Source organism: Bufo gargarizans, chromosome 6, assembly GCF_014858855.1.
Source record: "Bufo gargarizans isolate SCDJY-AF-19 chromosome 6, ASM1485885v1, whole genome shotgun sequence".
Taxonomy (NCBI): Eukaryota; Metazoa; Chordata; class Amphibia; order Anura; family Bufonidae; genus Bufo; species Bufo gargarizans.
The window spans coordinates 4,496,351-4,568,439 of NC_058085.1; the positions used below are offsets into that span (position 1 = coordinate 4,496,351).

The window sequence follows — 72,089 nt, forward strand, 5'->3', positions numbered from 1 at the left end:
AAGGAGTATTTTATACTGGCACAAATTATAAGGTCACTATGGGCACCTAAGCTCAACTGGTGGCACTAAGTGTTTTTTGTAGTGACACACAGTACGGGTCATTGGAACACATGAGGGCACTCTGGGGACATTGGCTCTACTGGGGGCACTAAGAGGAGGTATTTCTTTTATTACTGCCACACAACGGGGCATTTTTTGTGCTGGTGCACATTATAGGGGGGGGGGGGGTTCTACTGTCACACATTATAAAGAGAATTATTACTATCGGGGCATTATGGTGGGCTTTAGTACAACTGGGGGACTATGGGAGCATTATTACTTGTGGGACACAATTACTGTTGGGGGAATTGTAGGAGCACTATTACTACTAAATGCACTCTGGCAAAGAAATAATTACTATTGTTGGGACTTTGGGAGCACCATTACTTTGGGGGCACCCTGGCACAGCATCAGCTTAGCACAGTTCTTTTTGCAGTATAGTTTTGGGGAGCACAGCTTTGGGGGTGCAAGATGGGATGTTAATTGGAGGATGATGGAAAAGTAGGAAACTACGATGTCTGTCAAACTCTACAGAGACGTTAGATGGCTGAAAGAAATGATCATGGCGGTCTGGTCTGAAAGGAGAAGATGAAGAAAGAGAACATCTACATCAGAGGAGACGTCACTGGATATAAGAGGTATGTGGGGCTGTATTAGGCTACTGTCACATCTGCGTTAGTGATCCTGGCGGCTGTTCCAGCTGAGAATTCACTGGATCCGGCACTGCAGACAGAATGCCCGCCAGCCCCCTTAACTATAATGGGGTACGGCAGAGATCCGGCAACAATCTGGGAACAATGCAGAGGATCAGCGGGACATAAACCGCTGCATACTGTGCTTTGTGTCCAGTCGATTCCTTGCATTTTCTGCCGGATTAGGTGGCCGGATCGTACTAAGACCCCTAATGTCACCTGGGGACCCTCAAAGAAGCTTGTGTGTTGGCTGAAGCCTTCCTATCTTACTGGTGGCTGGCCCTGCCTCTCAATTGTGCTTCCGGTTTTGGCTCCGCCCCTAGACTGCAAGGGGGTGGGGCCTGTTGGGGGTCATGTGATTGGGCTGCTCAGTGAAAAATGCCCAGGCCTATTTTTTGTCCCAGTCTGGCCCTGGGTATACCCTAATTCCTGGGTGTACCCAAATTCCTGGGTGTACCCTAATTCCTGGGTGTACCCAAATTTAACAAAAAATAAATAAATAAATAAAACCAAAAAGCAGTGTAGGCTACCTCCTCATCCTCCACTGCCGCTTCCACCTACACCGCCACATCCACTGCCTCCTCAACCTCCATATGGACCTCATCCACCAAAATCAATATTTTTTTTATTTTTAAGTATTTTATGTTATTTAAATTTCCCTATCCACATTTGTTTGCAGAGCACTTCCCATGCTCTTAGCCACATTTTGCTGCCATTTGCAGCCCTCTAGCCTTTTCCATGACTTTTTTACGGCCATTTTAGTGCTCAAAAGTTCGGGTCCCATTGACTTGGCCGAACCCGAACATCCAGGTGTCCGCTCAACTCTAGTCTTGATCTCGCTCAAACTACCTCCGATAATATGGAGGAGGCTCCTTCTCTCTCAGACTATCTCCGATAACATGGAGGAGGCTCCTTCTCTCTCAGACTACCTCCGATAACATGGAGGAGGCTCCTTCTCTCTCAGACTACCTCCGATAACATGGAGGAGGCTCCTTCTCTCTCAGACTACCTCCGATAACATGGAGGAGGCTCCTTCTCTCTCAGACTACATCATATAACATGGAGGATGTTCAGTCACGCTACGTTGAAGAATATGGAGGACTCCATCTCTAGCTGCTTGTAATAACATGGAGGCTGTTCTACGTGTCAGGTTTACCTCAGGTAAGTTGAAGGCCGCTTTTTCACACTACTATAGGGGATATGAATGGAGGAGTCTCTGTGAGGCTGCCAGGCAGGAGGGATCTTCCTCAGGTCCTGGTGTTACTGACAGGAAGTCCCCCAGGTACAGGAGCTTCAGTCCCTCTTGTTCCGGCAGCATAGCAGCTGATCCCTGTCAGACTGGGTTCACACTGGCAGATTTCAGTGCAGTTTCTCATTCGGAGCAGATGCTCAGCAAGGAGATGATGTCCTTCATTACTTTTTATCCACTCAATAACTGCCTGTGTGACTCCAGTGAAGGATTACCCTTCTGTGGTCATAAAGGGGTTAAGCGGATGCCATGGATTTACATACACGGTATCCTAAGTATAGTGAGAGTTATGTATTCCCAATATAATACTAATGAATCCAGGGTTAAAACACCTCTGCTTGCTGTCATTGAATTGTTACCTTCATTGCAAATGGTCATAGAATCATGGTGAGGGGAGTCGAACACTGTGCTTCTGTCACCACGACACCCTTACCCACAGCTATCTGCCAATCAGCTGTTTGAGAAGACACCGGCGCTCGCAGTAGCGTTACGGCTTTCTCTCAGCTTTTCCTAGTCCATGTGACGTCGCGTTCATCGGTCACGCCGCCGAGGGGCAGCTCAGCCCCATAAAAGTGAATGGATACCAAGTACCGCCAGTATACAATGTACGGCGCTAAGTGCCAGTGCCTTCTCAAACAGCTGATCAAAAGGGGCCCCGGATGTTGGACCCTCACCGATTCTGAGTAGTTAAAAACTCTCAGAAAATCCCTTTAATGCAGGTATTTCGGGGGGGGCACTCCTGTTCATTTTGGGGTGTTCCTGAGGATAGCTCATAAGTCTTGGAAATCGTTTTTAACCCTTTTTTGGTCCGGTTGCAGGATCGCCCATTTTGAACCCTCTCTTCTATTACCACACGCTGCTTTAATCATGATGGACATGCGATCATAACACGGCTACCATGAGGGCCTGTTCACACTGCTCATTGACTATAATGGGAATCAGCGCTGGAGAATGGTGTGCGGAAAACCTACAGTAGTGGATGAGACGCAAACAGACGTATCTGCAGCCGAGACCGACCTCCGGAGCGGATTTATATTCTGGGTCTCCTCACCGTAGTGTGAAACCCACCGCGGAAATCCGACCCCGCATGGCCTCAGCATGTCAGGGGTACAGGACGTCAGGAGGAGTTCCTGATCCACTGCAAGCAGAGATCTTGAAAACCAGGAGGAAATGATCGCCATAAAAATAAACAGTCAGAAGACGCTTTACAAGGCACAAAACTATTTATTATCTACATCACAAAGCGATATGAGGTGGGACACAATCCCCAGGTGCAGCCGACCGATGACCTTCATTCAGACGTCTCCGTCCTTCACCTGCAGGACACGAGAAAACTGTTACCTCCCGAGAAAAACCAACTGAAAAGGAGTGCATCAAGAGTAGAACTACAGTACAGTAACTACTGACACAGAGATACTAACTGGCCCCAAAACATAGATAAACAGAAGTACTAATCAATCAGAATTTAAAGGGATACCCAGTGATTAGCAGTGGTACGTGGTCATGGTGGTCCTCCCCACCAATCATGCTTGTCTCTTCCAGCAGTTCCATAATGTGGGGCGGAGGCGTGGCCTCCTGTGCAGGGGACCAGTGGGGCGTGCCAGTGGATGGACCACTGCCGATCTTACATTTATCATCTATCCGCTGAACACCTGATAAATGTTTTTGGAATAGCACGTTAAAGGGGTTTTCCCATGAAAAAAATGTCTGATCAGTGGGGGTCCAACTACTGTCATGCCCCCCCCAATCATGAGAAGAGGGGCCCATTACCCTCATCTGAATGGAGTGGTGATCAAGCATGTGTGTCCACTGCTCCACTCAGCTTTATGGGGCTGTAAGAGATATATCCAGCAACCCAGCAACAGGGGCGGAGCTGGGCTGTTAGAGGTGAGGGGCGGAGATTGGCTTTTAGAGGTGAAGGGTGGAGCTGTGCTGTTAGAGGTGAGGGGCGGAGCTGGGCTGTTAGAGGTGAGGGGTGGAGCTGTGCTGTTAGAGGTGAGGGGTGGAGCTGTGCTGTTAGAGGTGAGGGGTGGAGCTGGGCTGTTAGAGGTGAAGGGTGGAGCTGGGCTGTTAGAGGTGAGGGGTGGAGCTGGGCTGTTAGAGGTGAAGGGCGGAGATGGGCTGTTAGAGGTGAAGTGCGGAGATGGGCTGTTAGAGGTGAGGGGCGGAGATGGGCTGTTAGAGGTGAGGGGCGGAGATGGGCTGTTAGAGGTGAGGGGCGGAGATGGGCTGTTAGAGGTGAGGGGCGGAGATGGGCTGTTAGAGGTGAGGGGTGGAGCTGGGCTGTTAGAGGTGAGGGGCGGAGCTGGGCTGTTAGAGGTGAGGGGCGGAGCTGGGCTGTTAGAGGTGAGGGGTGGAGCTGGGCTGTTAGAGTTGAAGGGCGGAGATGGGCTGTTAGAGGTGAGGGGCGGAGATGGGCTGTTAGAGGTGAGGGGCGGAGATGGGCTGTTAGAGGTGAGGGGCGGAGATGGGCTGTTAGAGGTGAGGGGCAGAGATGGGCTGTTAGAGGTGAGGGGCGGAGATGGGCTGTTAGAGGTGAGGGGCGGAGATGGGCTGTTAGAGGTGAAGGGTGGAGCTGGGCTGTTAGAGGTGAGGGGCGGAGCTGGGCTGTTAGAGGTGAGGGGCGGAGCTGGGCTGTTAGAGGTGAGGGGTGGAGCTGGGCTGTTAGAGGTGAGGGGCGGAGCTGGGCTGTTAGAGGTGAAGGGTGGAGCTGGGCTGTTAGAGGTGAGGGGTGGAGCTGGGCTGTTAGAGGTGAGGGGTGGAGCTGGCCTATTAGAGGTGAGGGGTGGAGCTGGCCTGTTAGAGGTGAGGGGCGGAGCTGGGCTGTTAGAGGTGAGGGGCGGAGCTGGGCTGTTAGAGGTGAGGGGTGGAGCTAGGTTGTTAGAGGTGAGGGGTGGAGCTGGGCTGTTAGAGGTGAGGGGTGGAGCTGGGCTGTTAGAGGTGAGGGGTGGAGCTAGAATGTTGTGTGTGAGCTGGGGGTAGAGTTATACTGTTGTCTGTGAGGTGGGGGTGGAGCTAGGCTGTTAGCTGTAAGGTGGAGGTGGAGCTAGACTGTGAGGTGGGGGTGGAGGTAGACTGTCTGTGAAATGGGGTGGAGTTAGACTGTCAGTAAGTGGAGGTGGAGTTAGACTGTAAGCTGCGAGGTGCGGGAGGAGTTAGACTGTTGTCTGTGAGGTGGGGGTGGAGTTAGGCGGTCTGAGAGGTGGGGGTGAAGCTAGGCTGTTAGCTGTGAGGTGGAGCTAGACTGTTGTCTGTGAGGTGGGGGTGGAGCTAGGCTGTTAGCTGTGAGGTAGGGGTGGAGCTAGACTGTTGTCTGTGAGGTGGGGGTGGAGCTAGACTGTTGTCTGTGAGGTGGGGGTGGAGCTAGGCTTTTAGCTGTGGGGTGGAGCTAGACTGTTGTCTGTGAGGTAGGGGTGGAGCTAGACTGTTGTCTGTGAGGTGGGGGTGGAGCTAGACTGTTGTCTGTGAGGTGGGGGTGAAGCTAGACTGTTGTCTGTGAGGTGGGGGTGAAGCTAGACTGTTGTCTGTGAGGTGGGGGTGAAGCTAGACTGTTGTCTGTGAGGTGGGGGTGGAGCTAGGCTGTTAGCTGTGAGGTGGGGGTGGAGCTAGACTGTTGTCTGTGAGGTGGGGGTGGAGCTAGACTGTTGTCTGTGAGGTGGGGGTGGAGCTAGGCTTTTAGCTGTGAGGTGGAGCTAGACTGTTGTCTGTGAGGTGGGGGTGAAGCTAGACTGTTGTCTGTGAGGTGGGGGTGAAGCTAGACTGTTGTCTGTGAGGTGGGGGTGAAGATAGACTGTTGTCTGTGAGGTGGGGGTGAAGATAGACTGTTGTCTGTGAGGTGGGGGTGAAGCTAGACTGTTGTCTGTGAGGTGGGGGTGGAGCTAGACTGTTGTCTGTGAGGTGGGGGTGAAGCTAGACTGTTGTCTGTGAGGTGGGGGTGAAGCTAGACTGTTGTCTGTGAGATGGGGGTGGAGCTAGACTGTTGTCTGTGAGGTGGGGGTGAAGCTAGGCTTTTAGCTGTGAGGTGGAGGTGAAGCTAGACTGTTGTCTGTGAGGTGGGGGTGAAGCTAGACTGTTGTCTGTGAGGTGGGGGTGAAGCTAGACTGGAAAGCGCCTGACTGTATAGGGAGGGTGCTTAGGGACTGATGGTCCCCCCCCCCCTTTTCCCCTTAGGGGCATTCAGGAATCTGGCCCCGTCTCAGTAATGGTTAAGTAGGTTGCAGATTAGGGCCATTGAGGGTTAATCCCTGGGGATCCTCCTTAGACAGGATGGGGGCGGTGCAGGAAATCCTGAAGGTCACATATACCTCCTCTCTGTCCTGGTCACTTCCTCTTGCAAGTGGAAGCAGATTGGCCCTCCCTCCCTCCCTCCCTTTGCGGTTGTTGTTGGGAGGCGGGTTGAAGTGCACGGTTCTGGTCAGTTATGGATACTTGGTTATTCTGTTTTGTTTTTTCTATTCTTAAGAGACCCTGTTGGGAGTCCAGCAGTTTTGGATATTGCTCCGATGATTACGGCTTTGGAGAGCTGCGAATTTTGGTCGAGTTTATGAAGTCACAGCTGGCGGCATTTGAGTACAGCGGAGATATGGTGGTAGCAGATGGAGTAACTGCCCGCTGGGAGTCCAGCGGTTGGCAGACAGCTCTGATGATTACGGTTTAACTTGCCCGCTGGGAGTCCAGCCTTTGGCATACCGTTCCGATATTATGGTTTATTAAAATTTGCCGCTTTAATAAAGAAGCTGTGGCCGATCACCATCCAGCAATAAAGTGATACAGTTGTCGGTGTCTTTTGTTATGGGTCAAGGGGGTATAGGGGCCAAGGGTGAGTTAAAGGTGGTATCCCCTCCCCCTGTTTCCCTGGATACCAGCAGTCTGTTGTCTGTGAGGTGGGGGTGAAGCTAGACTGTTGTCTGTGAGGTGGGGGTGGAGCTAGACTGTTGTCTGTGAGGTGGGGGTGGAGCTAGACTGTTGTCTGTGAGGTGGGGGTGGAGCTAGACTGTTGTCTGTGAGGTGGGGGTGGAGCTAGACTGTTGTCTGTGAGGTGGGGGTGAAGCTAGACTGTTGTCTGTGAGGTGGGGGTGAAGCTAGACTGTTGTCTGTGAGGTGGGGGTGAAGCTAGACTGTTGTCTGTGAGGTGGGGGTGAAGCTAGACTGTTGTCTGTGAGGTGGGGGTGAAGCTAGACTGTTGTCTGTGAGGTGGGGGTGAAGCTAGACTGTTGTCTGTGAGGTGGGGGTGAAGCTAGACTGTTGTCTGTGAGGTGGGGGTGAAGCTAGACTGTTGTCTGTGAGGTGGGGGTGAAGCTAGACTGTTGTCTGTGAGGTGGGGGTGAAGCTAGACTGTTGTCTGTGAGGTGGGGGTGAAGCTAGACTGTTGTCTGTGAGGTGGGGGTGAAGCTAGACTGTTGTCTGTGAGGTGGGGGTGGAGCTAGGCTGTTAGCTGTGAGATGGAGCTACACTGTTGTCTGTGAGGTGGGGGTGGAGCTAGGCTGTTGTCTGTGAGGTGGGGGTGGAGCTAGGCTGTTAGCTGTGAGGTGGGGGTGGAGCTAGGCTGTTAGCTGTGAGATGGAGCTACACTGTTGTCTGTGAGGTGGGGGTGGAGCTAGGCTGTTAGCTGTGAGGTGGGGGTGGAGCTAGACCGTTGTCTGTGAGGTGGGGGTGGAGCTAGGCTGTTAGCTGTGAGGTGGGGGTGGAGCTAGACCGTTGTCTGTGAGGTGGGGGTGACTTCAATGGGTGCACGAGCCGCATTTTACGGACAAGTATAGGACATGTTCTATCTCTTTGCAGAATGGACATAAGGATGCGGAAAGCACACGGATCATCTGCTATATGTGCTTCCGTGTGTCCGCTTCACAAAAGAATAGAATAGATACGCAAAATGCGGACCCTGGACCCATTGTTAGGTCCGCAAATAAAATGCGGCACACAGACTGCAAAAAGGACATGGTCGTGTGCATGAAGCCTTATCGGGGAGAACGGTCTTCAGGACAGATCCTCCAGGTAACCTGACGACAAGTCGTGATCAATACCTTGGTAGAAAAGTCACGGCTCTTTGCTCGGAGCTTGTTGAGCTGGGATTCAGCAATGTCTGCTCGCTCCTCGGCCTCGTCCAGCTCGTGCTGAAGGGTCCTCAGTTTTGCCAGATAAACATTGGTTTGTTCCTCCTATAAAATGGCACATAAGAGATGGACACTGTGTGAGCACATAGAACGTTCCTGGAGGGGGACCCATCACCAGAAATGGGGCATCACCTGTAGATAAATTATTACCCCACCCAGAGGCGCCCCATGACATAAATGTCCATCCCTGGAGCACAGCTATTGCATGGTGTGGAGTCAGGGGCTGTGTCCACTTTACACACGGCAGGAGCCAGCTGACTTGTGGCTACACGGTGGGAAAGGATCCCTCTGTCACCGTTCAGGCCTGTACAATGCAATGGTGGGGCCCCAAGTGGTTGTCGTGTCATCAGGGTGTCAAAGGATAACCGCAAACAGCACAATACACTGTAATACAGAAGCATTACAGTGTATTACACCAGTGATTAAAGGGCATCTGTCAGCAGTTTTGTACCTATGACACTGGCTGACCTGTTACATGTGCATTTGGCAGCTGAAGGCATCTCTGTTGGTCCCATCTTCATATGTGTCCACATTGCTGAGAAAAATTATGTTTTAATATATGCAAATGAGCCTATTGGAGCAACGGGGCGTTGTCATTACACCTAGAGGCTCTGCTCTCTCTGCAACTGCCGCCCCTCTGCACTTTGATAGATGGGACAGGCAGTATAAAAGTCATCACGCCTGCCTGGTCCTGCTTATCAAAGAACAGGGGGTGCAGCAGTTGCAGAGAAAGTTGAGCCTCTAGGTGTAATGACAACGCCCTCATTGCTCCTGGAGGCTCATTTGCATATATTAAAACATCATTTTTGTCAGCAATGTGGACACATATGAACATGGGACCAACAGAGATGCCTTCAGCTGCCAAGCGCACATGTAAGGCCCCCTGCACACGATCAGGATTGCGTGCGGATTTTGCGTGCGGATTTGCGTGCGGAAAATCCGCACCGTAGGTCATGTACATTGTATTCTATGAGAATTTGAAATTCTCAATGCACACGATGCGGATTTTTTCCGCGCGGATTTTGACCTGCGGTGCGGATTTTAAAATCCGCGACATGTCAATTAATTATTTTTTTCCTGACCGGATTTTCTTCATTCACTTAGTGAAATCCGCATGCGGAAAATCCGCACCGAATCCGCACCAAATCCGCACGCAAATCCGCATGCAAATCCGCACCAATTAATGCGGATTGACCGCACGGATTTGCCTGTGAACACCTGCGGATTTCAGTGCGGATTCTCCGCACATGAATCCTGAACGTGTGCATGTAGCCTAACAGGTCAGCCAGTGTCATAGGTACAAAACTGCTGACAGATGCTCTTTAAGGGTTGCAGGTTAAGATCCCTAGTGAGGCTAAGAAAGGTTAATTAACATTTTAAAAAATATAAAAAACCCACAAATATTAAAAAAATATATAAACAGTAACAAATCTATACATAATTGGTATCACCGTCTTGTTTGAAATAAAGCAATGTTTATCATTTATCCTGCACAAAAAAAAATATATAAAAAAACCTGCTATGTAAACGACCCGACTCTCCGCACGAGGAGTTAGGTCTGGTTAGAGGATCCCAGCATCCTCCCACAATCAGCCACAGCAGCATACAGTCTTAGACTGTGTAACCGGTTATCGTACGATCTGGCGGCTCGGACTACGTGAGCGCGGTGCGCTGCCAGAGCTCATGATAACCGTCGAGGTCCTGAAGGAGTACACACCTGTTCCTCCATCTGCCTCTTGTACGACTTGACTTTAGCCTGTAGCTTATCGACCAGGTCTTGAAGTCTCAGGACATTCTTCTTGTCTTCTTCTGACTAAGGGAAATAAAGATTTATGTTCATTATCTAGTCACAATTCTGCACCCTCAGAGCTGAAATCTCCCAGCATTCTCTCCTTGTTAAGCTTCTGCGCAGGTATTACTCTGGTGATTTGCATTCTTTACACCAGACCCCGGCACAAAAAAAAAAAATCAACTGCCACAGCATTATAGAAACTCCACTAAGCTGTTAGGGGGTGTCCACCCACAAGCTTGCTGACTGTTTCCAGTAACAACCACCAAAACTGCCAGTCTATAATAAATCATCCAGTATGCACATGTCTGGAAGGAAGATAACGTCTGACGCACGCCTCATTTCCTCACCTGATAGGCCACTTCTTTAAGTTTCCGTTCCACTTTCCTGTAAGTTTTCGTGTTCTCTGCACTTTGCTTCTGCTCGGCGTCCAACTCATTTTCCAGTTCCCGGACCTGGACCAATTATAAATTATTCTAATTTTAGAGACTCTAGTTTTTATGCGGTATGCACTCATTCCTTGCAGCAAAAGTCAATTTTTCTGATGCCATAGACATACTGTACGTACATAAAAAAAATCTTTACTGCCTTCAGCTGCCACTAGGGGGAGCTCTCTGCATACATATTTATTATTGAGTTAATTGGACATGCAGTATGCAGTGTGCTCCCTCTAGTGGTCGCTGCAGGCAGCAAAGATTTTTTTTTTCATGTAACATGTCTATGTAGGGGTTTTGGTAGTTTGTATCAGAAAGACATGAAGCCCTGACCTCTCTAAAGATGTATTATAATATAAATCAGTTTGGTATTTCTGACTTCTACAGTTCTTGATGGGTGGACAAGTTTCTGCAGCTTCCAACCAATTTTGATAGCCCTGAATATTGTATTGGTAGATTGCATCCCTGTTTACATATATATTGGGAGGAGGGCTGCCTGCATCTCTGATTGGCTGGTGTAAACCAAGCATAAAGGGGAAGCTGATGGCAGCTCTGTGTGAGGCTGTGGGTGCCTCATAGCACAGTGCCAGTATATATCTGCAGCTGGCCAATGATCAGTGACTGGACTTAGCCTGCAGCTGGGTGGAGCTGCAGCATGAGGCTGTGGAGGATGTCGAGGTACAGGAGTACTACTAGCAGGAGGAACATCCCAGAACGCTCTTCTGTGTGGAGGTTGAGGTGTGAGAACCTTTAGGCCCCTTTCACACCGGCGAGTTTTCTGCGTGGGTGCAATGCGTGAGTTGAACGCATTGCACCCACACTGAATCCTGACCCATTCATTTCTATGGGGCTGTGCACATGAGCGGTGATTTTCACGCATCACTTGTGCGTTGCGTGAAAATCGCAGCATGCTCTATGTTGTGCGCTTTTCACGCAACAGAGGCCCCATAGAAGTGAATGGGGCTGCGTGAAAATCGCAAGCATCCGCAAGCAAGTGCGGATGCGGTGCGATTTTCTCGCATGGTTGCTAGGAGACGATCGGGATAGAGACCCAATCTTTATTATTTTCCCTTATAACATTGTTATAAAGGAAAATAATAGCATTCTTAATACAGGGATGGAGGGGTTAAAATTTTTTAAAAAATTATTAAATTCACCTCATCCACTTGTTTGCGCTGCCCGGCTCGTCTTCTGTCTTCTTCTTTAAAGACCTGGGAGGAAAAGGACCTTTGGTGACGTCACTGCGCTTATCACATGGTCCATCACATGACCCATCACCATGGTGATGGATCATGTGATGAGCGCAGTGACGTCACCAAAGGTTCTTTTCCTCCCAGGTCATCAAAGAAGAAGAAACAAGAGAAGCCGGGCTGCGCGAACAAGTGAATGAGGGGAGTGTACATTTATTAATTAATTTTTTTACCCCTCCATCTCTAATTTACTTAGCATTATGTATTAAGAATGCTATTATTTTCCCTTTCTAACCATGTTAGAAGGTAAAATAATAAAATTTACACTACACCGATCCCAAACCCGAACTTCTGTGAAGAAGTCCGGGTTTGGGTCTGGGTATCAAACATGCAGATTCTTCTCAAGCGCGTGCAAAACGCATTAAAACGCTTTGCACTCGCGCAGAAAAATCGCACTTTTGCCCACGACGCACACGACAACGAAATTTGGTTCAATCCAAATTTATTTGTGGTGGTTAAAAAACTGCTATTTCCTGGCTGCAGAGAGCCTTTATAGCGGTGTAGAACACTGTGCCTGTATAGCGGTGTAGAACACTGTGCCTGTATAGCAGGGTAGAACACTGTGCCTGTATAGTGGTGTAGAACACTGTGCCTGTATAGCGGTGTAGAACACTGTGCCTGTATAGTGGTGTAGAACACTGTGCCTGTATAGCGGTGTAGAACACTGTGCCTGTATAGCGGTGTAGAACACTGTGCCCGTATAGTGGTGTAGAACACTGTGCCTGTATAGTGGTGTAGAACACTGTGCCTGTATAGCGGTGTAGAACACTGTGCCTGTATAGTGGTGTAGAACACTGTGCCTGTATAGCGGTGTAGAACACTGTGCCTGTATAGTGGTGTAGAACACTGTGCCTGTATAGTGGTGTAGAACACTGTGCCTGTATAGCGGGGTAGAACACTGTGCCTGTATAGCGGTGTAGAACACTGTGCCTGTATAGCGGTGTAGAACACTGTGCCTGTATAGTGATGTAGAAAGCTGTGCCTGTATAGCGGTGTAGAACACTGTGCCTGTATAGCGGTGTAGAACACTGTGCCTGTATAGCGGTGTAGAACACTGTGCCTGTATAGCGGTGTAGAACACTGTGCCTGTATAGCGGTGTAGAACACTGTGCCTGTATAGCGGTGTAGAACACTGTGCCTGTATAGCGGTGTAGAACACTGTGCCTGTATAGCGGTGTAGAACACTGTGCCTGTATAGCGGTGTAGAACACTGTGCCTGTATAGCGGTGTAGAACACTGTGCCTGTATAGTGATGTAGAACGCTGTGCCTGTATAGCGGTGTAGAACACTGTGCCTGTATAGCGGTGTAGAACACTGTGCCTGTATAGCGGTGTAGAACACTGTGCCTGTATAGCGGTGTAGAACACTGTGCCTGTATAGCGGTGTAGAACACTGTGCCTGTATAGCGGGGTAGGACACTGTGCCTGTATAGCGGTGTAGAACACTGTGCCTGTATAGCGGTGTAGAACACTGTGCCTGTATAGCGGTGTAGAACACTGTCAAAGAAGCCATTATGTTTGCAGCAAGGAAAGCTAGCACTCTACCTTCACCTTTTCAGTCAGTGAAAATGTTCATTGACCTATCGGCATCTACCTTAAGACAGAGGAGATCACTCCTGCCCATAACATTAACTCCAACATAGCGTACCATTGGGGTTTTCACTTGAAGCAACTAATATCCAAAGATGGGAACTTTCACGCCGTTCGCACCATTGAAGAGGGCAAAAAGCTGCTCCAAGAGTGGAGAATCCCACCTTCATACCCAGAAAAAGGGAACCCTACGCATCTCCCTTCAATCCCACAGGAGTGGAAACAAGTGTCCTACAGAAGAACCCGCAAAACCTGAGGCACTGTGCAAAGCCTTATTGATAACTCCCCTGTTGAACCTGTTCATTATGTCTAACCTTTTATTACAGGTTCAAAGCTCCCGTACTCCCCCCTAGGGAGCGTGACAACTATTGGGTCACACAACTTGCATTTATGGAGGTTCTTCTCTCTTTAATATGTTCTTTTCATAGGTGGGGTCCTCTCAACCTCCTGCACCACCGGTCAGCCTTTACACTCTCAACTTCATTGAAAGGACTTTCCGCCCTTTCTACCTACAAACGGGTAACACCGTACTGGTTAATATGTTTGTATTCCAACTATTTTTGTTTGCTTACGCTAATTGCGTTTATTCACTCAAGTATTCACCAGACCATCTCTCTTAAGCAATATTTTACTCCCAGCATAAATCTTATTATGTACCATGGAGGTTAAAATAATGTCATTGAATGTGAAGGGTTTAAACTGTCCTCAAAAGAGAAATTTTCTGTGGAAGGAGGCAGTGATGCAAGGGGCAGACATCCAGAAGGCCCACCTCCTAAAGAGTGATGCTAGCAGAGTAAGACATCGCCTATTCCCTATAATAACTCACGCACACCACTCTAAAAAGGCACGTTTTTTTGTATAGCTATCAGAAACTCAGTCTCTTTTACTCCCATTTCTCAAAAGGTTGACCAAGGAGGGTGATACGTTATTTTGGTTTGTTCTATCAATAACATTGTGAACACATTGGTCAACATTTATGCCCCCAACGAACGCCAAATGTTGATTCTTCATAAATTAAATAGACAGATACAAAAAATCTAAAAGTGTAAACTAATTCTATGTGGTGACTAAGTCCATCATAGATCCCTCTTTAGATTCCACTAATCCCTCCAGGCACTCCACAAGCAGCTTGGCTTCCTTCGTCCCCTCTGAGGGTCTAATTGAAGTTTGGCATGTTCAACACAGTCAAGAGAGAGATTACTCCTTTTTCTCTCCCTTTCATGTTTCATACTCCCGCATAGATTTATTTTTAGTGGATCACACCACTCTGTTCCACACCAAGAAGTCTGAAATTGGACTAATTAGTGGGTCAGACCATGCCCCCATTACAATTACCTTAAAGGAGTAATACTAAAATCAGACTGCACCGGTATGGAGAAATAAAACATCACTATACCACTTCCCAAATTATCAGGCAGAAATTTATCAGTCACTGCGAGAATTCTTTCTCTTCAACGAAGGGTCAGTAGCAGACCCTTTTATTATATAGAAACCTAGAATGTGTCGGCAGATAAGAACCACTTGGCCCATCTAGTCTGCCCACTATACTAAATACTATGGATAGCCCCTGGCCCTATCTTATATGAAGGATGGCCTTATGCCTATCCCATGCATGCTTAAACTCCTCCACTGTATTTGCAGCTACCACTTCTGCAGGAAGGCTATTCCATGCATCCACTACTCTCTCAGTAAAGTAATACTTCCTGATATTACTTTTAAACCTTTGCCCCTCTAATTTAAAACTATGTCCTCTTGTAGCAGTTTTTCTTCTTTTAAATATTCTCTCCTCTTTTACCTTGTTGATTCCCTTTATGTATTTAGCAGTTTCTATCATATCCCCTCTGTCTCGTCTTTCTTCCAAGCTATACATGTTAAGGTCCTTTAATCTTTCCTGGTAAGTTTTATCCTGCAATCCATGTACCAGTTTAGTAGCTCTTCTCTGAACTCTCTCCAAAGTATCAGTATCCTTCTGGAGATATGGTCTCCAGTACTGAGCACAATACTCCAAATGAGGTCTCACTAGTGCTCTGTAGAGCGGCATGAGCACCTCCCTCTGTCTACTGGTAATGCCTCTCCCTATACACCCAAGCATTCTGCTAGCATTTCCTGCTGCTCTATGACATTGTCTGCCTACCTTTAAGTCTTCTGAAATAATGATCCCTAAATCCCTTTCCTCAGATACTGAGGTTAGGACTGTATCACTGATTGTATATTCTGCTCTTGGGTTTTTACGCCCCAGGTGCATTATCTTGCACTTATCAACATTACATTTTAGTTGCCAGATTTTTGACCATTCCTCTAGTTTTCCTAAATCCTTTTCCATTTGGTGTATCCCTCCAGGAACATCAACCCTGTTACAAATCTTTGTGTCATCAGCAAAAAGACACACCTTACCATCGAGGCCTTCTGCAATTTCGCTGATAAAGATATTAAACAATATGGGTCCCAGAACAGATCCCTGAGGTACCCCACTGGTAACAAGACCATTGTCTGAATATACTCCATTGACTACAACCCTCTGTTGTCTGTCCCTCAGCCACTGCCTAATCCATTCAACAATATGGGAGTCCAAGCCCAAAGACTGCAATTTATTGATAAGCCTTCTATGTGGGACAGTATCAAAAGCCTTACTAAAGTCCAGATAAGCGATGTCTACTGCACCTCCGTCATCTATTATTTTAGTCACCCAATCAAAAAAATCAATAAGATTAGTTTGACATGATCTCCCTGAAGTAAACCCATGCTGTTTTTCATCTTTCAATCCATGGGATTTTAGATGTTCCACAATCCTCTCCTTAAGTATGGTTGCCATTAATTTCCCCACTATTGATGTCAGGCTTACTGGCCTATTGTTGCCCGATTCCTCCCTACTACCTTTCTTGTAAATGGGCACAACATTTGCCAATTTCCAATCTTCTTGAACGACTCCTGTTACCAGTGATTGGTTAAATAAATCTGTTAATGGTTTTGCTAGTTCGCCGCTGAGCTCTTTTAATAGCTTTGGGTGTATCCCATCAGGCCCCTGTGACTTATTTGTATTAATTTTAGACAGCTGACTTAGAACCTCTTACTCTGTAAAGACACATGCATCAAAAGATTCATTAGTCTTCTTTCCTAACTGAGGTCCTTTTCCTTCATTTTCCTTTGTAAAAACTGAACAGAAGTATTCATTGAGGCAGTCAGCTAGTTCTTTATCTTCTTCCATATACCTTCCTTCTTTTGTTTTTAATTTGGTAATTCCTTGTTTTAGTTTCCCTTTTTCATTTATGTATCTGAAGAATGTCTTATCGTCTTTTTTCCCTGACTGAGCTAATTTCTCTTCTGCCTGTGCTTTAGAAGCTCTTATAACTTGTTTGGCCTCTCTCTGCCTAATCTTATAAATTTCCCTGTCATCCTGTTTTTTTTTATTTTTTATAATTCCTAAATGCTATCTTTTTGTTTTTAATGATTTTGGCCACTTCTGCTGAGTACCACAGTGGGCTCTTCCTTTTTTTTGCTTTTACTGGAAAGCCTAATGCAATTTTCTGTTGCCTTTCATAGTGCCACTTTTAAGTAGTCCCATTTCTCCTGGACTCCATTAAAACTGTTCCAATCTGATAGGGACTCGTATACCACTAATCTAATTTTAGAAAAGTCCGTTTTTCTAAAATCTAAAACTTTTGTTTTTTTTGTGGTGTGACTTATAGTAAACCACACTGACTGTTGATCACTAGATCCCAAGCTTTCCCCTACAGTAATATCAGATACCAAATTCCCATTTGTGAATACTAAATATAAAATGTCCTCCTTCCGTGTTGGCTCCTCAACTACTTGCTGTAGAGATAATCCCAGTAGGGAATTTAGAATATCTGTACTCCTGGCAGAACTAGCTATTTTGGTTTTCCAGTTTACATCAGGAAGATTGAAGTCTTTCATAATGATAACTTCCCTCTTCAATGTCATTTTAGCTATTTCCTCAACTAGTAGATCATCTAATTCTTTGACTTGGCTAGGTGGTCTATATATCACACCTACACGAGTTACCTGATGATTTTTAAGCTGCAGTGTAACCCAAACTGACTCTAAATTGGTCTTGCTAACTTGTATCAAATTAGATTTTATGCTATCTTTCACATACAGGGCCACCCCTCCCCCTTCTTGCCTTCTCTGTCTTTCCTGTATAGAGAGAACCCTGGTATTGTTATATCCCAGTCATTACTCCCATTGAACCACATCTCAGTAACAGCCACTAAGTCTATATTCTCAGATGCCATTATAGCCTCAAGTTCATTGATCTTATTCCCTAAACTGCGAGCATTTGTAGACAAGACTCTGAGCTTGTCATTTCTTAACCTTTGTGCTACTAGCATCTTCTGGCATTGTTCCGGGGGGCAGTCGGACTGCTGGATTATCACTCTTTTGCCCCCCTTCCCTAGTTTAAATGCTCCTTAGCAAATACTTGGAACTGTTCACTGAGGACATTCGTTCCCTTGAGAGAAAGATGCAAACCATCTTTCTTGTACAGTTCTTTTCCATTCCAACGAGAGCTAACATGAGACACAAAGCCAAACCCTTGGTTCAGACACCATTCACCAAGCCATACATTGAATTCCTTAATGCGCATCTTCCTGTCATGCTGAAGGTTATGCACAGGCAAAACTGCAGAGAATGAAACAGTTGATGCAACCTCCCGTATATTATTTCCAAGTGTGTGAAAAGCTTCCTTCACCTTTGAAACCTCATTGCAAACCAGATCAATTGTCCCAAGATAGACAATAACATCCACCTCCCTTTCCTGCTTTGCTTGCCTAACAAAATTAAGGATATGTCATCTATCCCTGCTAGCGGTAGCACCAGGGAGACATCTCACAACACCATTTTCCTCAAACTTCACACCTCTTATGATGGAATCGCCCACCAATAGCTGCTTACTATCAGTCCTTACCTTCTCCTTTTTGTCTTTGGCTGCAGTCTTGCATACCTTAGGCATGAGAGATGATTGTTTCTTACCCACTGTGCTTGAGCCACCCTACATGTTGCGCTTGCACTCTTAAAGTGCTGCAAATGAATTATGGAGAGCCACAGACTGTGGGACATGTCTTCTATCAACAACTCACAGTCTACCAGAACCTACAGTAACCCATCTTCCATTTCTAGGGGGCCTCTGTGGCAGTGGCAAGCCCACAAAGCCTTTATCTGTGGCTTACTTATTAAGATAAACCACATAGAGAAGAAAAGAAGAGAACTAATAGTTAAGACACAAATTGAAAAAAATCACTAAACTGCTGTCGCCCCACTAACAGAAGAATTGAAACTAGAGAGGGATAAACTGAGAACGCGGCTGCTACGTGAGTATGAGAAGGGGTTGCTTAGATTGAGAGCTAAATACTATGCGCAAGGTAACAAGGCAGGACGTTTATTAGCCAGACAACTCAAATCCCCAAAAAGCAAATCCAAGATCCCACATATTACTCAAACCTCTCACCAAAGCAAAACTGATAGATCCGAGAGATATTGCCGAACAATTTAGACTCTTCTACGTGAACTTGTACAATCTCAGGGACACAATCACTCTGCCAGAGAATTATGGTGAACTAGTTTCAGACTTTCTAGCAAAAGCCTCCCTACCCTCCCTCTCACCAACCCAACAAGAAGATTTAAACGCCCCTCTAACTGACCTGGAGATTAAAAAATTTATATCGTCCCTTCCTCAAGGTAAATCCCCTGGACCTGACTGTCTCTCAAATGAATATTATAAACAATTCCACTAATTGCTTTACACCCAATTAACAGCTATCTTCAAAAAATGTCCGTCGGGTTCACCCTTCCCTACAGAAATGCTACAAGCCCTGATCATAACACTTCCCAAACAGGGCAAATCCACTGACACCTCACAAAATTTCAGACCTATCTCCCTATTGAATTCTGACATTAAACTATTTGCTAAACTTATTGCTTCTAGATTAGCCCCCATTCTCCCCCTACTAATCAAATCTGACCAAAGAGGTTTCGTTAAGGGCAGGTTAGCCTCCAATAATATATTTAATTATGCAGAAATCCACAAATCCCCCCTCCTAGCGGTGACCCTGGATGCTGTGAAAGCATTCGACCGCCTTCACTGGCCTTTTGCCTTCTCGTTCCTAGGTATGAAGGGTTTTCAAGGCCCCATATTGAATGTTATCTAATAGTTTCACAATCACCAACAGATTTCGTCAGGGATGTCCCTTTCGCCCCTACTTTTCAATTTAGCCTTGGAGCCCCTAGCCTAACATATTCGCAACACAGATGCGAATGTATGAAGATGACATTACTCTCACTCTATCAAATCCGTCTAAGGCTGGGTTCACACTGGCGTGTCCGGATTAGGTCCGGATGCGTCCCGGTGTTTTGACTGCGATTGCGTTTCCGATGTTCAGCAATGTGTTTTGCACTCGCATGATAAAAAACCGACTGTGGTACCCAGAACCGAACTTCTTCACAGAAGTTCAGGTTTGGGTTAGTTGTAGTGTAGATTGTATTATTTTCCCTTATAACATGGTTACAATGGAAAATAATAGCATTCTGAATACAGAATGCTTAGTAGGTGATCAATTGAGGGTTAAAAAAATATAAAAAAATTAACTCACCTTCTCCTCTTGATCGCGTAGTTCCCGGTCTTATCTTCTTCTGAACTTGCAAACGTCAGAATTAACTTATCTGGGCATCAAACTTACCACCCTTTGTTCCCTCCTGTATAAGCAAAATCATGAATCTCTTTTGAATACCCTTGAGCTTGACCTCAACAGCCTTGCTATGAAACAAATATCCTGGGTGGGAGGAATAGCTGTGTTCCAAATGATGACCTTACCCAAACATATATACGTTCAGAGCACTTCCTATCTCTATCCCAGAAACCTTCTTTAAGAAAGCGCAAACAATCCTGAATAACTACGTATGGAAATCGGGTAAACCCTGAATAGCTCACAATTTGATGACTAGAAGGCGAAATGTTGGGGGTCTGGGTCTTCCTAGCATAAAGGATTACCACTGTGCAATTGGTCTGTTGTTTCTGAGGGAATGGTGGAATGATACCACCAGCAAACACTGGATTCAAATTGAGTCAGCTTCTACAGATCCTGACTCGCTGAAAAACTACCTTGTGCAGCTTTTATGCTGTCACGCGCCTGCCAAACCCACTCTCCTAACTATAGCATATGCTGGGACACTATGGCAATGCTCCCACCGCTCCGATGGAGATCTGTACGCTTTCCCATATAACTCAATTCCTCTTCAAATTCTAGAAAACAATATTGAGAACATTAACCTCTCAAAGTGGCATAAGGCAGGTGTTGAAACCCTAGATCAGATTGTTCAGGGCAATATGCTACTCCCTTTTGAGACAATCCAAATCTCTCTTCCCCTGTCACACAAGGAGGTATTCAACTATTTGAGAGATTACCATGATTCTCACTTAAACCCCCCCGAAGGTTAACTCAGATATTCTGAGACTTTTTCAAAACCAAACACTTCACAAAACACATTCTACAAGGTACATTTACGACCTGATTAACGATAAGGCGACCTTTGTTAAGACTAGGCCCATCTTAATGTGCGAATTAGACCTGATAAAGACATACTCTGGGGAAGAGTCAGGGCCGGACTGGCCTACCGGGATACCAGGAAAAGTCCCGTTAGGCCGGTAGCCCTGACTGATGCACGGCCGGCCGCAGGCGACAGCAACAAGCCCACTGACCACAATTTCAATTACATCAAGTGGCGTGCCGCGGGGGAGCGGGCCGTACGCCCCAGGTGTCGGCCTGTCAGCTACAGGGGGGGTGCTGCAATGCTGCCTGTGTGCCGTGAAGGTATTCTGACAGAACACCGGCACTCCAGAGCGAACTGTGATGGAGTGAGAGCTGTGGGAGAAAGGACCTTACATGACATCATCACCATGTGACCAGTAACATAGCTATTTTACTGGTCACATGGCTATGAGGTAATCAAAGGTCCTTTCTTTCTTCCAGGACTCAGTGTTGCTGCAGCCTGCAGGAGAAGGGTAGGTCACGTGGGTCGGCAGCGTTCTGCTATCACAGGCCGACTGTCTGCAGAGTAGGAAGATCAGGGATGGCAGCTCAGCAGCTTTTGTAGAGGGGAGAGAGTGTCAGCACTGGAGAGGTGGATGTGACTACTGGGGAGGGTCTGAGTATTGTATGCTGAGGGAGGCTGTTTGGGATTATATACTGGGGGGACTGCTTCTGTATGAGATTATATACTGGGGCCGGGGGGCTGCTGTATGGGATTATATACTCGGGGGGCTGCTGTGTGGGATTATATACTGGCGGGGGGCTGCTGTATGAGATTATATACTGGGGGGCTGCTGTATGATATTATATTATATACTGGGGGGCTGCTGTATGAGATTATATACTGGGGGCTGCTGTATGAGATTATATACTGGGGGATTCTGTATGAGATTATATACTGGAGGGGCTGCTGTATGAGATTATATACTGGGGGGCTGCTGTATGAGATTATATACTGGGGGGCTGCTGTATGAGATTATATACCTGGGGCTGCTATATGAGATTATATACTGAGGGTGCTGTATACTGTGGGGGGCTGTATACTGTGTGGTGCTATACTGCTCTACCGTACACTGTGGGGTGCTGTATACTGGGTGCTATACTGCTCTACTGTATACTGTGGGGTGCTGTATATTGTGGAGTGCTGTATACTGTGGGGTGCTATACTGCTCTACTGTATATTGTGGAGTGCTATACTGCTCTACTGTATACTGTGGGGTGCTGTATATTGTGGAGTGCTATACTGCTCTACTGTATACTGTGGGTTGCTATTCTGTATGCTGTAGGATGCTATACTGCATACTGTTGGGTGTTATACTATGTATTGCATACTGTGGGGTGCTGTATACTATAGGGTGCTATACTGCATACTGTGGGGTGCTATATACTATAGGGTGCGATACTGCATACTGTGGGGTGCTGGTATGCACTGTAACGCTAGGGTGAGCCGAGCCCCGGTCTTCTTCGTGAACTGCAGAGTGGTGCCCACTGCCCAGAGCACTGATCCTGATCCTGCTTGAGTCTTCAGAACTGTAAGTATTTACAGTCATTCACTGTAAGCTATATTATATGTGGTGGTGGAGGGCGTGATTGCCTGCTAGGGTGTGGGAAGGCAGGATCCAGGAGGACCAAGTAAATTCTCGCCCAGGGTCCAAACAATATTAAAGACGACCCTGCCCAAGCCGACCCACTACAAGCGCGCCGTAAGTCCGCCCGCACCCCTTCCCCTCCATCCCGCCAGCGGCAGAGCAATTTATTCACCAATACAATTTATTCACCAGTCCGCCGGCTCACCAGTGCAGGGTCAGGGTTACCTTTGCATACTGGGGGTTGTAGTGCTTTGTCTCTTTGCATATTAGAGTCTGTAGAGTCTTGTAATGACATCACTCATTTTACCATAATTTGTTTCCCCTCTTAATTTTTTTTTGCACTATTTATCAACTCCTGGTTTTGTGTGTGTTGAGTAACTAATATAAAGTAAGAGTTTGAAACTGTCTCTTACATTCTTTAAAGTAAAGTTCTTTGATTCTTCTTAGTTCTGACCCAATTGGATGGGATAATGGTCTACTGTAGTGTTTCCGTACCAGAATGCCTCCAGCTGTTACAAAACTACATCTCCCAGCATGCCCTGACAGCCAAACGCTGTCTGGGCATGCTGAGAGTTGTAGTTTTGCAACAGCTGGAGGCATCCTGGTTGGGAAAAACTGGTCTACTGTGATAATATGAACAATGGGGGTTCTACAAAAGGGCAAAGTTCATATTCGTGTTTACAAACGTGTTTTAAAATGAACGCTTTCCCCTGGGGCTGGTATGCAACTTTTTCCAGGGCTGGTTTTTATCCCCAGTCCGGCCCTGGGAAGAGTGGTCTCAAGCCATAAGTTTCCTCATTTCAAACTTCAAATGTGTTACTCACTATAAAGCAGGAATAAAAATGCTTATAGTAAAATGATTGAGTAAAATGTACCCAGGAGCGTCAGCTTCTTATTGGAGGGACTCTACACCATATATTGTGGGAGTGCCCTAAATTAACTGCCTATTGGCAACAAGTATTCAATTTGATCTCCCAAATCACTTCATTCACAATTTTGCCCTCATCCGCACTAGCTCCCCAGTTTTGGGGAATTCATCAATTCCATAGTTCTTATGCAAATCTGATAGGCCACATATTATTGAGTGCCAAACTGGTCATTACCCGTCACTGGTAGTCGGCATCCCCTCCAACCATGCAAGGGTAGCTCTCACGATCAATGCAACTTGCCGATACGAAAGACACCTTCCGCCATCCATTCTTGACCCCAATAAAATAATTAAAACCTGGGCCCCTTGGCTCACTCACCCACTATATACCCCGTAATCTCTGATACTATCCACTTTGAATGTCTAATACACTATTGTATGGCTTGAGTGACATGTTCATACTTATGTTTAATATACTGTTTAGTTCTTTGATTTACATACACAAAGGTATTATCTGTACATCCATCTTCCTCTGTAACTTTACATCACTTGCAACCTTAACTGTTATGATGGATTATTCCTACCTGTGCACTGTTTTTAAAGTGTGTACCATCTGTAAAACTCAATAAGCCCCTTTTCCCACTAATTCAAGCCCAAAAATGCTTTAGAACATATAACTGCACCGCACAGGGGTAAATAAGATGTAGAAATATTTCCTTGTAATAACCCCTGGTAATGGCGGTATCACACAGCACTTACATCCCCAATAACAGGAACGGTTTGCTGGAATTACAGAGCTGTATAATGGTAATTTGGATCCGCAGTCAGTGCAGCAAGGTGTAATAGGATTGTTCCTATCAGCCAGTCTGTAACCTCCCCTACTGAACCCTGTTCTACATAAATGCTGTGGATGATTCCTCCCTATCCTTTCCCTACACCTTGAATAATCTTACCCTGCACTTGTAAATCGCTTTTTTAGCACAATAAGGTTTTTCCTAGCACTGTCTCTAGCACCTGCTGACGTCTCTCTCTGCACTAAGTACACTGAAAAATGGCAGAATCCAAGATGGATGAAACTATTTCTAGGGCTGTGTTAGAAGGTATAAGGAATCATCGTGGATGATAGGTACGTGTCACCGAGGTTCCTGGCCTTGGTGGAGTAAGAGCTGTTTTTATGTGGCAGCAGCACCTTGATACTTAGTATGGCTGGAATAGCTGATCCGGGACAGCTCTTACTGGGAGTAGTCAAAGTGCTGGGTGGGTGACTACTCCCCATATTCCAGGCCGGGTTTTGCCAGGCATAAAAACCAGCCAGCACTGCCAGGTGAGGAGGATTACCTCCGTCTGACAGTGGAGCTCAGGAGGTCTGTGTGCTGTGATCTGAGGGCTGTGTTGGGATCCGCGGCTTGAGCCGGGCTGGAGGGCTCAGACCCCTGCCTGTGGACTTGACAAGGCAGAACTTCCAACAGGGTGTTAAGATATTACCAAGGAGAAAAGGTGACTGTTTTATATATGAACTTTTCATGTGTGTGAACGATCACCAAGCAACTTGCGTTTTTGTTTTTTGCTTTCATGTGTGAATAAACACTGATGTTTTGAACCAAGAACTTGTACTTTGCCTCTGTGCTGCCCCCGCTAATCCTAACTACAGAGCGAATCCCCATAGTCTGTGACATCACAGGGCTGGCTGGCTGCTGATTGGCTGCATGCATGGCATTATGGGTGATCCCGTGTTCCCAGAGTTCCCTGCTTCATGTCCTTACACGTGCAGCAGCCATTTTTGGGAAAAAATGCGATTCGTTACCACGAAGGGTGAGGAAATTCAAATTCGGTGCAAATCGAATTTTTCCTGAAATTCGGAACGAATTCGACTTAGTCAACTTCGATTCGCTCATCTAGATTTCGCTCTGGGTCTACAATCAAGATGGCAAAGGATGGCTCTTTGCAATCAAATGGATGAGGGCAAGTATGATTTTAATAATTTTTTTTGTATTTTACACTGTATTATTGATGTCAGATGCCACGATCTTACAAAGAAATGCGCTTCGTGACAAAGTAATTCATCATGAAATGAACTTTTTTGCAATCTCTGGTTGGGGCCTCAGAATCTGATCTTTGGTAAACTGGGGCAATTTTTACATATGAATGTAGACAATGTAGAAGATTATATATAAAAGGAACCTAAGGCTGCTAAGTTCATTACTTTAACTTCTAGATACTTGTATTAAAGCTATACGCCAAAAGTGATGGTTCAAAGAAAATTTGAAACGCACGTCCTTTTTACCATTATGCCATGAACACACAGAAGTTGGCTTCTTTCTACAATCTAATATAAAAACCAATCCTGGTAGTACCCACCCTGGCCTCCAGTTTCTGAAGTTGTTTCTTTCCACCCTTCAAAGCCAGCTGCTCGGCTTCATCAAGACGATTTTGAAGGTCCTTCACCGACTGCTCCATGTTCTTTTTCATCCTCTCCAAGTGGGCACTGGTGTCCTGCTCTTTTTTTAGTTCTTCGGCCATCATGGCGGCCTTGGTAAGATACAATGCAGGGGGTTATTCTTTTGCTTTACATGGGAATATCAGGTATTTGTTCACACAGAATTCATTAGTGACCACCATGTTTCTGAAGCAGAGGGCACCAATCAGTGTCCTTTTTGGAGACCATTTTGGTTAATTGTAGCACTTCAAGAAAATTATGAAAATGCCTTCTATGATGGCTTGAAAACATCATCTCAGTAAATGGCTCCTGTCATGGTGGGAAAGTTTCAGATCTACTACAACACATGAGTGATGCAGACTGCTCAGATGACAACCACTTGGTACGTGCAGCATACAGTAACATAGGTCTGTATTTGACCAATCTGCAAAAAGTAGTAGCAGGCAAACAATTACCAAATATGTCCCCAATATTATGGAACTCAGGGAGTCATACATAGATTATGGTGATTCAGGAGGGTGAAGTAAATAATAAAAGAAAATCTTACATCTGTGATTGCCTTCTTAGCTTTTTCTTCTGCATTCCGCAATGCTTGGACAGCATCTTCAACTTCAGACTGGAGCTGCGCTGCATCACTTTCCAGCTTCTTCTTGGCATTGAGTAGACCAGTGTTCTAAATATTTTAAATTTGGAAGTGATTGTGAAGAAATATCAAAAGCTACAATAATTAGGCATTGATGCTTTGTCATATTGACCCTTTACTGCTGTAAAAGCTAGAGGACATTAGACGTTTTCTATAACATGCACTGCATGAGCATACAGAGTCATGTTCTCACCATCACATCACACTTGCTCACCTCCTTCTATGTCATATTTTTGTGGAGATAAGAGCCCATGTGGTTCCATATTACCCATTAGTTGGAAAGCTAACCTAATATTGAGACCAGCAGTTTACATGAACAGTCTGAAGATATTATAAGGCATTACCTGACTGTGTAGAAGCTGGACTCTCTCAGTAACATCCAGAAGTTCTTGTTCAGCCAATTTTCGAACTTTCTCAGTCTGCTCTAGGGTTGTCTGTAGCTCTACAATTTCTGTCTGCTGCAAGAGATTCCTTCGCTCCATCACACTGAAGTGCTCTTTTAGATCATCATTGGCATGGGCCAACTCATCAAGTTGTATTTGGGCTCCCTGTATGAAAACAGCAAAGTCTTTGGTTTTTCTATTCAAGACAAGACAAAGTAGTGGAGCAACCGATATTTAAGACGAAAATAATATTAAAGGTTGTTTTAAACCTAAATATATATGATTAATAGATTGAATTGCAGTTTTTGGTGATAGGAACAGACCTTGATCTCTGTCTGTAGGTTCTTCAGCTGTTTCTGGCTCTCAGCCACCACCTGGTTGGCGTGACTAAGCTGCATCTCCATCTCATTCAAGTCTCCTTCCATTTTCTTCTTAGCCCTCATAGCATCATTCCTGCTCCTTACTTCAGACTCAAGAGTTGCATTCAAGGCATCTATTGTCCTCTGACTGCTGTGTTTCAGCTGGTCAATCTCCTCCTCCTTCTCAGCTAATTTCCTGTCCACGTCTGACCTCACCTGGTTCAGCTCCAGTTGGATACGAAGAATTTTTGCTCCTTCATGCTCCAGACTTCCCTAGAGAAAGAAACTCTTTTGGGTTAATGCTAAGTAGTGAATTAAACCGTGAGGTTGGGATAGATGACCCTATCTCCATATCATTGCTTGGGTTGTTTCAGAAATTAAGCTATTAGTCTTTACTGATGGTATGACCTACATGGAGCTGAAGGTTTTGCCATGATGATCATGTCTTTTGGTTGGCAAATTTACTACAAACCAAAACTATAGATTCTATTGCATTGTTCTAGATTAGTCACATTATATATTTTCTTCTTGTCTACATGTTAATATTTTCTGATTGTAGACAGTTTGATTCTGTTTTGTGTACATGATTATAGTGGCGGCCATCTTGCCTGAACTGCTTTAACAGCATTTATAGAGATGTTTTGCAGCAACCACGTGCACCATAAGTAAATGTAGATTGGAGATGGCAGAGTATTTTGGGTGTGCTCTGTGACTTGTGCAGGGAAAGGATGGAGGTGAACTGTGACTATCACCTATTGTGGGTGTTAGCCTATTATGAGGCTTAGGTTCAGAGTAAAAACTTCAAAAGTTCAGGATTTTTTTAAATACATAGATACAGTACTGTGCAAACATTTTATACAGGTATGGGAAAAATGCTGCAAAGTAATGCTAATTGCTTTCATGAAAATAAAAAAATCATCAAAAGTTGAAGTGTTAAGAGTTTATTTTTATCAATTAACAAAATGCAAAGTGAAAGAAGAAACAAGAAATCTAGATCCAATCAGTATCTGGCATGACCAGCCATTGCCTTCAGCATCAATTCTTCTAGGTACACACAGGTACACAAGGAAATCGTCAGGGAGGTTGTTCCAAACGTCTTGGAGAACTAAGCACATCTTTTGTGGATGTAGGCTTCCTCAGAACCTTCTGTCTCTCCATGTAATCCCAGACAGACTGGATGATGTTGTGAACAGAGCTCTGTGGGGGCCAAATCATCTTGTCCAGGACTCCATGTGCTGAAGATAGTTCTTCATGACGTTGGCTATATGCTTGGGGTTGTGGTCTTGTTTCCACATCAAAGGTATAGCTTTTTGGCCATAATTCTTCCATGAAGACCACTTCTGTCCATACTTCCAGCTCTTAACTGATGGCACTGCTGGACATCTTCCATTTTCGAAAGGAGGTAAGCATGATGTGTCTTGCAAGTTTGAGGCGGCATTTCAACAAATGCTAATGGGAATTTGGTCAGGATTAATGTTGTCCTCAATTCATACAACACCATCAGGAAGGCGTCTGATTGGCTCCAAATTTAATCTGCAGCAGGACAATGACCTCAAACATACAGTCAATGTCATTAAGAACTATCTTCAGTGTAAAGAAAAACAAGGAATCCTGGAAGTGATGATTTGGCCCCACTGAGCCCTGAACTCAACATCATCCAGTATGTTTGGGATTACATGAAGAGACAGAAGGATCTGAGCAAGCATACATACACAGAAGATCTGCGCTTAGTTCTCCGAGATGTTTGGAACAATCTCCTTGCCAAACTCCTTCAAATACTATGTGCAATAGAAGAAGCCAAGGGGTGGTCACACCAAATATTCATTGGATTTAGACTTTTCATGCCTTTCTTCACTTTCCATTTTGTTAATTGATAAAAATAAACTATTGACACTTCTATTTTTTAAAAGCATTCTTTGCAGCATTTTCCACAACTGGCTAAAACTATTGCACAGTACTGTACACGGTCCATGGAAAATGTAAAAAATAAAATAAAATTCTTCAAAGTAAAAACTTAAACAACAGTTTATTTTCTGATGACATTTTGTTTTTAAAGGACATACCTCGGTCTCCTCTAAAGTAGAGAGCAAGTCGGCTTTCTCCTGCTCCACCTGCTTTCTGGCTTTTTCCAGCTCGCTAACACTCTTCGTAGTCTCACTAATTTGATCGGTCAGGTCTGACATCTCCTCTATATGAAAAGACAAAAGCGTTCAGTTACAGAAAGTACTTTTCCACATGATCTGCCCATATAAAACTTATCATTCTTCTAGAGCAAAGCAGCAACCTACGCTGGAGAATTTTGTTCTCGCGTTTAATTGTCTCAAGTTGATCCAAGGTGACTTCATATGTGTTCCTCATCTTAAAGAGTTCTGTGCTCATAGTCCTTGATTCTTTTTGGGAGATCTCCAGGTCAGTCTGGTACTCTTCACACTTCTGTTTCCATTCCCCTATAACCTGCAAGAACAAGATCCATGAAGAGAATATCCATACCACAACCACAGTGAGACTTATTGACTTATTAGGTAAGCAGACGTACTTACCTTGTCAAAGCTCCTTTGTTTCTTATCCAGAGCAGCAGCCGCTGTGTTTGACCTCTCTACGTCCATCATTAAGTCGTCTACTTCCATCTGTAGTCTCTGCTTAGTTTTCTCCAGAGAAGAACACTTGGAGTTCATGGCTTCGACGTGCTCCTCAGCTTCCTGAAGACGTTGAGCTAGTTTCTTCCTATCACATAGCACAACTTATTAGCGACAAAACAAAATAGCAAAATACCATGTACATATCATAGATACTGTATAACCCGATTTTATATGGTCATCATTATTATACAACTGCCATTGACTTAAAGAGATTGTTCTGCTTTATTTAAAGAGAGCTTGTGTTTTGTATAATTAAAAGTTTTTCAAAATCTCTATCAGGAAATGGCTAGAGACCTGCACAGGCTTACAACTGAAGGTTTGTTCCAGTGTATCTAAACAACCTGGTTTTCGGGCTGATACATTTTGCCTGCCCTGAACATTGTAGCAGACTATCAGGAGATAGTTTTGTACTGGTTATGTTGTAAGCAATCCCTCAGCTGTGAGAAGTAATAGGTCAAGAAATGTTTTTAGCCTCGGAATCTAAAAATAATGTTTTCATTTACCGACAGCAAGAAGACCTCTCAAAACAAGGTGTATTAGAAAGCTGTACAACTTTAGAACATCAAAACTTCGAGCCATTTAGGTTGGAGATACCGTAGATGGGTAATGTCATAACTCACTTGGCTTCTTCAAGTTCCTCAGTCCGTTGAATGGCGTCTGTCTCATACTTAGTCCTCCAGGTTGCAGTTTCATTGTTGGCTTTGGACAACATGTGTTGAAGCTCGGCTTTAGCTTCTTGTTCCTCATCAAACTGTTCACGTAGAAGATCACAGTCGTGGCGAGCAGACTGAAGAGCATGGGCAAGGGCGTTTTTAGCCTGAAAGAAGTGATACAATTATAGCCACACATTTTAACATGTTGATCATTTTTGGACTGAGGGGAGCCATTTTACCTTGGTTTCTTCTTCAAGGACTCTTCTGAAGTCTTCGACCTGTTGCGTAAAGGCCGTTTTGGCTCTGCTTAGTTGAGAAATAAAAGCTTCTTTTTCTTCCACTAAATGAGATAATTCCCCTAAGATGAGAGTGTTAACATTAGAAGCCAATATTTCCAAGGTTTTAGAATTAATTTGGCTGAGTTATAGCTTTTGTAAAGACACTAATCTTCCAGAGATATTTCTGGATACTTTCCTCAACCATGAAACAACTGAACTCTACAAACCATGTTCATTCTGTAGGCGAGTCTTTTGAGTGGTGAGGTCATTGATAAGACGGACGTTGTCGTCATGTTGAGTCTTCATTTCAGAAAGTTGGTCCTCTAACAGCCGGCACATCTTTTCTAAATTAGCCTAGAATATAATTGCATTATTTTGGGGGTTCTGTGCCTTTTTAAGAATTAGAAAATACAACCCTGGAAGCATGAAACATGTTTGAGTAATAAAGTGATTATTGGTATGTCCATGAGATAACACATTTATTTCAGTTTTCTGGTGTAAAATAAAGTCGTAAATTTGGCACATACCATTTGTGCTGTCAAATTTGTGACTTTTTTAGATTATCTGCTGCTCACACCAATTTTAAAAACTGGATGTGGCTTAGAGGAATGAGCTGGGCCTCCTCTCCTAACAAATTTATCATAATTTACACCAGAAGTATATATCTGAAATACTGGCAAACGAACAAGCAGCAGATGCACAAAATTTGACATGCGCCTCTCAAAAACACCAGTATAAGTAATTTTTCCTGTACAGTAATTGGTAAAGTTGGAACTCTATGGGGGGAATTTGTCAATGTGCACTAGTTTTCTGCCATAAAAAAAATTTGCACATTTTTGTGAAAGCCATATCTGGGCAACAATTGTTGACATTTTGCAATTTTTCACCTCTCACACTAAGTTTTGAAAATTTGAAGTTTTGAAAATCCAACAAATATAGTATAATTTACAGCAGAAACTAGAGTAAATTATAGCGCAACTCTACACCAGCTCATAACTGGCGTCAATTTGATTTTCTGCTGCATGGACTGCCATTCACCTCTTACATAAATTTTCCACATCTGATTGCAGTGCTTATCAGGTTTAGGAGGGTTTATGAAAAGTAAGTCTTAGTAAATCTTATCAAGTTATCACCTTGGATTTAGAGACAGACTCCATGTTTCCTGCCAAGTCATCTGTTTCCATCCTGAGCTCAGTCTTCTCTTTCTCCAATTTTTGCTTGATCCGTTGAAGATTTTCGATTTGCTCTCCAAGTTCAGCCATGCTGTCAGCCTGCTTTTTCCTCATGGTGGCCACAACAGATTCATGCTGTAAGGTGGCTTCTTCTAGATCTCTACGCAGTTTGTGGAATTCTGCCTCCCTCTTCTTGTTCATTTCGACTTGAACGGCACTTGCTCCTCCAGCTTCTTCCAGTCTTTCGTTGATGTCTTCTAACTCCCTAGACAATTCTGCCCGCTGCTTCTCTACTTTGGCCCGAGCTGCCCGTTCTGACTCGATTTCTTCATGTAGTTCTTCATTACTAGCCTTTATCAGAGTAAATTACACAAAGATAAATCAAGACCTATTGCTATGAGATCATAGAAGGGAGTGGCTCTATCATGTACTCACCTTTCTCTCTACGGCAGTGCAACAAGCTCCACTGACAGAAGGGCTAATCAGGCTCAGTGCCAGCGTCATGTGCTTCCAGTCAAAGGCCTATTTCAACAGGCAACTGTGGCCAGCAGTGATTGGTCTTCTTAGCCTCACTAGTGTGTATTGTACGATTGTTTGGATCCCTGGATTCTGACCTCTGGATTGTCCCTGACTTTGCTCCTGACTGCTAATTATTCCTCTGACATTATCTCCTGGCACTGACCCCCCCCATCTGTTATTTGACTTTGTGTTTGTATCTTGTGTTGGCTCTGACGTATTTCCATGGTTTGGACTTGGCTTTGGATTCTGGTCTGGTCCTGGTTTTGCCTGTCTGTTTCTGACCTCTTTCTGTCGGACTACTCTTTTACACATGTTAGGGATAGTGTTGAGCGCGGATATTCAAATTACGAATATTTATTGCGAATATGGAAACTTCGAGAATTTGCGAATATTTCGAATATAGTGCCATATATTTGTTTTTTTGAATATTCGTCATTTTTTCCATCTGAAGTTATGATTCCTCCCTGCTTAAGCTGTCAAGCAACTTAAGCAGGGATAAATCATGACTTCAGATGGAAAAAAATGCCGAATATTCTAAAAAAACTAATATATAGCACTATATTCAATTTAGTGCTATATTTTCGTTTTTGACCCATGCCTGTATTGATCGCGTAATATTCGCATATTACGCGATCATTACCTTGACGATTTTTGAGTAAAATCGAATTTACGAATATTCGACTAATATTCTACAAAATATTAGCGAAATATTGCAAATTCGAATATGACCCCTGCCGCTCATCACTAGTTAGGGACCATCTCCAAGTTGGGGGCCACCATTTAGGGCGGATTAGGCTACTTTTACACTAGCGGTTTTACTGGACCTGGCAGGGTTCAGCAAAAACGCTTCCGTTACTGATAATGCAACCGTCTGCATCCGGTATGAACGGATCCAGTTGTATTATCTTTAACATACCCAAGACGGATCCGTCATGAACTCCTTTCAAAGTCAATGGGGGATAGATCCGTTTTCTATTGTGTCAGATTGTGTCAGAGAAAACGGATCCGTCCCCATTGACTTGCATTGGGGGTAATTCCTGATCCGTCTTGCTCCACATGCCAGAACGGAAAGAAAACTACAACATGTTGCGGTTTGCTCTCCGGTATGGGAACGCAACTAAGCGGAACGGAATGCATTTTGAAGCATTCTGTTCTGTTCAGTTCAGTTTTGTCTCCATTGACAATAAATGGGAACAAAACTGAAGAGTTTTTTTCTGGTATTAAGCCCCTATGACGGATCTAAATACCGGAAAACTAAAACGCTAGTGTGAAAGTAGCCTTATCCAAGTAATTAGGGATAGTGGTGCGGGGGAGTACAGGGATGCACTATTCCATACCCAATGTGACAGGCTCTGGAGGACTATTCCTGTACTACATTATACAGAAAATAACCCTCTGACATGAGTTGGCACTGTGCAATGCTTCATTTCCCCTGTGGTGGCGCTGTAAGGAAACTAAACTAATTAATAACAAGTTTATCAACAGATTACAGCTGATCTCTGGGGGTCCCAGCAGTGAGAAACTCTGGGATCAGCTTCTTGTCAAGGGACCTTTCTAGCACGTAGGGTTTGTCAAGGTGGAAAACCCTTCTAATGTTGGGAGGATTTCCAACCTTATTGTACTTGGTAAAAAAAATATTTTTTTTGACCTTCAAGCTTGAATGCGATTATGTAAACCATGTAGAACTAAAGCCAACCCTTTCTTTATGCGATTATGTAAACCATGTAGAACTAAAGCCAACCCTTTCTTTATGATGATACCTGTAGTTCCTTAATCTTCTTTTGCAGTAGAACATTGGTCATCTGTTCGTCTTCAATTCTTCTCTGTATCTCAGCAACTTCAAAATCCTTTCTGGGGTACCAAATGAATGAAAAAGAAAATTTTAGACACACTCTCAGGTAACTCATGGTAACCAGCAACATTTTGAAAACAAGTTTAAAACCCCAGATCTTAATGCTTTGTTGGGATGTGGAGACCAAGAGATGTATTTTTTTTTTTTTGCATCATTTAATACAACATCCTTCAAATGTTTCCTTCCAGAAGACAAAGAGAGAAAGATGGAGCCTGGGACCCAATGCTAGGTCATAGAATGACCATGCACATGGTAAAATGTCACTATTTAGAAGGTTGACGAGTTTTCTTACTTTTTAAGTTTTTCCTCTGAGTTGACTTTATCATTCTCAAGGTCCATTATGGTATCCTGGCTGAGCTTCAAATCCCCCTCCAGTTTTCTTTTAGTTCTCTCCAGGTCAGCACGGACTTTCTTCTCCTGCTCGAGTGCAGATTCCAGCTGAAATACAGACAGGCAAATATTTCATATGACAAATCTAAGCCTGAAATGTCTGGTCTTTGATTCACCTCTGATCTGTACAGTGAATTTGTTAGGCTGACATACTTCGTCCACTTGTTGCTCCAGTTTCATCTTCATCTTTGTAAGACTGTTGACCTTGTCTTCTTCTGCCTGTAGGTCATCCAATGTCTGCTGGTGAGCCTCTTGGATGGCTTTCTTTTCTTTGTTTACTTTCACAATTGCCTCTTCTAATGCAGCCATCTCCTCAGTCAGATTCTTCACCTAATAGGAGGTAAATGTAAAACTCATGGAAACACTGCACATTGCTTTTAAGGTATGTTCACACAGCAGATTTTGAAAAAGGTGGGCATCGTATGGTCGCTGCTGGAATGTTGGAGTGGTGTCTGCTGCAAAACTACATCAGCAAACTCCACTGTGTGAACAAGCCCTTATACTCCTATAGTGAGGGAAGAAAAATTCTAAAACCTATATTCAAGAATAACTACTATAATACTGCCCCTATGTACAAGAATATAACTACTATAATACTGCTCCTATGTACAAGAATATAACTACTATAATACTGCTCCTATGTACAAGAATATAACTACTATAATACTGCTCCTATGTACAAGAATATAACTACTATAATACTGCTCCTATGTACAAGATATAACTACTATAATACTGCTCCTATGTACAAGAATATAACTACTATAATACCGCCTCCTATGTACAAGAATATAACTACTATAATACTGCTCTCTATGTACAAGAATATAACTACTATAATACTGATCTCTATCTACAAGGATATAACTACTATAATACTGCATCCTATGTACAAGAATATAACTACTATAATACTGCTCCTATGTACAACAAAATAACTACTATAATACTGCTCTCTATGTACAAGAATATAACTACTATAATACTGATCTCTATCTACAAGGATATAACTACTATAATACTGCATCCTATGTACAGAATATAACTACTATATACTGCTCCTATGTACAAGAATATAACTACTATATACTGCTCCTATGTACAAGAATATAACTACTATAATACTGCTCCTATGTACAACAATATAACTACTATAATACTGCGACTATGTACAACATATAACTACTATAATACTGCTCTTATGTACAAGAAAATACTACTATAGTACTGATCCTATAATACTGCTCTTATGTACAAGAATATAACTACTATAGTACTGATCCTATGTACAAGAATATAACTAACTATAATACTGCCTCCTATGTACAAGAATATAACTACTATAATACTGCCTTAGGTACAAGAATATAACTACTATAATACTGATCCTATGTACAAGAATATAACTACTATAATACTGCCTCCTATGTACAAAATAACTACTATAATACTGATCCTATGTACAGAATATAACTACTAATACTTGCCTCCTATGTACAAGAATATAAACTACTATAATACTGATCCTATGTACAAGAATATAACTACTATAATACTGCTCCTATGTACAAGAATCTAACTACTATAATACTGCTCCTATGTACAAGAATATAACTACTATAATACTGCTTCCTATGTACAAGAATATAACTACTATAATACTGCTCCTATGTACAAGAATATAACTACTATAATACTGCTCCTATGTACAAGAATATAACTACTATAATACTGCTCCTATGTACAAGAATATAACTACTATAATACTGCTCCTATGTACAAGAATATAACTACTATAATACTGCTCCTATGTACAAGAATATAACTACTATAATACTCCTATGTACAAGAATATAACTACTATAATACTGCTCCTATGTACAAGAATATAACTACTATAATACTGCTCCTATGTACAAGAATATAACTACTATAATACTTCCTATGTAAGAATATAACTACTATAATACCTCCTATGTACAAGAATATAACTACTATAATACTGCTCCTATGTACAAGAATATAACTACTATAATACTGCTCCTATGTACAAGAATATAACTACTATAATACTGCTCCTATGTACAAGAATATAACTACTATAATACTGCTCCTATGTACAAGAATATAACTACTATAATACTGCTCCTATGTACAAGAATATAACTACTATAATACTGCTATGTACAAGAATATAACTACTATAATACTGCTCCTATGTACAAGAATATAACTACTATAATACTGCTCCTATGTACAAGAATATAACTACTATAATACTGCTCCTATGTACAAGAATATAACTACTATAATACTGCTCCTATGTACAAGAATATAACTACTATAATACTGCTCCTATGTACAAGAATATAACTACTATAATACTGCTCCTATGTACAAGAATATAACTACTATAATACTGCTCCTATGTACAAGAATATAACTACTATAATACTGCTCCTATGTACAAGAATATAACTACTATAATACTGCTCCTATGTACAAGAATATAACTACTATAATACTGCTCCTATGTACAAGAATATAACTACTATAATACTGCTCCTATGTACAAGAATATAACTACTATAATACTGCTCCTATGTACAAGAATATAACTACTAAATACTGCTCCTATGTACAAGAATATAACTACTATAATACTGCTCCTATGTACAAGAATATAACTACTATAATACTGCTCCTATGTACAAGAATATAACTACTATAATACTGCTCCTATGTACAAGACTATAACTACTATAATACTGCTCCTATGTACAAGAATATAACTACTATATACTGCTCCTATGTACAAGAATATAACTACATAATACTGCCTCCTATGTACAAGAATATAACTACTATAATACTGCCTCCTATGTAAGAATATAACTACTATAATACTGCTCCTATGTACAAAGAATATAACTACTATATATACTGCCTCCTATGTACAAGAATATAACTACTATAATTACTGCCTCCTATGTACAAGAATATAACTACTATAATACTGCTCCTATGTACAAGAATATAACTACTATAATACTGCCTCCTATGTACAAGAATAACTACTATAATACTGCTCCTATGTACAAGAATATAACTACTATAATACTGACTCCTATGTACAAGAATATAACTACTATATACTGCTCCTATGTACAAGACTATAACTACTATAATACTGCCTCCTATGTACAAGAATATAACTACTATAATACTGCTCCTATGTACAAGAATATAACTACTATAATACTGCTCCTATGTACAAGAATATAACTACTATAATACTGCTCCTATGTACAAGAATATAACTACTATAATACTGCTCCTATGTACAAGAATATAACTACTATAATACTGCTCCTATGTACAAGAATATAACTACTATAATACTGCTCCTATGTACAAGAATATAACTACTATAATACTGCTCCTATGTACAAGAATATAACTACTATAATACTGCTCCTATGTACAAGAATATAACTACTATAATACTGCTCCTATGTACAAAATATAACTACTATAATACTGCTCCTATGTACAAGAATATAACTACTATAATACTGCTCCTATGTACAAGAATATAACTACTATAATACTGCTCCTATGTACAAGAATATAACTACTATAATACTGCTCCTATGTACAAGAATATAACTACTATAATACTGCTCCTATGTACAAGAATATAACTACTATAATACTGCTCCTATGTACAAGAATATAACTACTATAATACTGCTCCTATGTACAAGAATATATAACTATAATACTGCTCCTATGTACAAGAATATAACTACTATAATACTGCTCCTATGTACAAGAATATAACTACTATAATACTGCTCCTATGTACAAGAATATAACTACTATAATACTGCTCCTATGTACAAGAATATAACTACTATAATACTGCTCCTATGTACAAGAATATAACTACTAAATACTGCTCCTATGTACAAGAATATAACTACTATAATACTGCTCCTATGTACAAGAATATAACTACTATAATACTGCTCCTATGTACAAGAATATAACTACTATAATACTGCTCCTATGTACAAGAATATAACTACTATAATACTGCTCCTATGTACAAGAATATAACTACTATAATACTGCTCCTATGTACAAGAATATAACTACTATAATACTGCTCCTATGTACAAGAATATAACTACTATAATACTGCCTCCTATGTACAAGAATATAACTACTATAATACTGCCTCCTATGTACAAGAATATAACTACTATAATACTGAAGAATATGATGAAATTATTTGAATTACCTTATTTTCTGTGGCATGTTTCTCCTTCTCCACTTTGGCCAAGGTCAGTTCCAGGTCATCAAGGTCCTTCTTCAGCTCCCTGGTCTCATCTTCTAGTTTCCTCTTCTTGGTTGTGAGGTCAGAAGTCATCTCCTCTTCATCTTCCATTCTGTCCATCAGTTCCTTCACTTTTGCCTCCAATTGGATCTTGGTCTTGATTAGCTCATCACATCTTTCTTCTGCATCAGCCAAATTCTGATTTTCCTATTTTAAAGAAAACTAAAATATTTATTTACATCCTTATTTTATTCCATTGCTTTTTGGCTTTGCTGAGATCACAAAATGCCTTCCTTTAAGGGACATGTAGACATCTGTCATGATGGAACACAATAGAGTAATAGTGTGTGCAGATGGAAGGGTGAAAGCTGCTCTGAATGTGACTGGAGTCAAAGAAATTATTCAGGATAAGCAAAGTCATGGACTGCCAAGATTTTTCCGGTTAAAATAAAAAAAAAACATATAGTAATGGTTGGTTATTTTTTGGCCAGAAATATTGACGTACCGAATGGGCTTGGAGTAGAAGGTCATTCTTCTCTTGTGTCAGCGACACCAGTTTCTCCTCCACCTGTTTCCTTCGAACCTCTGACTTGGTCAGTTCCTCCTTGATCTTCTGCACTTCTTCTTTCAGGGTCTGCAGTTCTTTCTCAGTCTCGGCACTCTTCAGGAGCGGCTTGATCTTGAAGAACAATTTCATCCATGGCCAGTGCTTGACGTTCATGAAGGAGCGGACATTGTACTGAATTGTTGTGATGGAGTCTCTGTTGTGAAGAGAGCAAGAGTGCGTGTCATGATACATACTAGGACACCCTTGTTTTACTGTTCAAAGGAAATGGCCCCTTCCCAAAATGTGGAATATCATGGAATTTATTGGACTATTAACTGTGGCTCTGGGCATCATTAGAAGGCCTATTTGGAAAAATGTGCCCTCCACCACTTTCTACTTTTATAATTTGCCCAGAGTTCCGAACTTCCTAGGACATATGACATACCTCTACCAGGGTGCATTCTCATGACTGTATGACGTCCATGTTGCATTAGTCTTTTTTGTATAACCATTTACTTAAATAGGTCAGTGAACAGCATTTTGCCGCCAAGTCTAGGTCAAATTCTATCTTTTGTGGAACGTTATGCATCCATGTGTGAAAAGAATATGTCCAAGCGTAGTGTTAGATGTGCCCACATAACAGTGCCAGTGATGCTTAATAGCGCAGTGCTGGTTACCAGAACCAGATAATGGTACTGTCACATAGTGCCAGAAGTATCTCTCACAGAGTAGTAGCTACAGTGCCCAAGAAATAGTGCCCACCACAGAGCCATATAATACTCCTGAACGAAGTGTCAACATAATAATGTAACGTTAGGTATTGTCTCCACATAATGCTTCTGCTATATAGCAATATAATAGTACCAGACACAGTACATACATAATTTTGTATTGTTAGCAACAGCTCCTACATTATAGTACTGCTATATAGCAATATAATAGTACCAGACACAATGATTACATGACACTGTAGTGTAACCTATAGTGCCTACCTAATAGTACTGCTATACAGCAGTACCAGACACAGTGCATAGATACTAATGTAATGTTATAGTGCCCACATAATAGTATGGCTATACACAATGTAGTTTTATAGTGCCTACATAATAATACTATATAACAGTACCAGACCCAGTGCCTTAACAGCAGTGTAATTCTCCCCCATAGGTTTCCTTTTCCATAAGGCCTATGAAATGAGAGCTGGGATCTGATCAGTTACTTTGGGCAATGACGCCCTGTCCTCATCTAGGACCAAATCTGCAGACTGTATGAGAGACGTCTTCTGAGATAGTGACCTTCTCTGCAGCATTTTCTTGAATTCCTCCCTCATGAGGTATCCTCTGCAGATGGCCTGAGTGCGCGTGATCAGCTGGGCCAGGCGGTCGTCTCTCATCTCCTCCAGAATACCTAGAAGACCCGCTTTGAAGAAGACCTAGGACAAAATACATACAAATACTTTAGATTTAAAGGGTTAAAATCTGTTGTGACATATGGTTTGCTACAATGTATCACCCTCAGATGATTGCGTATGCCGGATACAATTGTAGCGAATCCGGACAGGATGAGTTCTCAGTTCTGAATTAATCAGATAGATTCATTCACTGACAGCAAGCAGGTATCTTGAACATGGTGAGGATTTCCCATCTTCTGATCATACAAACCTTTGTGTGGCCAAATTTATACTGGCTGTGATCGATATCAATGGAGCCGAGAAGCTTCTCACAGGCCTTCTTGCTGTCAATAAACTGCCCGTCAGGGATGGCGCTGGCGTTCAGGACCTTGTACCTGACACGGAAATAGTAGAATATTTTATTCCCCCAGTTTATAGGGAAAGGGGTGCGGGGCCAGTCTTATAATGGGCCCCAGAGTATGCCTGACCCTTGGCTGGAGACCTGAGTCCTACAGGCGTCAGGTTCTACTATTAAATGTGAAGGCCAATGTGGGGGTGTGGACAATATTTGAGGCGGGGCTTTGCATGCCACACCCACAATCTTCCTAGGTGACAGCTATAGACCTGTACCAATGGGATTAGGATTTTTATGTGAACTAATTATGGAAATTAAGATGGTCAGTTTTTTTTTTAACCTTTGCTTAAAGTCCCCATAGAGAATTCTGCTCGGAAATCCCTTTCGACAAATTCGTATTCCTTCCAGTACACCATTGCACCGCAGCTGGTGGATGACGAGGTGGTTATCCATCTCACCTGAAAAGACAATCATAGATTTAAAGGGGTTGTCCAGGATTAGAAAAACATGTCTGCTTTCTTCTAAAGATGGCGTCACCCCTGTGCACAGGTCGCCTGTGGTGGTGCGGCTCAGCTGAAATACCAGGCACAACCCATCAACTTCACACTGGTCCCTTGGGCCCACCAGAAGAAATTAATCTGAAGGCCCACCCCATGAAAGGCCCTGTTTTACTAGGTGGCCATTATCGTCATACAACCCCCATCAGAGGATTTAGCGAAGGACATCGTTAGAAACCAGATGACCTCAGCTGTGAGGTACTGCGGGCAGATTAGAGGGCATTTTGGAGGGGACTGTAACAGATCTTCTAGCACCCCGACTGGTAACCTCCGTTGATGGATTCTTCTAGTTCTTCCCGAAGGCTCCAACCCCCCAGCTCGACACCGTAACCACCACAGACCCCACGAACTGCTGCAGCTTGGTTGGGGTCTCGCCATCCTCCACCCACGCTGGACCCAAGACCGGGCTTCAGCTTCCAGTGGGTGAACCTCTCCTAAATCCAGAGAGCAGGAACGTATCCATATGAAGCTCCTATACCATACATTATATATTGTGTTCACACTCAGCCTTACAGATCAGATGCCTGAAGCTCCTCTGCTTCAATTTCCCTGTGACAACACGTCCTGTAGTCTAGTGGTTCATTGAATGGTTCAAATCTATGATAATTTTCTACATCCTACATGACTTGAAGAGTTCTAGAAGGGGTTGTCCACTGAGGATAGGTCATCAATATCAGATCAGTGGGGGTCCGACTCCCAGAATCCCTGCCGATCAGCTGTTTGAAGAGAAAGCAGTGCTCATACCAGTGCTGCCTTCTTTGCTCTGTTAACCCACTCACCGCTTGCAGTGGTGACCAGGTGTAATTACAAGTATGGTGCCCCCATTCACTTCAGTAGACGGCTCTGTAGAATTCACCTGAACAGAAAGACAGTCATCCCAGAGAAGTGAATGGGGATGCCATACTTGTAATTACACCTGGTCACCAGAGCAGAGAAGGCAGCGCTCGTATAGTGACCTTCTCTGCAGCATTTTCTTGAATTCCTTCCTCATGAGGTATCCTCTGCAGATGGCCTGGTGCATGTGATCAGCTGCGCCAGGCGGTCGTCTCTCATCTCCTCCAGAATTCCTAGAAGACCCACCTTCTCTTCAAACAGCTGATCACTGACGGGAGTCAGACCTCCACTGATCTGATAAAAGGCCATCAATAGTAAAAAGTGGACAACCCCTTTAAGACAACAATGAACTACCATAGAGAGACTCAGAAAGGAGGAGGACAGCTGTTGAGATCCGAGTCATGTCCATCTCCATTCACAAAATTTTACCTGGTGTCTTGCTCTCATTAGGGATTAGACAGCGGACAAAGTGTGGATGAGTGGTCTTCAGGTTCGACATCAGCTTGTTCAGATTTTCCTGCAATATTACATATGACATAAATTCTAACAGGGATGAATTTCTTTTCCTCATCAAAAAACTTTTGGTGGACGTCGTACCCTGAACAATGCGGACATAGTCTGGAAAGAAGACCCCTTCTTCTTACTCCCTCCTTTACCGGCTGCAGCAGGACAAAGAAACAAAAAGGAAAGGATTATTTGTAAAAAATGACTAGATGAGAACAATCATGAAATCTTTTGTGCGTTGACCCTGAAATCCACCTTCTTCAGTAGAGGAAAAAGTGGAAAAGAGATTGGCGAGAAGCTTGACAGAAGACTTCTGATACAGTCCCACCACGGTCTCGTTCAGGGGGTCCTTGTTCTTCTCCAGCCAACCGGTGATATTATAGTCTACAGTGCCGGCATAATGCACCAGAGAAAAGTGAGCTTCCCCTTTCCCTTTGCCTGGTTTAGGCTTTTGGAAATTAGGTGACTTCCCAAGATGTTGGTCATAGAGTTTGTTCTTGAAGGTAGTATCGGAAGCTTTCGGAAACATACACTCCTCTTCGAGGATTGAAAAGATTCCCATCGGCTAAAGGAACAGACAGATCAATAGGTTAAAGATGGTTGTAATATCTCTGTTACTTTAAGAGCTGTGGAGTCTCAGTTGTGGAGTAAATTTTTGGTGAAGTAGGAAGAAATATTGACTCCATCTTCAGCTTCAAAACAAAAATATTGCATGATTGTGACAATATTGCATTATAGTGAATGAGGCTGGTGGGTGTCAGAAAGCGTCCAGCAGTTCCAGATCCAGACATCTCCAGCAGGCTACTCCTTACAGATTTAGGCTAGTTTCACACTAATGTTAGACAGAGCAGTTTTTGTCTGGCCGTTTCTCTGGAAAGTTTGCTCTATTGCCGGTGAATGAATGGGGCTGGTGGGTGTCAGGTAGCGTCAAGCAGTACCGGATCCAGACATCTCCAGCAGACTGCTCCCTGCCGGAGATGTCTACCGTTAATGTGAAACTAGATTAAATTTGTTATAAATTATTATACATGAGCCAGGTGTGCACCACTAATAAGGCCATCGCCTCAGGCAGCACCAGGTAGGGGCAAAAGGGGGGCAGCGTAAGGGCTATGGGCAATGAGCACTTTAATTGTGGCAAATGGGTTATGTTAAGAAATTGGCATTAGGGGGAGGGGCACCATTTCAGTTTTTGCCTCAGGCAGCAGAAAGGCTAGGTGCACCCCTGTCATGAGCTATTTATGAAGTCTTAGTCAGAGCTAAAGTCGGGATGTGGAAATATAGAGGAGTTAGACCCAGAGGTTTGGCTTATGGACTCTACAGCCTAGGTTACTTTTCTTCAGTGTTAGTCTCAATGGACAAATTTGCTCTTGACTTTTGGGGACTTTCTGTAGATAGAAATACCTTCTCGATAAGTTGGATGCAGGCAGCCAAGTCCATGCCGAAGTCAATGAACTCCCACTCAATCCCCTCCTTCTTGTACTCCTCCTGCTCCAGTACAAACATGTGGTGGTTGAAGAACTGCTGCAGCTTCTCATTGGTGAAGTTGATGCAAAGTTGTTCAAAAGTGTTGAACTGACCAAAAAAAGGCAAAATGTTTATCACTTAGGGACAAGACTTGAAATATCAAATATCGAATTATAGGTTGTAAAATCCACCACTTACATCAAAGATCTCAAATCCAGCAATATCTAAGACCCCAATGAAATACTGCCTAGATTGCTTTGTGTCAAGCTGCTGGTTGGTACGAATCACCATCCAAAGGAAAAGTTTCTCAAAAACCGACCTGGCTAGAGCTCCAATCGAGTTGTTGACCTAAACGGGAAATGTCATTGATTATTTACTTCATCTTTTTCTAATTTTCACCAAGATTCACCAAAAAAAGACCACACAATTGAGTCCTACAGTTGGGAAATGGATAGTGGTCTGGTGGAGAGTCAATCCTCGGCATATTGTGATTCTGGAGCTCATAGGAATCTGACTATTGTTCTTACCTGCTGTATATTTTGGCTTTTTGTCACAAACTCATTTCCAACTTTAACTCTTGGATTACAGAGAGATTTGACCAGATCCGAGGAATTGAGACCCATCAAGTAAGATGCTTTATCTGCATCTGCAATGAAGTGTATCCAGTATTCAAAGAACATAACGACAAATGAATAAAGCTGTCTTCACACATCGAACCAATACGGGTGCTGAAATAGGTGGCCTCCATCCCTTCATCCCATACAGTAATTCAAGAAATACAAATGTGGACCTAGCCTGAGCAAATCCTGACCCTTCACTACAAAGAAGCCCCAAAGATTTAGTTGACATGATCAGTTTCTTTAATTGGGTGGATTTCTCCTTCTTCTCTGTAGACCAAGCAGCATCAAGTTTTGGTCTTTATGGTCACTGTTGGTGTAGGTGTCTACCAGTTTTCTGGACCAGTCCTCTGATCATGTTTCATCTACGAGCCCTAAAACCTTCTTACCTTCTGTGCCATCAGGCTCTGCTTGTTCCTCACGAGGCTTCTGCTTGAACTTCATGTTGCCGTAGTGCATGACAGCACCTGTCAACTTGTAGATCCCCATTTTCTCTTCTTGGTTGAAGCCAAGGATGTCTATGGCTTCCTAAGAGAACAACACAAGTGAGAGATATGTTCTATGGCTATGGACCAGCTATGGTCAAATGGGCTATCTCTGGTGCCAAGAAATCAGTGATCTGCAAGCCATTTATTTCTCAGGAGATGATCCAACTATGGTGGGAAACCTGACAGTCTATGGCAGGGAGCAAAAAGGTCTCCGATGCTCAATTTGGTACAGATGTAGCAGGGGTAACACAGACACTCTTAACTCAAATTTCTTAACTTATTGCATTATCTTGAAACAAAAGCCATTTAAAAGCAATTGCGTAGATACAGAGCATAGATGAAGGTTGAGAAAAGATTGAAACCTTCAAGTAATGCTGAGCAACTCTGCTTTAATTATCTAATAATGATCTTCAGTCTTTTCTATTTCATGACCTATACTCCAATCACATCCAGAGCTGCACCCGCACGCAATTCTGCTGCATTACTGTTGGCTCTTGTGTACTCACGTCCGTTGCTATGAGTTCTGCTTCATCGTCTATACTCTTCACAGAGATTTCCCCCATACTTGTATAATGATAATCATAGGGATTGGTGGTAATCAGCAGCATTTCTGGACACAAAAAGTGCAAAAAATTTGTGAGAGGGGGGTTTAACCCTCTCTAGTCATGAGAGCAAGTATACTATAGCTATCTCCGTTGTTGCGTTATTCCCAGAATAGCGTCACACCTGTCCACAGGTTGTGCATGGTATTGCATCGGAGATGAGTAGATACAACCAGATGAGGCATTATTTCTGGAAGAAAGCATCCATATTTTTCCATTTCTGGAAAAGTCATGGCAATGAAAAATGAACTGCCATGTGTTCAACCTACCTAGAAACATGACAACCTACCTACAATCTCAGGCTTCTTGTTGGACTGGATCTGGTAAAATATATGGTAGCTGCGCTCACTGGGAAGCTGGAACGTCACTCTGGACTTCTCTAGCAAGTCTGCAAGAAACGCATACAAGAAGATCTGAACCATGAGCTGAAATCAATCAAAAAAATAACATCAACATCGAGAAATCACATATAATACGTAGGCGCGGGGGCTTATATTAAACTATAAGGGAGACGCTCCAGAACTATGTGGTGGCCAGAAACTGGACCAAATGACCATATCTAGAAAATGGAAGAAAAGACAATAAATATGACAAATATTGGTTTCAAGAACACCAGCCGTATCTCAACAAAGGCTGCTGCCTCTTAAATTGGTGCATCTTACTTAAATGTCTCTGGTAAACAAATGAACCGTGGGGGGGGGGGCCCCATTGACCAGACAAAGACCAAAAGAGCATGTGTCTAAACAATTATACATAATAAAAGTTTCAATAATTCTAATACTAAAAATATTTAAATACTAATAAGAATAAAATATTTTTTATAAAACATAATAATATTAATAATTAATATTAATTATAAATAATGATAAAACACAGCTAAATTTACAATAAGACATTTATTCTGTATCTCACATGTTTCGATGTCTGCGGAGGACAGTTTTCCGGTGGCCCCAAAGTGGATTCGGATGAATTTCCCCTGCGTTATAAATGATTACTTTGACGTATGTCTCAGTATATTACCAGGAGGTTTTGTTTTTACAGATAAAATAGGCATTAAAAAAAGAAATAGTGCTACCCTTTAAACCTGCATTTTTTGGCTTATTTCAGAATTGGATTCCATGAGTGAATCAATTGTACCTGTTTGAATTTCATCCAAAATTTCCCAAAAAGTTTAGATTGTAACAAACTCTAATTTTTTGGGATTCGTTTCAGGTGAAGAGAGAAAAGAGAGAGACATAGAGCCTAGCGTGTCTCTTTTCCAGAGAAGCATTACGTGGGGGAGAGTGTTATATACAAACTTTCAGGACTATGGGAGCATATTTGATTTGGGTAGAATTGCTTCATATCTGAATTTAACTTTTTCAAAACATTTAGCAAACTGGACTTAAAATAAATTTCAAGAAATTTGCTCATTACAGGTAAGGACTTAACTCATGAAAACTTGGTTTAAAAAAAAATTGTTGATGGATTTTCCTCAAAAATTTATAAAAAGGGCTTGATGGACTTAATGCTACATTTATTTAATTCTGTAATCTTTTTTGAATTTATTCTCCTTGTGTTATAATAAGCTGCGGACCCGCTGGTGACTTACAAAGCGAGAGGAGTTGTCATTCCTGACGGTCTTGGCATTCCCGAAGGCCTCCAGGAGAGGGTTAGCCTGGATGATCTGATCCTCCAGAGTCCCCTAGAGATCAAAAGGAAAGAAGATTATAAAAGAAGCTTAGACAGAAGTCTATGGTTTGACACATCTTCATAGAAAGTACACGTGCGTCCAAACAACCGCCGCCCGCCAAACCCACAAGCCAGCGCCAGCTCTACCACTAGCGTACACTGTGCCGGAAAACACCATGAATCTAACCTTCATCTTGTTTGCAGAGACGGCTTCTTTCTTTTTCCCAGAATCCCCAGTAGCGGCAATTGTTGCAAAATACTGGATGACCCGTTTGGTGTTGACAGTTTTTCCTGCACCCGATTCTCCACTGAATGAATTAAAAAAGAATAACAATCATAAATCAAAAAAAAATTAACTAAATCCAAACTCCATCCAAAAATGTCCATGCAAGATTCCCGAGACATTTTTCAATTAATATTATGAATGCAATTTTTTTTTAGCAGAACTACTGTTATCTCCCCTACCATAAACCTATACTGGGAAGTTTAGGAAGCTATGGGGTTAGATACTAAAGGTTTATGTTAAAACAGCGTTTTGTTTAGTGTTTTAGTTAGTGTTTTTGTCAGAATGTTTTTTCCTCCCTGTTTTGAGTGTTTTTGAGGCTGTGAGTGAGGCTGTGGGTATGTGAGTGGTCAGTATTCCAATAGAAGATGGCATGTATGGGAGAGTCGCCTTAGGCCCTATTAGCCATGAAACAGTACCAGACCAGTCATACGATGGGTTCCACCGGTGCCCATGGACTTTCCATAGGATCCATCAGAGTTCCATTGCATTGTCTATCATTTTGACCATGAAGGTTATAATTATATAACTAATTGCATAAACAAATTACAAAAATATTCTCACGTGATAAGGATAGATTGGTTCTCTCGATCTAGAGAAGAAGAAACAGAATTAGAGAATTAACATTGTGTCTATCTCAGGTCTTGAGTATTTGAAATCAAGAAGTTCTTGACTGTAAGTAGCACAAAGGCTCGTGCACATATTATAGTCAAATGGACGTTTTGTGCCCCAAAATACATCAGCTTATTATTAAGATGTTCTCTCATAAAAGCAATGTTGAGAATATTTCTTTAATAAGGCATTAAAGCAGTGTGTGAAATAGGAGGCATCTGAAGGTACAGCATGCACCACAGGACGTCCACAGATGCAATATTAAGAGGTCATATGGAGATAGAATAGGCCTATGTGCATGAGCCCATAATCCACTACCATAAAAATATTTTTTAGAATAGACAAAAAAAAAATTTCTTACCAGTCAACATGAACTGATAGGCATTATCAGAGATGGAGAAGATGTGTGGTGGGGTTTCCATACGCTTCTTGCCTCGGTAAGCGTTGACCACCTCAGGGTTGTACACAGGCAGCCACTTATAGGGGTTGACCGTCACACAGAACAATCCAGAATACGTCTAGAACCAAAAAAGACTTTATCAACAGTCATAGATCCATCAGAGAAGTAAAGAGAGTGACTTTATTGACCAAGCTAGAAGATCAGACTATTGTGAATTTTAACCTGAATCAAAATTTCCCAGGTTTTGTAATAGTATAGACAGAAGGAGGGGGAAGAAAATATGTCTTTTGGACCTGTTTGTGAAGGACTTGTACAGATTGTTGCCTTTTTCTAGATCAATAGGATAATATGTTGAAATTGCTATGCGACTGTAGATGGGCATAAAACATCAAATGGCCTTTGAAGACCAAACTGAGGCCCCCTCTTACTCTTGGCCTAATATGAAAAGCAGGACCGGCATCAGCACCCGGCAAACCCGGGCAAATGCCGGGGCCCACTGCTCCTGAGGGGGCCCACTGAGCAGCTTTGAGCACTTCCATCAATACAGATGTCTGGCATTTCACTTACGCAGTACCCCTCTGATGGGCCCTCTGTCACATGAGGCCGGCTGCTGCAGAGCTTCAGACACGCCCCCTCTTCACTCAATTCAGCAGAGCAGCAGAGACAGAGGTTGTCAGTGAGTCTCCACTGTGACTGTCTCTTCTCTGTGGGACAGGAGGAGGGGGGGGGGCTCTTTGAGCTGCTGCTGGATGCTGCTTCATGCATGTTCCACCCTCCTATATTCTATTGCTGCCCGGCACAGACCTCCTGCCCCTACTTCTTGTATGAATCCCCCTCAGAGCCCCTTCCACCTACTTGCTGTGTTCACCCCTACTGGCCATCCAGGGCCCCTGTCTTACTCTGTCTCTCATTATGGTGACGTCTGAACCGCATGCACCATAAGGACCTTGTAATGTCACAGGGTCATGTGACTCTGCCCCCCCACCCCGTACTGTGCCCCCTTATACCCTGCATTGTGCCCTCTTACCACACCCTGTGCAGAGCCCCTAGTCATTCCCTGTACTGTGCCCTCTTATACCCTTTTACCCGGTCACAGTATGGCGGTGTTATCCGGTCACTGTACAAAGGTGTTATCTGGTCAATGTATGGCAGTGGTATCCAATAACTGGATGGCCATAACTGTATCCCTTTCCCTGCCCACGCCATTCTTTTTTAGACCTGGCATGAGCGGGACAAATATGCAGATTGCGGTGCTAAGGAACTTTGCACCACATCTGTGTCAGAAATAAACCGAACAAAGATGTATTTCTATATAATAAATGACCTCCTAATTGTATTATTATTCGGAGGTACGGCTAATATCTTTATAGTATATAGATTCTAGTGTATTATACTGTGCCCTGTATTTCCCAGTAGAAAATGATCTTTGGGAAACACAGTCCTCATCCCTGACCACCAGGACCAGGTAGCGCTCTGTCAGTACATGGCGGCCTCCCCTCTCCGCCACGCTGCTCCGCTGTGTACTGGGGCTTATTCTGACACTAGGGCCGGGTTCACATCCTATTTTTTCCATCCATTAGATGCATACAAAAATGTATGCGTTATCAGATGCCTCAGACTGATGCCGTACAGTGGTGTCCGTTCACCATACAGTTTAATGGAAGAAAAAAACATATATGTTAACGTATGCATTTTTTTTACAGGACTCTGTAGGATACAAAAACATGGAGTTCTGCACATTTGTATACATCAAACCCATAGGAAAAACGTGATGTGAACCCACTGGGGGGGGGGGGTGAGGGCATACTAAAATTTTCTGTAGGGTCAGTTCTAGCTACATCACTGCACATCTCCTTCTCTCCTCCAGGCCTGTCCCAGCAGTGACGTCATGACGTGTGTCTCACTGCTACCGCGGAGCGCAGGGAGCTGCGGTTAGTGAATGACAGGACCGTCGGCTCCCCTGTGCTCCAGCAATGATAGGTATGTGAGGGGGCCACTGGGGGGGTCATTACACTGTGAGGGCCCCTTACACAGTATAATGATCCCCAGTGCCCCCCATTTAGTATAATGATCCCCAATGACCCTCCATTCAGTATGATGACCACCAGAGCCCCCATTCAATATAATGACCCCCATTGCCCCCTCCATACAGTATAACCCCTAGTGTGGGGGCCACTGGGGGTCATTATTCTGAATGGAGGGCAACTGGGGGTTATTATTCTGAATGGGAGCCACTGTGGGGTCATTATACTGTGTGTGGGGCCACTGGGCATCATTATACTGTGTTTAGGGGCATTGGGGGGTCATTATACTGTGTGAAGGGCCACTAGTGGTCAATATATTGTATAGGGGCCACTGGTGGTCATTATACCATGTGGGAGCTACAGAGGGACATGTAAATGTACAAAAATGCCTGAAGGGGGCCCACTGGGATTTATCGCCCAAGGGCTCACATGGACCTGGAGCCGGCCCTGACGAGAAGACACAGCTCCTTGGAGAAGACCAATATGAGAAGCTAGGAAGAGGACAACCAGGAATGGGATGTATACAGGCAATGAATGTATCATGGAAAAGCCTGAAGACCCACACACAAGAAGAGACACTTTGGATCTCAGGACTAATGCTTCTCCTTTTGTAGAGCACTAGAGTGGCTAAATGGAGTCTTATAGGCTGTGCAATGCTCCCTGGGTAAAAAAAAAAATACGCAGATTAGCTAGGAGCAGAAAAGCTGTCCTTGTAGTGGCACTCAGTAGATGTGGTTAGCCTATAGTCTATATCTAACCCTTCAACGGGCCTTGCAATATGAATGTTAACCAAACCAAACTGTGAGCTTTTTCCGAGAAAGGGCAACCCATCTGCAGACAGCTGCTTTTGAATTTTTGCCCCTCACCCATACAGATCAAGGTTAGCTCGGTGAGAAGCCTTTGATGTAGGTCTCAGGGGGTACTGTTTCTCTTTCAGTAAAGCACCAGATGTTTATTCACCAGTCCCAGTTTCTGTATCCCGACGGCGTGGACCTGCCCCCTGCTCTTGCTCTGTCCCCCCAGCAGGCTGTAGCCTGCTTGCTGGCAAGGTCACTCTCTCTCTGCCCATAGGGTATGTGTGCCCTCCCAACTGCCAGCGTGCTTACCCTATTCTGCTCCAGCTTATAGCTGCTCACCCTTGGGTACGTAAGGCACATTCCCCTGTAAGAGGGTGCCTGAGCAATAGGTTCCCTAGCTTGCTAGTATCCTGCAAAGCTGTCCTGTCTCTGTTTGCCTGTGCACCGACTTTCTGCCTATTTCCTGAACTGTGACTCTGTGCTGCCTGACCTCCATATTGACCTTACTCTGCCTGCCATGACCTTGCAGCATTTACTATGTAAATGTCCCCTTAGTGTCCCCCACCAGTGTCTCTTGACACCAATGGGTCAGCTGTCAATCATACAATGACTTCTCCAGGAGGAAGTGGCCCGGTGGATTCCCTGCAGCAAAGTCCAGATCCCTGTATAGAGGTTAAAGGGTGAGAACTGGGGGACTGCAAGGATAATACCCCTAGGAGTAGACCCTAGTCAAATCTATGGGTTGACATAGTGGCACACCCACTGCCGTAACACCAGAGCTGGTAATGGGATCGTTATATGTCCAGCAATGCTCCCTGGGAAAAGGAATATGCCGATTAGCTCTCTTCCAAGAGAAAGAAAGCTTTCTCTGTAGTGCCACCTAGTGGAGGTGGCTACCCTATGGGCAGTTTCCGACCCTTAACAGTACTTATAACATGAAAGGCCTCTTACCTAGATAACCAGCACCCTGCTCTGTACTGAGAGGGACAAAAACCCTCAAACAGTTTCTTGACAACCCCAGTTGTCAGCTCCGCCTCTCCTTTTATGTGTTATGACATGTTCTTCAGGCCCACCAAAAACAAGGACTGAATAACCAGAAATATTATTATCGAGGGTTACCCTTGGATCTATCTCCACACAATTATCACAAATAGAAACATCCAGAAAATATCTTACGTAGATCATCCAAGCGGCATAGCGTTCCTTGAGGTTGAAGAGAACGGACGGCTCGTTGAGGTAAGTGAGTAACGCCATGTCTTCAATCTTGTCAAACTTGGGTGGATTTCTTGGGAAGACATCATCTTCTTTGACAGTGACAACCTAGAAAAGATAGCAGTGCAGTAAGGTCATCTGATGGAGGAAAAAACAATTAGAGGGTGTCTGCCCACAAGCTTGCTGACTGTTTCCAATAACAACCATCAGAATTATTACTCACACCTGGTCGATTGACGCTCCGTCGCAGGACCACGTAAATCTCTATAATCAGGCTTATACATTCCGGTAAGATACAACCGATACTCACGCTTCCCCCATCTGTCTGCACGGTGGCACTTTTCCCGTCTTTACTCTGGATAACCCCCTTCACGTACAGATTCTTACTGTCCGTAACATAGACAAACGTCTTGGCATCAAAGGGTTGATTTTGTGCCTCGATCCTCTCCTTCTCAGACTTGCGCAGGTATTGTGCTGCGTCCCCGAAAATCTGCATAACATGGTCTCCACTCATGGCTGCAAATTTTCTGCAACATTAAAGGGAATGTGTCATCAGAAAACAACCTATTGTTTAAATCATGTTTTTATGTCTAACATATTTTTTAAGAATTTTTGATAATGTTATTTAAAAAAAATTCTGGTCAATATCTATATGTAAACAAAAACCATAAATTCCTGCCGTTTTCACACTGGTGACTAAGCCTAATAATAGGCGCCACTTCTTGGTCTGTACAGATCACTTTACTGCAGTTATCTGCTTATCTGTCATACTAAGCCTGCCTGTAATGATATCACCTCTGTGTATAGATAAGACAGGATCCACCATTCACAACAGGTGGTTGTCAGAGCTTATCTATCCCCTCCCTGTACAATAACCTCTGCACAGGTCACAGAGCATGCCTAGAAAACCCTCCCATAGAAGTCAATGAGGTCCCCTCCTGGCCATTGTGTCTATGGCCCGTGGGGCTGCCGTAAAGCAATTTTCTTAAATTCTGTTAAGAACAGCTCAGGCAAGATGGCCGCTGCCGTAAATATGTTCAGGAAAGAGAATAAATAAATCTAAAAAACAGAAAATAAAAACAGATTAGAAAAAAGAATATGTGTTGATATCTGATTTTTGGTGATACATTTCCTTTAAGGCATGAATAGAATGCTGGCTGTACAGTGAACACTGACACAGTAGGGACATCAGAAAAGGGAAGGGAAGAAGTCCAGAACAGGGTTAGCTCAGCCCAGTATCTGTAGGAGGCCCTAAAGCTATTGAAATATTTCCCACAAGAGGGAGATTTTGGGTCGTGTTGATTTTATGGAATTGCCCTTTAAGTAATCCTTTCAACGTTTGGAGCAGATTATAATAGTTTCATTCATTATGGGAGCAGCCTGGTATCCCCCTCACTATATAAACAGCTAGATCACATAACCACCCTGACTCCAGCTCCGCTGCCAGCCAAATGCCCAGCAAGCTGCTAATCTGCCTATAATGCAGCGGGCACCGGCTGTGCCAGGCTGCAGCCCGGGAGTCTTACAGGAGAAATGTTAATTACACGTCTCTGATTACAGGCGATGGCAGCGAACCATAGCCGACGGGGCCAGAGCAACTCCATTCTGGGAACGAGGGGAGTTTTCAAACTTGTCCAAGAGCTTACATTCTAAAAGGCATAAACGGGGATGGTGCAGCCGAGTACAAATAGAGGGATTTTAACCCATTCAAATCTGACACGTGTAATAACTCTGGAACGCTTTTACTTATCCAAGTCGTTCTGAGACTGTTTTCTCGTGACACATTGCACTTCATGACACTGGTAAATTTGAGTAAATAATATATTTCACCTTTATGTATAAAAAAAAAATACTAAATTTACCAAAAATTTGGACAAATTTGCAATTTTCTAAATTTTAATTTCTCTGCTTTTAAGGCAGATGGCGATACCTCATAAAGTAGTTCTTACTTTACATTTCCCATATGTCCACTTTATGTTGGCATCATTTTGTAAATGTCATTTTATTTTTTGTGGGGCCTTACAAGGCTTAGAAGTTTAGAAGCAAATTTAAAAAATTTTAAGAAAATTTCCAAAACCCACTTTTTTAAGAACCAGTTCAGTGATGAAGTCACTTTGTGGGGCTTACATAGTAGAAGCCACTCATAAATGACCCCATTGTGGAAACTACGCCCATCAAGGTATTCAAAACTGATTTTACAAACTTTGTTAACCCTTTAGGTGTTCAACAAGAATTCAAAGAAAATGGAGATGAAATTTCTAAATTTCACTTTTTTTTTGAAGATTTTCCACTTTAATCCATTTCTTTCTGTAACACATGAAGGGTTAACAGCCAAACAAAACTCAATGGGCCAGAATTATCATTAGCTCAAGTCAGAATAATGGAGTGAAAAATTTGCGACTTTTATTGGCTCTGCACTATGCTCGCCAGTTTTCTGAAAGTGGGCGTGTTTTCTTATGTAAATGAATCTCTAGACAGATTTACTATTGCGACAATTTAAAAAGTCACAAAAAAATTCACAAAATCACTCCAGTGAGGACCATGCTTATCTTATGGGACTTTTTAAAAGAGCATGCGACTTTTTCGTAAAGACATGCGACCTTTGTAACGCCGCTTTCTGACGGATAAGCTGCTACCGTCAAAACAGTCTTTTTGCGGACCCATTGACTTGAATGGGGCCTCGGACCGTAATTTGCGGACAATAATAGGACATGCACTACTTTTTTGCAGAACAGAAAAAACGGAAACGGAATGCACATGGAGTTGTGGATTTGCGGACCCATTGAAGTGAATGGTTCCGCATACAGTCCGCAAAACAACCTGAACGGAAGCGGAAAGAAAATACGTTTGTGTGCATAAGCCCATACCCTGATGGTGCTTACAGAACCCCCCATATGTGGTCATAAACCCCTGTACGGGCACACAGCAGGGCATAGAAGGGAAGGAGTGCCAGATAGTTGCAGATTTTGCTGGACTGGTTTTTAGATACCATTTCCCTGTCACGACCATGGTCATGGTCGTGACTCCTGAACCGCATGCAGTTGCCTGCGGTCTTGGTTTTCTTGTCAATCACAGGTGAGGGCTGAAGTATGTTGCCTCACCTGTGGCTGCCGCTGGCAACATTGTTTATGTGGCAGCAAAGCAGCCTGAGCTGTGCTAGGCAGCTTGCTGTAATGTGCATGCGGTTGCACCTGGCAACCTCTCTTTATAGGTGTGCCTTTTATCGATGTGCACGGGGTGTTATGGTATGTGTGCACTTTCCCCTTTAAGTGGTTTCACTTCCCTGGTTGGTGTTGGAAGGGTTAATTCCCTCTCCTGTGTGTGTCTGTGTGGGTGTGGCCACTTTGGGCTATAAAGCCTCTTTGGAGACCTGAAGCCGTGGGGTTCTTCACGCATGCTTTGCTGGAGACAGCCTCCTGGTAATTCACCATCTGCCAGTGGGGCCATCCTTGTGGTCATAAGTTTATGTGATGTTCAGTTGATGTTTTCCTTTTGTTATTTGGTGCAGCTATGGATCTGGGTTCCTGTGTGTGGATGTGTGTTTGCTGTTTTCTTTTAGTATTGTGTGGACATCAGCTTGCCAGCACAGGGATCCAGTCAGCAAGGCTGTGGCAGGTAGGTGGAACTAGTGCAGTTCACCTGCCATATCCATAGGTCTGTTTGTGTTCCCCTTTTCCTTGCAGCTTGGCCAGTGAGACTCCTGTTCCTCCGTGTCCAGGAGGAACAGATCGTCTTACCCTGCTCCTAGTTTAGGGCAACCCTGAGGGCTAGCAGGGACTTCAAGGTTCCGGAGTATGAGCCCTCCTACCATCAGGGTCGGCTCATACAGCTAGGAGTCAGGGTCAGATTAGGGATGCGATTAGGAGGTGACCTGCTCCCTAATTCTGTCGTCCTGGTCGAGCAGCGACCACCATCTTCTGTCATCGCATGGCTGAGGGTTTTCCCCATCCTCAGCCATGACAAAACCCCTTCAACACCCTAGATGAGAGGGGTAAAAGTAATCCTTACAACTCCATTTTACTTTGCTAGACCACCAGTGCATTATACAATCATCCTATACCACCAGTGCATTATACAATCATCCTACACCACCCTAGACCATAAGTGCATTATCCAATCATCCTATACCAACCTAGACCATCAGTGCATTATCCAATCATCCTACACCACCAGTGCATTATCTATTAATCCTACACCAGCCTAGACCACCAGTGCATTATACATCCATCCTACACCACCCTAGACCACCAGTGCATTATACATCCATCCTATACTACCCTATACCATCAGTGCATTATCCATTCATCCTATACCACCCTAGACCACCAGTGCATTAGACAATTATCCTATACCACCCTATACCATCAGTGCATTATACATTCATCCTACACCACCCTAGATTATCAGTGAATTATCCAGTCATCCTACACCACCCTAGACCACCAGTGCATTATCCATTCATCCTACTCCACCAGTGCATTATCCATTCATCCTACACAACCAGTGCATTATCCAATAATCCTACATAACCAGTGCATTATCCATTCATCCTACCCCACCCTATACCACCAGTGCATTATTCATTCATCCTACCCCACCAGTGCATTATTCATTCATCCTACACCACCCTATACCACCAGTGCATTATACATTCATCCTACACTGCCTTAGACTACCAGGGAATGAATAATAAATTCTTTCCATACACTACACAGAAGAATTTTATAATAAATCCCTTCAACACCCTAAACTAACAAGGAAGCATGACAACGGAGTGAGGCGCAAATGTAGCGCAGTGTGAATTGACTGGAAGGGGGAAGTTTCTAGGCCAGGATAGGGTTAAGGCTACTTTCACACTAGCGTTCATAGGTCCGTTCGTGAGCTCCGTTTGAAGGGGCTCACGAGCGGACCCGAACGCCTCCGTCCAGCCCTGATGCAGTCTGAATGGAGCGGATCCGCTCAGACTGCATCAGTCTGGCGGCGTTCAGCCTCCGCTCCGCTCGCCTCCGCACGGACAGGCGGACAGCTGAACGCTGTTTGCAGCGTTCAGCTGTCCGCCTGGCCGTGCGGAGGCGAGCGGATCCGTTCAGACTTACAATGTAAGTCAATGGGAACGGATCCGCTTGAAGATGTCACCATATGGCTCAATCTTCAAGCGGATCCGTCCCCCATTGACTTTACATTGAAAGTCTGAACGGATCCGCTCAGGCTACTTTCACACTTAGAATTTTTTCTAAGTTATTAATGCAGACGGATCCGTACTGAACGGAGCCTCTGTCTGCATTAATATGATCGGATCCGTTCAGAACGGATCCGATCGAACGCTAGTGTGAAAGTAGCCTTAGTTGGTTGGGAAGGGGTGGAATGTTATATGGGAGGGTTCGGGGGGGGGGCGGTGCGTCAGTTTTGCGCGCTGTTTATAGTCTGGGGTAGAGGCGGGAACGGCACCAGTGCCGTTGCGTTTTTGGCGAGTTGCATAGTGGTGGTGGAGTGCAGGCTAGTTAAGGGGTTATGTCGTTGGAGGATTTGATGGTGGCAGTGCGGGCAGCGGCAGAACGGCATGGTTCTGAATGGCTGGTGAGTAGCTTGCAGGCTGCGGTGGGGGCTCCTAGTGTGCCTCCGGTAGCTTTGGTGGGGAGGGTGAGGGCCAGGAGATCGGTGCCGCCTTAATGATTGAGCCCGGAGGCGACCCCTCGGGTGCGGCTGCGTTTAAGGAGCCCGCCTGGGGACCCTCCATTGCCGCCGGCTGGGGTGGCAGGTGTTTCTGCCAGCCGGCGCAGTGGGAGGAATCCTGCGCCGTGTCGAGCGCTTGCTGGGGAGGTTAGGGGTAGTGTGCGGTTAGCATCTCCTTCCCGGCGGGGGAGGGGAGGGCGCACAGCGGTGCAGCAAGTGAGGGCCTGGAGCGTGCTAGCGGCCAAGGCAATAGTGGACAGGTGATTGGTGGTTGTGACAATGGGGGCGGCCGAGTGGATGCGGCCTCACTTACCTCCGGTGGGGGCCTAGCTGCGGGCGGAGCTTCCAGGATGCGGCGGGCGGTGTCACGGTCATTGTCTGCTGGCCGGCGGCATTCTTCTGGGACGCAGCATCAGCGCGATTTGGCTGAGATGTCATCACCTGCTGGTCAATCCTCAGTGCAGGCAGAGGTCTGAGGAGTAATACGCTGGCTGGGGGCCTGGACTTGGCTCCGCCCCCAGTGCAGCAGCTGGATGACTTTACTATAGGGGGTCAAGTTGCGGCTCGCGGTGGCCAGGCCGTGGAGCTAGGGCGGGTCGACCCTGAGTCTGGAGGCGATCGAGACGACGGCCATCTGGCGGTGGGCCAGTATGCAGGGATTTGTCAACTTTGCAGCCACGTCAGGTGGAATCTGGCGGGGGTTTCGTGGCGGATCAGTCATTGGAAGAAGGGGAAGTCAGCCAGGAGGCGTGGGAGATCGAGGGTCGGATTGATGATGCAGACGGCGCATGTCCTTCAACGTCCAGGTCATCGGCTGGGTCGTCGCTGAGAGGAGCAATGGTGAGGTCGGCGGCTGCTGGGATGATGCCCCAGGGACAGCCAGGTGAGAGGACGTCGGGTCAGGATCCCGTTGGGGGGTGTTGATGTACTGTCGGGGGAGGAGGGGTTAGCGCGTGAATTGTTGTCGGGTATGTGGACTTTGTTGTCTCATTGGAAATCTGGGGCTGTGTCGTCTCTGGCTGCAGTATGGGCTGCTGCGCCTGCGGTTGGGGAAGGGGTGCGTTTGAGCGCGGCTGGTGTTGGTGACACTCCTGCCGTCAGGGTGGGGGTCGGCGGTGGAAGAAGTCGCCGGGAGTGGAGGCAGTAAAGCGACTGCCGGGGAGAAGGTCAGGTTAGCTGATGCTGCAAAAGGGGAGGTATACGTGTGTTTTGAGGGGCCGTTGGGGGCTCATTTGAAGAGTGATGTCAGGGAAAAGATTTGGAAGGACGAGTATGTTGAGATATTCTCGTTGCTTCCGTTAGACACATTTCAATTGGATAGGGTGAAGCCAGATGAGAGTAAAAAAGAGGAGGAAGAGAAGCGGAGGCACAGGTTGATTCCGCATACTTTTTTAAATTGGCTGCAGGCTTTTGCTATCCTCGCAAGTGTGGTGGGTTAAAAGGCGCCTTGTTGTTCTGCTCTTTTTTGCTATATGGATGCCATGGGGAGGCGTATCGGACATGAGGTGGGGTGGCGTGGCCTAGGTACTATGAGCATTTTCGCCACAGAAAAGCGGTTAGGCCTAGTATTCATTGGGACCATAAGGACATTGGTCTGTGGATGCGGTTGATGACGGCTCCGAAAGGGGTTAGCCAGCCCTTTCAGGGTGCGGCCGGGGGTCCCTCGGCGTCAGATGCAGCCGGAGGGAACAAAAGGGGATGTTGCTGGCAGTTCAACGAAGGATACTGCAAGTATCATTCCGATTGCCGTTTCAAACATGAGTGTTCCGGTTGCAGTGGAGCCCATAGTTTGGCGCAGTGTTTCAAGCGCGGTAGAGGGAGGGGATTTGAGGTTTCGCAGAAGAGGGGTGACCCCGGTGAGGGTGGACGTGATGGAGCCGTTTCTAGAGAATTACCCAAATAGGGAGGCGGCGGCTGTATTACTGGCTGGTTTTCGGGATGGTTTTCGGATTCCGTGTACTGCGGTGGGATCGGGGGTTGCGGTGCGTAATTTGTCCTCGGCATTACAGCTGCCGGAGGTGGTATCTGATAAGGTTGCAATAGAAGTGGCAGCTGGGAGGGTAGTGGGCCCCTTTGTTGAGTGTCCTTTACAGGACTTGTGGGTTTCGCCGTTGGGGTTGGTCCCTAAGAAGGAACCTAACAAATTTCGGCTCATTCACAACTTGTCTTACCCGGCTGGGTGTTCTGTGTGTTCTGTGAACGACGGTATAGATGATGAGTTGTGTTCTGTGTCATATACGTCGTATGATGAGACGATTCGGTGGGTGCGGCGTTTTGGGCAAGGGACATTGTTAGCTAAGACGGATATTGAGGCTGCATTTCGCTTGTTACCGATTCATCCGGATAGTTTTCGTTTGCTTGGTTTTAAATGGGAGGGGCATTTTTTTGTGGATTGTTGTTTACCTATGGGATGTGCTATTTCGTGTTCGTTGTTTGAAACGTTTAGTTCATTTTTGGAATGGGTAGTGAGATAAGAGGCGGGATGGAGTCCGGTGTTGCATTACCTTGACGACTTTCTGTTTTTAGGCCCGGCGGGGTCGAGGGTGTGTTCGGTTCTGTTGCGTACTATGGAGAGGGTGGCTGCGAGTTTTGGGGTACCTTTGGCGCAGGAAAAAACGGAGGAGCCGTCTACGACGGTGACGTTTTTGGTGATTGTGATTGATAGCGTAGCTATGGAGTGTAGGTTGCCTTTAGATAAGGTGGTTGACTTGTGTAGTGAAGTGTTTTTTTTGCGTAAGGCGAGGAAAGTGCAGCTCAGACGGGTGCAGTCTGTTTTGGGTAAATTGAACTTTGCCTGTAGGATTTTGCCCATGGGTCGGGTTTTATGTAGGCGCTTGTCCATGGCCACAGTGGGGGTGAAGGCTCCCTTTCATTTTGTGCGGTTGGGGGGTGAGGTGCGTGCAGATTTGGAAGCGTGGGAGAGTTTTTTGAGTGAATTTAACGGACGTTCTGTTTGGATGGAGGCGCCCATTTCTAATGTGGATTTGGAATTGTTTACGGACGCATCAGGTTCATGTGGTTATGGTGCTTTTTGTCAGGGGCATTAGAGTGCGGGTACTTGGCCGGAGGAATGGAGGGTTGCTGGGTTGCTTGGGAACTTGGCGTTGCTGGAGTTGTTCCCTATAGTTTTGGCTACCGAGTTGTGGGGGGAGTTGTTGAGGAATAAACGGGTGCGTTTTTCCTGCGACAATTTGGGGGTGGTACAGGCGGTGAATAGTCAGTCGGCTAATTCCCCCCCAGTGGTGCGGTTGCTTCGGCACTTGGTTCTGAACGGTTTGAGGTTGAATGCTTGTTTTGTGGCGGTGCATGTTCCAGGTGTTGATAATTGCATAGCTGATGCTCTTTCTCGTTTCCAGTGGGATCATTTTCGCAGAATGGTACCGAGCGCGGACGTGACGGGTCTGTTGTGTCCTCAGTGGCTCTGGAGCGTGGCCTTGGGGTCTCGTTAGATCTGATTCAGCGGTCCGTGAGTAGCAGTACGTGGTCGGCTTATTCTTCTGTGTGGTCTCAGTGGAAACGTTTAATGGAGCAGGTGGGGGGTGTGAAGGGGTTGATGATTTTCAGTCAATGCTGGTGTACTTTGTGGGTATGTCTTTTAGTGCTGGTTTGTCCTTCTCAGTTGCGGCAAAAAAGGTTGCAGCGGTAGCCTTTTGGTTAAGGCTCCGTGGTTTGGCTGATGTGTCCTGAAGTTTTTTAGTGCGGCAGGCTTTAAAGGGGTACCGTCGTAGTGTAGGGAGGAAGGATGCTCAACGTCCGGTTTCTTTTCAGGTGCTGCAGTCGTTGTGGGACCGGGCTGGGATTGTGTGCAAGTCTTGGTATGAGGTGTGTTTGTTTCGAGCGGCCTTTTCTTTGGCTTTCTTTGGGGCCTGTAGGGATTCGCTCTGGTAGGCAGGGTAAGCGGACGCAGTACAGAGGCAAAAACAAGGTTGTAAAGCAAAAGTCAGTGTTTATTCACACAACAAGGAACAAAATAACACAAACACTTGGCAGAGTCCTGGTGTTAATTCACACCGCAGGAATTCCTCCGTGGTTTTTCACACAGCAAAAAGTCCAGCAAACTCAAACAAACATGTCACCTGGATATCCACAGCAGGCTTTTAGGGCGCCTGGCTTCCAGCTGGTGGCTCTCATGCAGCTCCTAGAAACCCAGAGCCTTCACAGCTCCACTCTCACTTGGAGGAACATACCCAGCTGAGCTTCTGGCTGAGCTTTTAAACCCCAGCCCAAAACCTGGCCTGGACGTGGGGAACAGCCACTCACCCTGCTCTTTGGCTGCTCCCAATAAGAACCGGCCCGGATCGGCTTTTCAGCCACACTAAGAATAAACAGTGTCAGCGAGCACTAGCTGCGGCTGACACATAGAATAAGCAGTTCTTATCTCACCGAGGCCAGGAACCTCGGTGACACGTACCTTCCGTCAATGACGGACCCTTGCGCCTTCCTACATACCTCCCCCCTTTGTTCAACCCTGAGGGGGTGAACACACGACAGACAGTGTACTCGGAAAAGGGCATCCGCGTTTCCCTGTAACTGGCTTGCCCTGTGTTCTATTGTGAACTTGAAGTTTTGCAGCGATAAGAACCACCTGGTGACCCGAGCATTCCTCTCTTTGGCCTGGCTCATCCACTTGAGAGGGGAGTGATCGGTCACCAGACGGAATTTCCTCCCCAACAGATAATAGCGGAGAGACTCGAGTGGCCACTTGATGGCCAGGCACTCTCTCCACTATACTGTACCGGGTCTCCGCTGGAGTGAGCTTACGGCTGAGGAAGACAACGGGATGCTCCTCCCCGTTGACTTCCTGAGACAGTACCGCACCGAGGCCTACTTCGGAGGCATCAGTCTGGACCACAAATTCCCTCTTGAAGTCGGGCGTCACCAAAACCGGGGACCCACACAGGGCCGACTTCAAAGCGGAGAAAGCCTCTTCCGCCTGGTCATTCCAGCGGACTATCACGGACTTCCGTCCCTTTAAAAGCCCTGTCAAAGGAGCCGCTAAAGTGGCAAAATGGGGAACGAACCTCATGTAATAGCCCACTATTCCCAGGAATGACCTTACTTGTCTAGAGGTGGCAGGTCGGGGACAATTCCGTATCACCTCTATTTTGCTCACTTGGGGTTTAAGGACTCCACGTCCAATGACATACCCAAGGTATTTAGTCTCCTCTAACCCTATTGCACATTTCTTTGGGTTAGCTGTTAGTCCCGCCTTTCGAAGGGAGTCCACTACAGCCTGTACTTTAGGAAGGTGACTTTCCCAGCCAGTGCTATGGACAACGATATCGTCCAGGTACGCCGAAGCGTATCGACGATGTGGACGGAGTACAATATCCATTAGCTTTTGAAACGTGGCGGGAGCGCCATGTAGACCAAAGGGTAATACCTTGTACTGATACAGCCCCTCTGGCGTGACAAAAGCCGTTTTTTCTTTGGCAGCCTCTGTCAAGGGTACCTGCCAGTACCCTTTGGTAAGGTCCAACACAGAAAAATACCGGGCTTGGCCCAACTTTTCAATAAGCTCATCCACTCGGGGCATGGGACACCTCATTAAGTTTGCGGAAGTCATTACAGAACCTCAATGTCCCGTCTGGCTTGGGTATTAACATTATTGGACTGGCCCACTCACTTTTAGACTCCTCGATGACATCCAGCCGCAACATAAGTTGCACTTCCTCCAAGATGGCTTTTCGCCGAGCCTCGGGTACTCGGTATGCTTTTAACCGGATTTTTGCCTGAGGCTCGGTGACAATGTCATGTTGGATTACGGAAGTGCGTCCAGGGAGGTCTGAGAACACATCCGTGTTCCGACTAACAAACTCCCTGGTTTCCTGAGCCTGTTTAGAGGAGAGGCTGTCAGCAATTTTTACTGTGGCAACCGCTTCCCTTGCCTCAGACTTAGGAGCCGGAACCTCTTGTCCAAGAAAGCCTGGTCGCGGGCTGTCTTCCGTACAGGTTTCCCTATCCTTCCAAGGTTTTAGCAAATTAACATGGTAAACCTGCTCCGGCTTTCGCCTCCCCGGCTGGTGTACTTTGTAATTTACCTCTCCTATTTTTTCACGTACCTCGTAGGGCCCCTGCCACCTGGCTTAGGAACTTACTGTCCACTGTCGGCACCAGAACCAAAACCCGATCACCCGGGTTAAAGTTCCGGACCCGAGCCTGCCGATTATAGATCTGACTCTGGGCTCGCTGAGCGGCCTCCATATGTTCCCTGACAAGAGGCAAAACGGTCTCTATCCGCTGTTGCATCTTGGTAACATATTCCAGGACGCTTTTATGCGGAGTGGGTTGTTGTTCCCATGCCTCTTTGGCTACGTCCAACAAGCCACGAGGATGTCTGCCATATAGCAATTCGAAGGGCGAGAACCCAGTAGAGGCCTGGGGCACCTCTCGCACTGCGAACATGAGATAGGGCAGAAGAAGGTCCCAATCCTTTCCATCTTTGGTCACCACCCTTTTTAACATGGTTTTTAGAGTTTTATTAAACCTTTCCACTAGTCCGTCCGTTTGTGGATGGTACACGGACGTCCGTAACTGTTTATACGCAGCAACTTGCAGAGTTCCCTCATGACCTTTGACATAAAAGGGGTCCCCTGGTCAGTCAGGACCTCTTTAGGTAGCCCCACTCGGGAGAACATCTCCATTAGCTCTTTAGCTATAAGTTTTGCAGAAGTATGTCGCAGTGGCACTGCCTCCGGGTACCGAGTAGCGTAATCAAGGACAACCAAGATGTGTTGGTGTCCCCGGGCGGACTTTGGTACAGGACCTACCAGGTCCATAGCGATTCGCTCAAACTGTACCTCAATGATCGGGAGGGGTACCAAGGGACTGCGAAAAAGGTGCTGGGGGCTAGTTGCCTGGCAGGTCGGGCAAGACTTACAGAACTCGTCCACCTCTTTAAACACACTGGGCCAGTAAAACCGTTGTAGTATCCGGTCCTGTGTTTTCTGCATTCCCAGATGACCCCCGAGAACATGCTGGTGTGTTAACTCTAACACGAGTTTGCGATAAGCTTGAGGCACCACCAACTGTTCAATGGATTCACCTCGCAGCTGATTTACCCGATACAACATATCTTGATGGACCACAAAACGGGGGAACACCGACTCTGCCCCTGGTTGTTGTGGTTCACCATCTATTATTAGCACATTTTCCCAGGCTCGGGACAAGGTTGGATCCCGGTGTTGCGCAGTACCAAAATTATCCCCGGAGACATTGAGGTCTGCCAGCTCAGGCCCGGGGGCAAGTCCTCCATGTCTCCCACCATTACATTCAGCGGGGTTGTCTCCTCCTCTTCCACCGAAGTGGCGGTCACCCCTACCGCGGGACCTTTAGACTCAGGTTCCCAGGGTCCTGGTCTCCCCTCTGAGCCAGGCCATTCTGCTAAGGTTACACCTGTATCATGCATATCAGTCACTCTCGGAACCGGCCACAGTGCCGTGAAACCCGGGAAGTCTCTCCCTACTATAAGTTCATAGTGGAGATGGGTTGCAACAGCCACCTCGTGGATCCACCTGCCGGAAACCGTAGACAGAGACACCATAGCAGTAGGATAGTCTTTTAAGTCCCCATGGATACACATGACTCCAACCTTACGGCCGGTGTACTCAGCGGAGCATACCAGGGAAGCCCTTACCAGGGTCACCAGACTTCCTGAGTCCAACAGAGCTTCCGCTGGAGTGTCTCCCACCTCAACCTGGCACAGGTGGTTCAGAGACTCCGAAGCACCCACTGCACACAGTTTCCCGGCATATAATGATTGACGGAAGCCACAGTTCGTGTCCATGGGTTCCCCCTGACGTGGACAGTCCGCTCGAACATGACCTGGCTCCCGACACCGCCAGCAGATTATTGGAGCGGGATCCACAGGGGTTATATCCCAGGCAGGTTTGATGGGCACCGGTTGATGGGTCCAGGGTGGAGAGTTATGGGATCTGACTGCCCCCCTCCCAACAGAACCCCCCTGTAAGTTCCGGGTAGCCTCATAGCGCTCCACCAGGTCGACCATCTCCAGCGCATTCCCTGGGGAGGCCTGGCCAATCCATTGCTGGAGAGGGGGTGGCAGAGCCCTCCAGAACCTGTCTGCTAATAACCGGTCCATCATAGCAGTGGGGCTCAACACATCAGGTTGTAGCCACTTTTGTAACAGGTTAAGCAAGTCATAATACTGGGGTCTCACGGGCTCCGCTGGGTTGAACCCCCACTGATGCACCCGCTGGGCCCGGACCAGCACATTCACCCCCAGTCTTGCCAAGATCTCCCCCTTTACCTTTGAGTAGTCGGCTGCTTGATCGTCAGGCAAGTAAAAAAACACCCGCTGGGACTCTGACATCAGAAACGGAGCGACGATCTCAGCCGACTGGTCTTGGGGCAGCTTTTCCCTGGTGGCCACTTTTTCATACATCGCCAGGTAGGTCTCGACGTCGTCTGCGGGGGTCATTATAGGGATCGCTGCACGTACTGCTTTCCGGGCATCATGTAAGCTTGGGGTTGCTCCTGCTGATTGTAATGCCATTACATGTTGTAGCAGCAACTGGTTGGTCTCCTGCTGCTGCTTATTAGCCTCGCGTTGCTGCAGGTTAGCTTCCACGAGGGCCTTCATAACAGCCTCCATTTTGTCTCTTGACACCGGTTTGAATCTAGCCGGTTTGATAAACGACATACAACCGTGAGAAAAAAATATTTTCGGCATTCACGCCAGCCTCACTGCGCTTGCCCGCTCCAAGCCACCAATTGTAGGGATTCACTCTGGTAGGCAGGGTAAGCGGACGCAGTACAGAGGCAAAAACAAGGTTGTAAAGCAAAAGTCAGTGTTTATTCACACAACAAGGAACAAAATAACACAAACACTTGGCAGAGTCCTGGTGTTAATTCACACCGCAGGAATTCCTCCGTGGTTTTTCACACAGCAAAAGGTCCAGCAAACTCAAACAAACATGTCACCTGGATATCCACAGCAGGCTTTTAGGGCGCCTGGCTTCCAGCTGGTGGCTCTCATGCAGCTCCTAGAAACCCAGAGCCTTCACAGCTCCACTCTCACTTGGAGGAACATACCCAGCTGAGCTTCTGGCTGAGCTTTTAAACCCCAGCCCAAAACCTGGCCTGGACGTGGGGAACAGCCACCCACCCTGCTCTTTGGCTGCTCCCAATAAGAACCGACCCGGATCGACTTTTCAGCCACACTAAGAATAAACAGTGTCAGCGAGCACTAGCTGCGGCTGACACATAGAATAAGCAGTTCTTATTTCACCGAGGCCAGGAACCTCGGTGACACGTACCTTCCGTCAATGACGGACCCTTGTGCCTTCCTACAGGCCTTTCGGGTTTCTGATCTTGTGGCTAGTAGTCAAGTGTGTGGTGGTGGTTTGCTGCGGGAGGATGTGTGTGTTGGTGAAGATGCATTGCGGTGTAAGTTACGTGGGTCAAAAACAGACCAGGTGGGTAGGGGGACGTGCATTTTGTTGCGGCCTCTGCTGGGGTCGGTGGTGTGCCCGGTGCAGTGTTTGGAGGATTTTCTTGCGCTTTGGCCGTGTGGGGGCTTCGTTGTTGGTTCATATAGATGGTTCGGCTTTGTCTCGTTACCAGTTTGTAGCGGTTTTTCGGAAATGTTTGACGGCGGCGGGTTATACGGCGAGTGAGTTTGCGTCTCATTCTTTTCGTATTGGTGCGGCAACCGAGGCCGCCAGATGGGGGTCTAGGTGAGGATGCCATTATGCGAATTGGCTGGTGGGAGTCGGCGTGTTTTCATTCGTATATTCGTCCTCATATGTTGTAATGTTGGTTTGTGGATGGGGAGTGCGGTCTGTTAATTTGTTAACTGCATTTTTGGGTCATATTTTATTTTGTTTGCAGGATCGGCTTCATGTTAGGCGTGGATTTTCGGTCATTCTTATGTGTACTGGGGAGCGTTAAGAGCTGATCTGAGGAGAAGCGGACGGCAGTTATGTTTCCAGACGGATGAGTTGCAGGTCCGGTGGATTGGTGTGCGGGGTATGTTGTGTATGTTTGGTAAGCTGAAAGCTGGGGGGCTCCTGTTGGGCTTAAAGGCCTACAGGGGTAGAGGAATATATTGATTCTGGAGGATTTGGTGCCCTTGGGTCGGAGAGTGCGGCCGAGGGTAAAGAAAAGATGTGTGTGGAGTGAAGATCGCAGCTTGTTTGGGTTGCCTTCTAGGATCCTTCTGCAAATGTTTCATTGTATTTATATGTTTCCATATATATTAATGTATGCATTAAAATGATGTTAGATAATATGGTTGTTTAATAAACAGCTGCTATGGCCTTTTCCACCAAGAATTTGGAGTCCATGTGTATACTGGGGGAAGGGAGGAGTTGGTGGTGGAAAGGGCTGGAATGATCCTACCTCCTTAAGTCATCAATACCTTAGACCACCAGGGAATTATTATAAAAACAACTTTTCAACACCTTTGACCACTAATGACATTATAATAGACGACCAAAGAACTTATAGAAAACACATTCAGCACAATCTTACTGCCCACAACACCAGTGAATTATCCATTGACCTTTATCCTATATCACCATGGAATCGATATTAAAATGTTTTATACCATAGACCACAAAGGAATTCATTATAAACCCCTTCAACGCGCTAGACCACCGAAGAAACTAATAATAAAACTCTTCACCCATTTTTATAAAATAAAAAAAAAGCCTCCTTCAAGATGTTAGACAACCAAAGAAACTAGTATTAAACCTCCTCACTACCTCAGACCAAAAGGACATTTATAATGCACCCCTTGAACAGCCTAGACCACCTGGGAATTTATAATAAGAACCTTCATCAAATGAATAAAAGCCAGTCATCCATGACCATCTCCCACCCTTATGGGACTTCCTGAAACACCGGAGTGCTAGCTCGGCTATTTTTGTAAGTTTCAGAGCAGTGAATGGATGGGTGGCAGTGAATGGATGGGTGGCAGCGCCTGCGCAGTTTGCTCCTGATTCAGTGCTGTGGAACTTACAAAAATAGTTAAGCGCACTGGCTCGACTAACGTTGGAAACTACATAGCAGTAAATAGAGAAGATGTTGTCTTCATTCAAGGTAAAGGACCCATAAGTAGGGCCCGTACCACTCGGATATTTATGGAATATCCTTTTTAATCCTTGGGCATTTAAAAGTACTGAATTATAGCAGTAAAATATTACCTCTATATGGCAGTATCATTTGGGAATCTTTTCGATACTGCATATAATTTGGCATTATTAGAGCTGTGCGTGGTGCTTTTACTTTGGACCTGTGAGAGGCGCTATGTGGAGAGATTGTCATGAATAGAAGGGAATTGACCGAAGATGTTAAATTTATTACATCCACTATGAAGGGCAAGTCCTGCCTCACTCACTGGAACGCCCCCACGAGCAGCTGCCCAGCTTACATTTCTTCTGAGTCCATATAATTTGCTTGCCAAAGTGGAATTATAACTGCTGCCAGCATCTTAATGTCCAAGACATCTCCAGAAACGGCATCGAGGAATTTAACAACTTGTAAGGCATCTACGAAATTACAGCTTCGTATTGACTTAAACTAGATCGGATACAGTGCGCTGACTAACAGATGTATCTACTTATTAATAAACTGTATTTATTGTTGTAGTATAGTAGTTATATTCTTGTATATAGGAGGCAGTATTATAGTAGTTATATTCTTGTATATAGGAGGCAGTATTATAGTAGTTATATTCTTGTATATAGGAGGCAGTATTATAGTAGTTATATACTTGTACATAGGAACAGTATTATAGTAGTTATATTCTTGTACATAGGAGCAGTATTATAGTAGTTATATTCTTGTACATAAGAGGCAGTATTATAGTAGTTATATTCTTGTATATAGGAGGCAGTATTATAGTAGTTATATTCTTGTATATAGGAGGCAGTATTATAGTAGTTATATACTTGTACATAGGAGCAGTATTATAGTAGTTATATTTTTGTACATAGGAGCAGTATTATAGTAGTTATATTCTTGTACATGGGAGCAGTATTATAGTAGTTATATTCTTGTACATAGGAGCCAGTATTATAGTAGTTATATTCTTGTATATAGGAGCAGTATTATAGCAGTTATATTTTTGTACATAGGAGGCAGTATTATAGTAGTTATATTCCTGTACATAGGAGGTAGTATTATAGTAGTTATATTCTTGTACATAGGAGGCAGTATTATAGTAGTTATATTCTTGTACATAGGAGGTAGTATTATAGTAGTTATATTCTTGTACATAGGAGGCAGTATTATAGTAGTTATATTCTTGTATATAGGAGGCAGTATTATAGTAGTTATAATCTTGTACATAGGAGGTAGTATTATAGTAGTTATATTCTTGTACATAGGAGGGAGTATTATAGTAGTTATATTCTTGTACATAGGAGCAGTATTATAGTAGTTATATTCTTGTATATAGGAGCAGTATTATAGCAGTTATATTCCTGTACATAGGAGGCAGTATTATAGTAGTTATTATCTTGTGCATAGGATGCAGTATTATAGTAGTTAGATTCTTGTATATAGGAGCAGTATTATAGCAGTTATATTCCTGTACATAGGAGCAGTACTATAGTAGTTATATTCTTGTACATAGGAGCAGTATTATAGTAGTTCTATTCTTGTACATAGGAGCAGTATTATAGTAGTTATATTCTTGTACATAGGAGGCAGTATTATAGTAGTTATATTCTTGTACATAAGAGCAGTATTATAGTAGTTATATTCTTGTACATAGGAGGCAGTATTATAGTAGTTATATTCTTGTACATAGGAGCAGTATTATAGTAGTTATATTCTTGTACATAGGAGCAGTATTATAGTAGTTATATTCTTGTACATAGGAGCAGTATTATAGTAGTTATATTCTTGTACAAAGGAGGCAATATTATAGTAGTTATATTCTTGTACATAGGAGCAGTATTATAGTAGTTATATTTTTGTACATAGGAGCAGTATTATAGTAGTTATATTCTTGTACATAGGAGCAGTATTATAGTAGTTATATTCTTGTATATAGGAGGCAGTATTATAGTAGTTATATTCTTGTATATAGGAGGCAGTATTATAGTAGTTATATTCTTGTATATAGGAGGCAGTATTATAGTAGTTATATACTTGTACATAGGAACAGTATTATAGTAGTTATATTCTTGTACATAGGAGCAGTATTATAGTAGTTATATTCTTGTACATAAGAGGCAGTATTATAGTAGTTATATTCTTGTATATAGG

General features: G+C 44.4%; 1 protein-coding gene across 1 annotated transcript; it reads right to left on the reverse strand.

The window, feature by feature from the left end:
- Positions 1–3,752: 3,752 nt before the first annotated feature.
- On the reverse strand, positions 3,753–53,691 carry LOC122940394 (myosin-1B-like). Its single transcript, XM_044297043.1, has 39 exons — positions 53,488–53,691; positions 53,142–53,285; positions 49,106–49,262; positions 48,697–48,724; positions 48,037–48,157; positions 47,770–47,862; positions 47,091–47,154; positions 46,468–46,566; positions 46,083–46,186; positions 45,478–45,616; positions 44,999–45,117; positions 44,670–44,819; positions 44,409–44,579; positions 43,263–43,572; positions 43,101–43,162; positions 42,933–43,020; positions 41,453–41,570; positions 41,029–41,152; positions 40,663–40,799; positions 39,326–39,581; positions 38,785–39,027; positions 34,632–34,808; positions 34,381–34,526; positions 33,997–34,087; positions 31,679–32,068; positions 30,773–30,899; positions 30,507–30,625; positions 30,235–30,431; positions 29,516–29,699; positions 29,264–29,429; positions 29,039–29,163; positions 26,940–27,248; positions 26,578–26,781; positions 26,138–26,263; positions 25,512–25,682; positions 10,233–10,337; positions 9,811–9,906; positions 7,980–8,138; positions 3,753–4,952 (listed from the first exon to the last, which is right to left on the reverse strand). The coding sequence occupies exons 1-39, from the start codon at positions 53,689–53,691 to the stop codon at positions 3,753–3,755; spliced, it is 7,023 nt and encodes a 2,340-aa protein (XP_044152978.1).
- Positions 53,692–72,089: the final 18,398 nt, after the last annotated feature.

Bases quoted from the DNA above. Each gene is read 5' to 3' on its own strand.
- LOC122940394 (XM_044297043.1), bottom strand. From the start codon at position 53,691: ATGAGTGGAGACCATGTTATGCAGATTTTCGGGGACGCAGCACAATAC. The intron at 29,700-30,234 runs GTGAGTTATGAC...GCTATGTGATAG, and splicing joins GAGGAACTTGAAGAAGCCAA to GAAGAAACTAGCTCAACGTC. The intron at 29,430-29,515 runs GTAAGTACGTCT...TTGTTCTTGCAG, and splicing joins AACAAAGGAGCTTTGACAAG to GTTATAGGGGAATGGAAACA.